General features: G+C 45.3%; 1 protein-coding gene across 1 annotated transcript; it reads right to left on the reverse strand.

The window, feature by feature from the left end:
* Window positions 1-4,564: 4,564 nt before the first annotated feature.
* Window positions 4,565-43,853, reverse strand: CACNG4 (calcium voltage-gated channel auxiliary subunit gamma 4). The gene is made up of 4 exons (XM_062506131.1): window positions 43,631-43,853; window positions 11,320-11,403; window positions 5,927-6,067; window positions 4,565-5,103 (listed from the first exon to the last, which is right to left on the reverse strand). Exons 1-4 carry the CDS (start codon window positions 43,851-43,853, stop codon window positions 4,565-4,567), a joined length of 987 nt encoding a protein of 328 aa, XP_062362115.1.
* Window positions 43,854-71,736: the final 27,883 nt, after the last annotated feature.

Genomic DNA, 71,736 nt, shown 5'->3' on the forward strand with positions numbered 1-71,736 from the left:
AAAACCTTTATTTATTTCGGTCAAAGCGAAGCAGCTTTAGACCTGAGCTTTAAATGGCTTCACTACCTCGTGTCGGAGGCGTTGGAAAAGATGAATCCTCCGCGGCAGCCTGTCCTCGTCTTTGCAGGCAGTCTGAGGAGCTGGGAGGTGAAGTTAGAAGTATTTGGAGGAGAAATGCTGGCTGTGATTCGGGCATGGCTGGGGCTGTCTGGGGCCGGGCAGAGGCTGCTGAGCCGCGTTTGGCACCGCTGGGGTTTGGTGGTGGTGAGCAGAGCAAGGCTGCTGCAGCCGGGGTCAGGATTCCTTTGGGAAAACGGGCGAGATCAGGGAGAGGAGGATGCTCGAGGTGAGTCCATGAGAAACCTCACAAAGCTGGAGGAAAGCTCGGGCTCAGGGAGGGCGCTTCAGAACACACCGGGTTGTTTCCTTCAAGGATGGTTTGCACTGGCCACTACACCAGGCTCAAACTGGGCACTGAGACCACAGTGTGTCTCATATGGGACAGGTGTAAGCTGGGAATGAGAAGGTTTTTCTTAATTTCCAACCGAACAACTGAAAATATTGTGAGGACAGCTTGTCTTGGAGATTTTGCGGTCTCTGGGACCACAAGAATTTTATCTCCTCTGAAATACTGGCTCCCGGTAACATGGCCAGCTGCAATCAAACAGGGAAAACGTGAAAAAATCAACAGAAATCTCAGCTCAGAGAATCTGGAAATTAAAAATCTATAGACCTTTCTTCACACGGAGCTAAATACATTTAAAATGGTTTATTTAAAAAGTAAGGATTAAGTACATTATACATGGTTGTGGTTATACCAGTAGAACTGAAGCACAGTGGAAATAACACTTTAGAACTGCAGACAGAAATGTAGCCTCAAGGGACATGATATATTAGCCCTTGTGGATATGTGATCCATACAAAGAGAAAAGGAAATAGAAAAATAGTTTGTTGTTAGATGTCTGGGCAGCTGAAGTGATTTCTCCTTTTACTCCTATGGTGCATGAGAAACGAGGAAGAGAGAGCTCCTGGTACACCTGAAACTTTGTTTCTTGGAAAATCAAATCTGATCCAATAGCATTTTTTTTTTTTTTAGTTCTGCTGCTACAGTACGTTATATACCAAAAGACAGATTATTGTTAATGATATGGTTTTATGATATCTGCAGGCCTTGCTGGGAAATGGGGCTCATTTGTTCGATGCTGTCCAGGGAAACCAGAAAGATGTGGAAGAATAGATTATTTTTTTAAAACTATCACTGAGTGGTTTCAAAGTCTGAGTACAGTCTAACTCTGTTCAGACAGATCAACCATGGAGCAAGACTGCTCATGGGCAGGAATGCTGCAAATTTTTCAGTTTTGTCAGAATCAAAGTTTTTCATGGGACAGGACTGGGGTTTTTGAGTTTTTTGGTTTGTTTTATTTTTGTTTTTTTTTTTTTTTTTTACTGGAATTGTCAATTTTTTTTTTTTGTTTGTTTGCTTATTTTGGCTTTGGTTGAACAATTTACTGCACTGCAACTTAACTGCTGAGTTTTCAGTTGCAGCCCTCGTTGTCCCACAGGACAAAAGCTCTGGTCCCTGTTATCTACCCATGACTTTGTTCCCTGTCCAGACCCCATGGGCATCTCATGATCACTACTCCAGCTCCATTTCTTGAAGGTGCCTGCTGGAGAAGGAGCAGATGCTCCAGCTTGGACCAAAACACTCCTTGAGAGCTGCTGGACCCAGCCTTGCCCCGGAGGAGGAGGAGGCTCTGGCACAGAGCAACATCCCAAAACACTCAGCAAGACTTCCTTTTCCGCCAAAAATACTGCACGTGCCTCTGCAGGTCTGAGCTGGGCTGAAGAAAAACCTTGGACTTTGTCTGGAATCAGATGGGTGGTTTGAAGCACATTCACTGGAGAACAACGACTAAAAGAACAAAACCCACGCGTGGAGCAAACCTCACACTGTCCACTTCCAGTTCAAGGTACATGATTTAGAGAAACAGCCTATATCTAACTCCTGGTTTGAAAGGGAATGGTTTTATTCTTAATTACAGTAAACACGGATGAGGACTTAGTTCTAACTATTAGTTTTTTTTTAACACAGTGGGAAACAAATAGTTCTGGGAAATTGCACTTGAAAAATACATTGACTATAATTAGATGTAAATTAATTAGCACTTAGTATGACACACTAATGAGACAGAAGGTTGGGGTTTTTTTTCATTGCAAACTTCTACTTCTATCATAGCTAATCAAAGTATTTTAATATTACGAAGTCTCAAAAAGTAGGAAATAATTTATTGTTTGAAAGCATAAAGATTCTTGTAAAAAAAACCTTTCATCAAGAACTTTAATAATTTTAGAACCCTTTTATGTTGTCCTAGCCGAAAAGTAGGTAAAAAAGTTTTCTTTTCTGCCTCTGTTTGAATTTTTTTTAAAAAGCTTGTGTAACATCTTTCTCCATAGTGTGTTGATACAGAAAGTAGCACAACATTTTCTACTTTTAAATTGTTCCCATCGCTCCATTCACTTTACCTCTCAGAGTTCAGAGGTTTGAAAAAAGCATCCCAGCAGAGTTTTAACCTGAATGGAAACTCATAATGAGCAGGGATGAAGGCTCTTACCCAGCCCTGCCAAAATAACGACGTGGCTGTGCCAGGCTGAGAGCCAGGCAGAGCTTAACAGTGACTAGGGGGAAGACTCTCGCTTAAAATTGAGAATTGTGTCTTGGTTCTTGCAAGGAGAGAGGCTTGAGCAGGTTTCTCTGGGGGGCAGACGGGGTTCAGTTTCCTTTTTGGGATGTTAAGGCAGCTTCTCCGGGATTTCCCTGGAGGACTTGGTTCCACTAGCTGAAAGCCTCGTATCCAAACCAACACTGAGTCTCTGGCCCTGGGGCCACCAGAGAATAAATTAGGACTAAAGAGGTTTCAACAGTTTGGCTGAGATCTCCCACTACCAGTGACCCAAACTTTCCAAATTATGGATTTTTTTTTTTTTTTTTGCCACCACCGGGCTAGTGTTCTGCTAGCAAAGATTTTCTGGGCAGAGATGATGGGGATAGTCAAAGGAATCTACAGGAATTAGATGCTCCTCTCTCACTGCATCTAATTCATCTGAGGGGAATTGGGCACCTCATTCTCATATGGCTTGGTTGAGTGGTCACTAAAATCAGCATGAGTACTATTAAACTAAATTATCTTTGAGTCAGGCCCTCCAGCTTTGAGATCCAAGCCTAAGTGAAAAAACTGAAAACAGGAATTTATAAGAAAAAAAAATAAATTTCAGACTCTTTTTGAAACATACAGAAGCAAAGGGTACAAATCAGTTCCCTCCTTACGTGATGCATAGAGTTTGCTGTGGCCTCTCTGCACGTAAGTAGATGCATCATTGAAAAATAAATTAAATTAGGTCGAACCACCATTTCCATCTAAAAGCAACTATACCTTGCACCATGCGGCACTTAATTCATAATAAAAAGAGTTTAATAAATATCTCATAAACGGTGATTAATTTTTTTTATCTTTTTTTTTTCTTTTTTTTTTTGTTCTGTTTTAAAAAATACAAAGTCGTCATCTGCTCTGTTAGCACTCGGCTCCCGTTGCTGCGGGAAGTTTCGCTCACCCGGGCGCGTTCGCTTCTCGTTGCTCGGAGATCTCCGTTCGCGGTGGCGTTAGTGTTGCACTTGTGAAGCAGTAAGGAAATGAGGACCGCGGTCGCGGGGCTCAGCCCTGCTCCCCGCCGTGCTCCGGGAAGTCTCCAGGGGCTCCTGACAGCCAGCACTCAGCACCTTGCTGGATCAGGCACTAGGGCTCGTCGAAATGAGAATTCAAGTTTTCTAAACGTTAGGCAAGAAATGATATCTGCGAATACGCTCAAGTCCCACCTACTTTAATCTTTTTCCCTTTATAGGTGTTTCAAGACGCACCCACCCTCTGCTCCTCGGCCTGAGTCGCCCCAAGGGATGCCTCACCCCAGGAATGGGAGACCCCCTTCCCACCCCATCAGGGAGTCTGTAATGCTCAGTACGTGGGTGCTCTGTGGTTTCAGTGGCACAGGTCAGTTTTAGAAAGTGTTGCCTTCAAAAATATTTTCTTTTTTTTCTTTTTTTGAAAGAGGCAAAGCTTACGCTGTGTCAAAGGAAAGTGGCTCACTTGATGAGTAGTTCATATTCATCCTTGGGCTTGGTTATAAATTATATTTGCAAGTTTGTATTAAGGGATCTCAATATTAGAAAAAGAAAAAGTACAACGATTTTTCTGTAATCCTTTAAAACACACTGGTGGCCAGTCCTTTGCATTTTCTCCAAGACTGTGTACACACTACAAAAGTGCAGGAACATGAACTGCCTTCATCTTGTGACACCAAGAACGGAAATAAACAAACTCCAAATAGCTTCAAAAAAAGCTACGAGCGTGTAAATATCTTTATGTTGGTCCAGAGGATCTCCACTTGCTACCTCAACACATGCCACAATTAAAGAAGTGAGAGGGTATTTTAATATCGCTCCAGATCCAGATCGCTAACAGATCCATTCTGTTTGGGCATCTCTTCAAAAAGCTCGAGGAAGGAAGGTGCTTCAAACAGGAGTCGTTCTCCTGTTGACCATGTTGACGTGGAGTCCTTCTTTAAATTCCTTCTGGAGGAAGTTGTGGACCTGCAGGAAACTGGCTTCTTGGTCTGCGTTGTAGCTGGCAGCCGTGGTGACCTTCAAAGGCTCCCTGGAAAGGGTGTACATGGAAATTTCGTTCATGGGGATGGTGCCTGCTATCTTCATGCCAACTGGAGAAATGTCCCTGGATGGAGAAGGCTCCGTGGATCGGGAGCTGGATCTGGACCTCCGCCTCCTGTACCTATAGCTTGGCATCCTGGCATAGGGAGAACTGGAAGAAGTCTTAAGGAATTCCCTCTTGGTCTTAAACCTCAGCTCTTTGTTCTTCTCGATATAAATGTTCACAGCCAGAACACCTATGGTTTCGGCCACGATAAAAGACAAGGCTCCAAAATAAAAAGACCAGCCATAGTTGTAATGGTTCTTTTTGTCCTCATCTCGCTTGTCACTTGGGTCACCTGCATTGCTCGATATGTAGACAATGATCCCTATGATATTACTTAGACCTAGAGGAAGAAAAACATAAATCAGTGTTTATGTGGCTGGGGAGATAAAATTCAAGCCATGTTACTTTCTGGACCTGGGTGGTTCTAAGACTGAGACAATGAAGTTTTCTTACATTTATTTACACTTGCGTTTATCTCAAGGATTCATTTATTCCTGAAAAACAACCAACAGATCAACACATGGGTCATGTGCTCCCAAAATACTCAGCAGGACTTTTTCCCATCTCTTCATTGCAACCGTGGAAAAGCAGCAGCATGTGGCAGCTCGCTGATATTGTGAGTGGGATTCTAACATCCAGAAGAATGATTAAAATACATTTGGAGCTCAGGGCTATGGCTGTTCACCTTGATCAAGATAAGTTCTCTTCCACCTTGCTGAATTTTCATCTAAATGCAGCATGCTTAATACAGGCTGCAGGGAGAACTGTTAACAATGGGGCTGACTCTCTCAGATGTTTCTAGTGTGAAAAACAGGCTCACCTATCAGAGGTGAATGTTTTCTGCCTTCATATTTAAAAAAAAGGCCTTAGGTATAAGAGATGCTTGATTCGTCTAATGTTTAATACATTTTAAATAGTGTAAAACATGCTTGTTACTGAATTTCACTTCTTGCTGCAGGAAAACCAAAAGCTTTTCTAGAATATACTTATTGTGGGGCTTCAAGAGCATAATTTTGTCTGGAGAAATTTGCCTGGCGTGGTGTTATTAATGCCCTCAGTCCAGGAAAGGGGTGCAGGGAAAGCACTGCCAAGGAGCTTTTCCAGAGTCTTTTCCAGCTGAAAAAGGCAGCACTTCTCAAGAACTCAATTTAAACAGAACATACCCGCTGCAACAAAGAGAATCCCAGCGCTGAGAATAATGTTGTTTTTGCTGTTGTAAATCCTTCCTGCTCCGACACAGAGTCCTCCCAGCAACAGCAAAATTGTGCTTAGGATGGGGAACACGCTGGAGGCACGGACGATGCCTGCAGGGACACAGGTAGGAGGGGAAGACAGAGTAATCACTGGGTGCCTCCTCGGGTGCAAGTGTGGAGATTAGAGTCTCGAAACCCCTGTTTATTTCCCTAAAATCGTTAAGAGGAATGATTTAGTAGAACAAGAAAATTGTTAAGGTTGTAAAAGATCTTTAAGGTCATCAAATCCAACAGGGAAACCAGCACCTCCACCACACTTACCACTAAACTGTGTCCTTGAGTGCCAGCCACATCCACACATTTTTTGCACATATTCAGGGACATCTGTTCCAGTGCTTCATAACCCTTTCAGCAAATCATTTTTTCCTAACATCGAACTTATTAACATTTTTTATTCCTTTTTGTTAGAATTACCACTGACTCTGCATTTCTGGGCATGTTTTTGGGACGACAAAGCCATGAGGTGGCCAGTGTGACACAGATTCTCAACTGAATGGCTTCAGTGTTTTGAGCTTTCTCCCAGGAAGTCCAGCAGTACTGGCATTTTCTGATGCCACTGTGTGCAGAATACTTCTGGCAAAGCACGAGATAAGTCACAGTAAGACCCAGCATCACGCAGGGAGCAGCAGTGAAAAATTCATGAGCTGGCTATGAACCCTACAACGTTTGGGACAGCTGGAGCAGACGGATCTGTTCTGTGGTGCACACACAAGGTGAGCAAATTGCAGCTCTTGAAGTCTTGAAGCATCCGTGTTTGCCAGCAAGCACGACTAATAACCCCTTTTTCTTTTGCTGGATGTTAGGGACATTGAAACCTTTCAGATTTCTAAGGAAGGAATTTTAACAAGCGTGTCTTAGATGTTTGTGTTTAGTTTCCTGACAGCAAAGTAGTCATTTAAAATTCTGCATGCTTCAGTCCATTCATCAGCGTATAAAATCCCCCCAAAAAATATTAAAACACCACTTCAAGCCGGCTTTCAAAGTCAGGTCGCAACAAGACAGAGCAGCAATCGACAGGGAAGCGGCAGGGAGGGAACAAAAGGGCTGAGAAAAAATAAACAAGCATGAGAAGAGAGATGTCCATATTGTAAAAACCAAAGGGTAAAAAGCTGTCAGGGGTTCCTGAAAGGCAGAGTGAGGAACAGAGTTTTATTGCTGTAGAGAGAGGATTTATTTTTTGAAGAAGGGTAGATAAGGTGCTGAATACTGCTGTGGAAAATGGGATCACGCCGAAGCTGGGGAAAGGCGAGGGCACGGAGGGGAGCCCTGGCAGAGCGAGGGGTGCCAGGCTGGGGGGATCCCAAGGCGAGTGAGAGTCACAGGCTGCTGTCACAGTGGCACGGAAACCCCAGAGCAGACTGGGAGACCGCGGGCCCGCCAGGGCTGAGCGTGTGCAGAGGAGAAAACGCCATCTGGGCTGCTGCGGTGCCGAGAGCGCCGCGCTGTCCCCGGGTGCATCCTCCTGGCTGACACGCACAGCGAGCGGAGCCCGTTTCCCCGGGAGAAACGGGCAGATGTCCCAGCTGCTGCTTTCTCGTTTTGCTGTCGATGGCCGTGGCGTTCCCGACTCAGCGAATCGCTTCCTAACCATTCCCCTGGTAAATGGTGGCAGAGCTCCCAGTGGTCTGCTGGGGGCCGGGGGTTCCACACCAGCATCGCTCACCGCGCCCCGCAGGGAGGGCGCGGACACAAACCCAGAAAACAGTGCCTGCCTGGGAAGCTTCTGCCTGTATCGATCTGCAGCAGCCACGGAAGTCCATCCCTGCCCAAAGTGGCAGCGTCGCCGCACGTGTCCTTCACAGATGGGGCCTTTTCCAGCCGGATCTGAGCCGGTCCAGGCGGGCGCATTGCTATTCAGACAGCGTCTTGCAGGAACTGCCAAATCCAACTGATGTGGGTGGGTGTACGGCCTCGGGTCAAAGCCTGTTGAGACGTGAGAGCCTGTTCCCTTGTCCTGGGTGTACCTCCACGTGTATGGTAGACAGCACTTTGGCTTTTGAGTCAGTTTTTTCAGTCAATTATTAGAAATAGATTCAAAGTCAGTCTCTGCTGCTGGACTTTAAGGCAACCCAAATCTGTCTGTCTGTTTGTGCCCTGGCTAAAGGCTTAAAATCTCCTCTGGCCCACCCTGTCTGAATATTGTTTCCTGCACTTTATGGTCATGCTGTTTATAATGATTTCAGTTTAATCGAAGAGCTTTCCCAAAATGCTTCAGTGATATCATTGGAAGAAACTTGTCAGACATACCAAATACAGGGGGTGGGTTGTTCTATTTGTACTAATAATCTCGAGAGATAATTTTTCTGTAGTAGGTAATGAATGCGAAGAGAAGCAGAAGACACAGTGTTCTCTTCCTGAAAAATTCCACCGTATATTTTTTCTTACAATGTGTACTTTTAGCTCTGAAATTTCAAAAGAAGCTCGTAAGGTACCACGTAGAATTTACATATGTCTCCTGATACTGGTAATAAAATGACAGCACATCAAAAAACATTAAGGCAATCTGGTTTTTGCTTTCTCCCTGGCTTTTCTCTCCTCCCCTTGTTTACCGTCCTGTCGGTTTGCATCGCCTGCTGTGCACCGCTATGTGTGGTGACACCTCCTTCGGTGGAGCTGCTCCTCCCCATGGGGCTGCAAACCCTGCTCGGCTCGGGCTTTTAATCTCCGGAAAGGCAGGAGCCGAGGGAATGGCTGTGAAAAGAGGATGCTCTAACATGCAGGGAGGAAGGGCATGCAAGTGTAGAGATGCCCCCGAAGCAGGGTCCCCCTGCTCAGAGCAGCAGAGCCCCGACATCCCCAGCGCACAGCGAGGATGAGATCCCCCTCCTGCAAAGGGAGAGGGCATCTGTCCTCTGTGCTTTGTGCGATGCCGGATGGGAGCAGCTCGGGTTTTGTGTGCCCGAAGGAATGCGGGAGAGGAGGGAAGCAGGAGAGGAGCGAAGCCGGGGCGCGTTCGCCGCTGGGGATGCGGTGGCAGCCCGGGGACAGCGGGGCTCTCCGTGCTGGCACTGGGACATCTGCTGCTCGCTGGGGCCCCGCTCAGGCATGCGAGGGGGATTTTTTAGACACACAGATGGGCGTGTGTTGCCACGGGGAAGGTTCAATAGGAAGGGTCTTGTCTGAGCCCCTCTGCACGTGTCAGCTTGTCACCGCGCTGTCGCTCTCTTGACCACCGAAGGGCAAAATCCAAACTCCTGCCTCTGCCCACTCCCTAGACCTAAGTCTCCCAAAATCAGTAATTTTTGTCACTGATTTCCACGCGGTTTTGAATCAGGGCTCTATCCTGCCAGCACTACAGTGTTTCCATTTCTCTGAAGCCCAGATTAAACTGGGGACTCTGGAAGAGCCTGAGATCCCTCACGCTGCTCTTTCAGGAGCACGAAATACGTGAGTGTGGGTGCCTTTGTCTAAGCCAGGCAGGAAAAATAAATGTTAGTCCCAACATGTGTTAGTCCCTCTGAGAAACTGTGCCAAGAAATGACCAGAAATAGTGGAAAATGACATGGAGCCAGTAGACTGCAAAGGTGTTGCAGAAGGCAGAAACAGGACAGAAGCTCTCATGCCCCTTTGAAACAGGATGCAAATATCATCCTGTCTTAAACAATGATTTGGTCCCTACTCCATAAAGGTATGAGCTCATCTCTTTTGGATCGAGACACATTACCTTTCAGTAATCTCTAAATCAACTCTGTGCATGGGAAACAGCAGTTCTTAGGAAAGTTGAAGCCGAGAGCCTTGTCTCCTTGCAGACTCTGTGAGGTGAGCTCTGCTCTGCGGGGGAGACACCGGAGACTGATTTTGCAGAAGACATAAAGGTCCAACGACCAACTTGTTTTTAAGATCTGTACTTAGTCACTTCTGCAAACAGCTTTTAGGAACACCCATCACAAGCACACTTACAAACAATTTAGCAGTCTTGTATCTTAACATGGAGCTGGAGACTGTTTTTCCCAGTTCTCACTTTTCACTATATAAAGAAGGCATAATGTGCTCTTATCAAGATGCTACTTAATTCCTCTTTCCTTTTACTAATGATGTTTGTTTCCTAAAGCTGACTTTGCATCAATTTAACATTAGTTTCAAGACTTTGTATGAAAGATAAATGCAGCTGTGCTCATGCTCTGCCTTTGCCTGAGCTCTGAAATCGTGTCACCCGGGTGCTATGACTGATCTAAATTGACAAGAGCAAAGAGGAAAAAACATCTGGGTTTTCTGGTGAGGCAAATCTTTTGGAGAATTTTACTTCTTCATGTCTTACTAACTAGAAGTTGTTGTCCAGAAGTGAGCAGAAGGGCAGAGTGGTTCTCTAAGTGGTGTTTCAGGTAATTAATATTGTAATTGAGGAGTTCTCTGCCTTGCCAGCAGTGTTGTTCTCCACTCCCTGATTTCCCAACAGCTTGTGAGCTGCAGTTTCTCTCCCCGGCAAAGAGCCCTGCTTTCAGCTTGGCTGCTCAGCTCTTTTGTTCAGAAGGAACAAGGCAAGGAGTCCTCTGGAGAAGGGGAATCTAACTCCAACTTCGCAGGTTTCATGGTTGGGTTCCAAGACTTGTCATCAGCTGAGAATGGTCATGTGGAGGGAATGAAACAACTGTCCTTATTTCAAGCACCAGGCTGGTGGGTGAAATCTCTTCTGGGGGGAATTTCATGCCAGCATGGAGCAGCAGTGGCTGGGTGGCCAGGCAGGGAAGCCACAGCCCCTGTTCATGCTGGGATTTTGCTGTTGGCTGCAGAAATTTCAGCTTCTTTCCTATAGTGCTGTAATTTCACTGCAGGGGCAGGTGCCTCACCAGCTGCAAAGGCTGAGACTTGAGTAAGGGTTGAGTTTAAGCATTTGGTAAAGCTTCCTAATGGGCTGGAGCCCACTCCTCAAACCTGTTTTGTAATCCTATAAATACTCCCCCTGTAAAATATCCTTGCCAATCTGGGCGTGACAGCTGTGGTTTTCATTTGAAAATTTGTCATATGATATTTAGACAAACGGCACCAAAATTGTGAGCATTCTCCTGGCTGAAGGAAACCCTTGGAAAAAATTCTTGAAACTGCATGGCAAAAGGGTTGGAACTAGATGGTCTTTGAAGTCCCTTCCAAAACAAACCATTTCATGACTCAATGACTCTATGGAGTGGGGAAGGGTAATGGTTGTGTCAGCTGCAGCATGAACTGGATGTGTGGCACCACTGGGCTCTGCAGCCCAGTTTGGGCCAGTCTGGCAGTGAGTAAAACTGGGGCTGCTCTCTGCAGAAGAGAAGCCCAGGGAAGGCTCTCTGGGCTCATCCGTGTGTTAGGTGTCACTGTTCACTTACGGAGAAGGTACTCTGAGCTGTCGTGGTCGTAGTCATTGTCTTCAGGGAAGTGGTTGATCCGGAAACAATGTCCTTTGTAGATTCCTAAATGGAAACAAAGCAAACAGAACCCATAAGGAACAGAACCAGGTAAATGGACTTTTTTTAAACCTGTCAAGAAACCATCTCCAAAGTCATGAATTTTGGGCAGATTGAGCTGAAGGGACAACCAGGATTCTTGGGCTCTTTCCTTCAGCCACTTATATCGTTCTCTTGAGTTTTTTAATCTCTAAGTGTTTCACTTTATCAGCGCTGTGCTTATCTTACAAGCATACTGAGTTTGCAAAGCTTCTTTTTGTTCCCAAAGTGGCTGTCAGGCTGGGTCCCTGCTCCATGGCTGGGGCTCCCAGTGCCAGTCTCACTCCCATCACCCTTCCCATCTCATCCCAGTGAAGTGCAGCCTTCCCTTATCAGGTAAAAGCTGTATTGTCTGAGGCCTCTTCAATTACTCTCTACGCTGCAAAAACAAATCCATAAATCTCTTCCTGCTGCAGTTTAAACCTGTGTGTCCCACTCCAGGTTGGCTCAGCTTTTAATGACATACCTGCTTTGCTAACTGGGAGCCTGCGCAGTAAAGTCAGGGCACAGTGTGCACTCCTGATCCCTGGAGGGACAACACCAGACAAACCCCTCACTTGACCAGACACCTCAGCACTTTGCCCATGTAGGTAAAGCTGCCCATGAGCATTTTGTGCTCTTTCCTGTCACAGTTATCCATAGTCTGAGCTGCAGTTGGGTCACTGTGGTACAGGGAGCTACATGGGGGCCTCTCCCCAGAGAGCCTCCTGCAGGAGTGAGCCCTGAGCTGTGATTGTGCCATGGTGCTTTCATTATTCATTAACCAGCGCTCTCCTGCTCGGGAACACATCACCCAGGCTGAGTTATCCCTGCACAGGAGTCTCAGTGCTTACAGCTCGAGCTGGCAGAAGGATTTAAAACCCATCAGTTAATGCTACTTTAACAGAAGCACAGCTGCAGTCTGTAGGATATAAATGTGGATTTATTTCACTACCTATTACCAATGATTACAAAGATCTCAAAAGAATTACTAATCTGGAGGATTTAAATTGCACCCTGTGAGTGTCAACCACAGGTTTGCTACTACAGCGCATTTAATTCTTCCAGTAAATGATGTATCAGCTCTAATTGCAGCAACGGCTCAGGCTTTCTCTGTACAGCACTTCAAAGGCTGGGAACAAGATGTAAGTGGCTCCTGTCACATCTGGAAGTGACACACCTGTCCTGGCTGCCAGGTGGGGAGAGAACTTCAGCTGGGCCTGCGCCTGCTGAGCCAGTGAGAGCTCGTGCATCCCTGTGCTGGCCATCACAGAGGCTGCTGCTCCTCATGGCTCTCGGGCAAGGCAGTGTAAAACTCAGTTTTTAAAGATCCCAGTGCTTATTTCCATGGCAGTTCACACCGTGGAACTGAATCACCCCCAGCATCAGAGAGCCTCTGAGACTAGATGGTCACTTCATTGAGTCTCTCCATTAAGGTGTGCCATTCCCAGGAAATATTCAGAGTGCGATTTTATCCTCTCTATTTATTAAAGAGAAAAATATCAAAATAATGTTAGCATCCTAATTTCCAGTGGAAATAGGCTTTCCAATGGCTGTGCTTGTGGGTGTATGGGTGGGGCCATCTCTCAGTCTGTACACACTTCTCTGCTTGTAGGTATTGTATTCTGTGTCTTTATCACACTGGCAGAAGGCAGGGTTAGAGGGGATATTAGGATGAAATTCCTCCCAGTGAGGGTTGTGCTCAGAGAAGCTGTGGCTACCCCATCCCTGGAAGTGTCCAAGGCCAGGTTGGAGAGGGCAGCCTGGGAGAGTGGAAGGTGTGGGTGGAACTGGGTGAGCTTTAAGATATCTTTGAACCCAAACCGTTCCATGATTCTATGATTCTCCAATAAACATTAAGGTAACTGGTTGAATTTACCCAGAGCTGATGTAAAAGTAGAGGTGCTGCAGGTCACTGAGCTGTGGTGCAGATAGGGAGATGCCTGAACTCAGGAGAGAGCTCTGTGCCCCCACCACAGGCTCCTTTTGCACGTTCACAGAGTGTGGACACGGCAACAGCCCAAACAAACACCTCAGCTCCAGAAACTCACTTAACAGATGAGAAGTCTGCAAGACTCAAACGTTCTCAAAGCCTCTTGTGTTGCAGCACGGATGGACTGATGGAGGGGTTTGGGCTCTGTAAAATGGCTCAATGTAATTGAATTGCTGAGTGAAATGGGCCCCTCTGCAGAACTTTCACAAAGGCCATGAAGCCATTCCTTCCACTGCAGGGCTGGAATGCACCAGCAGGACAGCACTGATGAGACCTTCATTTCCTGGCTCTTATATTTAGAGCCTTTCACGTGAAAGAGTATTAGCAAGACTAGCAGAGGTAAAAAGCAGAATAATAACCCCTCTACCTCCAAAATATATATATATATATATCTGCATGAGCTTGAGAGTTCCTTTTTATTTTCAGTTTTTAGGAATAGTGGGATTGGTCATTATTAATTGGTCATTATTTATCTGGCAAAATTATGATAGAAATAGCAAATGATTGTGAAATTTGTACCTGTATCAAAGCCTAGAAATCCAAAATATTCTCCCCGGTATGTTTGATGTAGTTCAGACCAGAGATGTCTGTGATGTTTGAGAGCTATTAACAGCAGCAGACTGGATAACTTTCTTCTATAAACTTAACAAGTGCAATGTAATTCAGCAGCAGCTTATTAAACTCTCAGTGAGGCTTGAAGTTGCTATCAAGAACTCTGGTGATCTACAGGGTATTGAGGCCTCTTTCAATCCACAAAGTATTTGAAATAAAGGCTTCCTAGGAAAAGTAACAATGCCTCTTTTCTTCATAATGATGGAGTTTGGAACTCAGATTTGCCAAAAATTAAAACTCGCTGGAGAAGTGGCCAGCTCTAAAAGCAGAACAGCTGAGTCTGACTTGTATTTATACATGAAAAATAAGAACAAAGCAAAGCTGGAATTTGGTGGAATACCCATATCCATGCCCTGGCATGTAAAGCAATGTAAAAAGGATAAAAGTCATGGAATGGCAGAGGTGGCAGGAAAGGAAATGCCTCAATTAAACTCAGTAACAACCGTTCTGCAAACATCTGCACAAGGGCTGAGCTCCTTGAAGATTTTCTCAAAGGCTTCTCAGCAGCTGCCTTGAAGCAGGTCCACACTCACTGAGGCACACAAAGCCATTTCCCACTCCAGGAGGGGGTGTGGGAGAGAGATTTTTTTTCTCTTCCTTGCTTGAGTTTGGGGATACAGTACCTTAAATCCTTGGGAGAGGAAGATGGAATATTTAACTCCTACTGCTCTACCCACTAGAGAGAGATAAATAAACTGCAATCACTGCCTAGCAGATACTAAAATATTGAGAAGCACTTCTGGATACCTCTTGAGAGTGAGATATAATATCCCACGGAGATGCTGTAAGTATTACTCCTTTCTTTGAATGATTACTGATAGGTTTTTAATGGTGCTTTTAGAAATACAAATATTAGAATGCATTTCCCCCCTCATAATAACAATGACTTTGTTCAGAATTTTGAGCCAGGAATTCAGGATCTGTGTTAATGATAATGAAGAGGTAAATTTTCTGAAGTGTCGTTGATGGTGTAAGAACAAGCTTTTTCCACTTGTTGCAGTGTACTTAGATGGCATTTAGAACTAAAAAGCATTTCTGACTTGGTTCTACTGTGTTCAAGGGCTTCTCTGGCAAGGTTAGTACTTCCCAATCTCACTAAGTTGTTCAGACAACTATAATTAGAGTGTGATGTACTCAGATAACGTGATAAGGGAGGCAACTGTAGTGCCTAAGTGAAGATTAAGCTTTGTTTTGGGGTTTGAAATCTCAAAACACATAGAGGTTTCAACAGCAAATCAAAGTAGTGATCCCAAATTCTGATGACATAGTGTCTTCTCTTTGCTCTGTCTCAAATAATCCTTTCATAATCCTGCCTCTACCACTGCAGATTATTCCCTGGATTTTTACTTTTTGATGACTGAGAGTGAAGGTTAATGTTTGGGAGGCAAATGCTTATTAATTTGGTGGCCATGCATTACATGATCCTGTTATTGTCCATACCATCAGCCATGTCTTTGGGAACAGCAATTTCCTGTGGTTAATGTTTATCAATGACAACATTCCCTGATGCCCTGGAAGTGTTTGCAGAAATCAGCACTGGAAAACAGAGTCCTCAAATGTCTGACAATATTTGTCAATGCAAGGCTGTACTTTTGTTTTCTCCCTGCCCTAATCCTGAAAACTCTACACAACGTGATCTTCCCACAGCATTACTGCTCTGTTGTCATTTAAAATAGGTTTCCACCACTCCAGACTGGAGCAGCTCTGCAGCAGAGGGGCCTGGCTGCGGGGGACTTCTGTCAATAGCAATTTTTGTCTGCCAGTGCTGAGCAGGCGCTTACGGGAGGCGATATCTGATAGCAGTGGGAGACACTGGAGGAGAGAGGGGCTGAGCTGCTCCCTCCTTCTCCATCACCTTCTGCAGTGCCACTGCCCCATTAACTCTTTCAGCTGCCAGCCCTCCTTTATGCAGAAAACACTGGGTTTGGGACTGCTAGACTGCTTTCTTGTTTTCTCATGGGACACCAGACATTTGCTGAGTCTTGTCTCCAACCCTCCTCTGCCAACACGCCACATTCCTGCAGCTCTTGAGCAGCTGTGCGTACTTGGAGCACACACATGCACTCTATTATTAATAGTGTGGAGTAGGGGATTCTCCCAAAGGAGTTGCACTGGTGGGATGAGGGCTGTGAATGTCACCTGCAGGGCAGGTAAATGCACCCACAGTCATCCACCCCAAAACCTCACCAACCAGCGGATCGCTATCTGGCAAATCTGGGACCTCTGGGTTGGTTTGGAGACATGGAATGAAATTGTTTTCAGGATCATTTGACAGCAAGTGCTTGCGGAAACAGGGAATACAAGTTGAAGGAGCTGACTGTATATTAAAAATAAGGCAATTAGTAAAGTACCATGGGAAATTTGGACCGATGGTTCTGCTTGTTGCATCTCTTCTGTGACTAAATACTGTGCCTCAGTTCCAGAGCCGACTGTCAGCCTGATTTACAGCAACACATGAATATCTGAGTGTTCAAATGACAAGTTTTCTGAATGTATCAGCACAGAGAGGGCTGACTGACAGACAGCATCACAGCTAGCACCACGAGAAAAGCGTGACAAGCAGAGTGGGGCTGTTGTAACAGAAGTTCCTGAACACAGTGTCCATCCCAGCACGTCGTGCAGGACTGGGTTTCCTTAATGGCATGGCTTTACACTTCCCTGGGACATCAGTGGAGAGCCTCTATTTATAGTGAGTGAAAGTGCCTCAGTGCTGGACTCTGCCAGGGGAGAGGAGAAACAGTTATTTTGGGTATTTTTTTTTTCCTTAGGAGGATTTCTCTGCTGACAGGTTCTGAAGCCCTTTGCTCGTTGATTTGAGCAATAGTGAGGAAAGGAGATCAGACACGCCAAAAAATGTTCATCTCCACAACAATAACTATCTGTGCACTGTGTTCATTTGTTTGATTTTCCACCAGTACAGCTCCCCTGTCTCACCGGACTGACACCACAGCACACGCAGCTGCTGCCTTTGCTTTCTTCTCATTCCTCTTGTCACAAAATAACCCTAGAGAAGAGGAATCGAGGGTGCACCTCCTTTTACTTTCAAAACCTGCTTTGTGGTGCTGCTGGTCAAACAGGGTTTATTCTAGTTCTGAGCTCTCCCTTCAGACCACAAGGAACAGCATTAGGTATTTTCCTGTAGCTTGGAACTTTCTGTGTTAAACTGTCCCAAGTTTGATTATTTGTCTCCTGCTGGCTGCTGAGAGTTTCACAAGCCTGTCCTTAAGTTACTCGAATGAGCAGAGATCCCATGAGCCTCTGCCTGGAGATGTTTAATGCTGTTGTTATAAAAGAAATCATGAACTATTGATGCAGGTCATGTGCAAAACACACCTCGTGTGAATTTGCTACTCCACAAGGCTGCTGTGAGCTGCCTTCATCACGGCAGAGGATGGAGCCAGCAGAGAAAGAAGCCTTGGGAGGCTAAATACACATTAATTGGGTGTCTGCCTTTGAAAAAAGTTTGGCTGTTGTGAGAGCTGGAAACTTCAAAGCACAGGCTGTTTTTGAGACAGATTCCGTCTGACACCCTCGGAGTCCTGCCAGTCCTGGAAATTTGTCCATATGACAGTTAGTATTTTTGTTTCATCCTGAAGATGAATTTGATGAATAGCACTGCTCATACCTGGGGTTATTGTTATACTTTTGCCAGGGTAGGTCCTATGTTCAGAAAACACTCAGGACATAAAAAGAGTAGGAGTTTACTCCCGTAACTGTGGGCTACCCTGGTGCCATAAACCAGCTGGGCAGGATGAGCTGCCTGTGTGTGCCATGGTCAGGCCAAAGCAAATCCAGCTCAGCTGAGTCTTTAAAACCATGTTTCCCTACAATCTTGAGGCTGTGAAAAACAGAATCTTTTATTTCACTTTTAGAAGTAATTTCCTCCTTTCTCTATCTTACGTTCCCTAACTCAGAACTCACTTGTTTCTCATTGCAGGGAGAGGAACGGCCTACTTTTGGGCCAGATTCTGATTTCACTGTAGTGGACTCAAATCCGTCTCACCCACTGATATCAGAATCTGGTCTACTCCCTTTCGTTTTCTTCCCATCTACTTCCTGGGCAGAAAGAAAATTATTTTAAAATGTTCAAGTGTATGAAATTTGCCCCATTTTCTTCCTTAGGAGCTGTCATCTCAAACAAACCCTTTGGGTTCTTCTTTTGATCTATTTTCAATTGTCTGGTGGGCAAAGCAAAACTCCTCCTCAAGTCTCTTATTTTCTTATCTTCTGCTGTGACATGAATTTCCCCTTTCTCCAGTCCTCCCCCTCTGCTGCCTACAGACCTTCCGCTGCTCAGAGCTTCCCCTCGGTGTCAGGTGAGGAGCAACCACTCAGGATTTGCTGCCTGCTCCATTTTGCTCCTTTTTAAGGCTTTTGAAGGCAGAACACCTTTCCAGTGTGCTCAGCACCTCGGGAAGGCTCCAAGGAGCTGGAGGAGACGCCGGAGCAGCTGCTGCTGCCCACGCACTGCAGAGGAGCTGGGGCTGGCAGGGATCTCTTGGCTGGCCTTTATTTAGTGCTCCCCATTCCCCTCCAGTCTGGCAGAAGCACGTTTTCTCCAGGAACAGGTCTTGGTTTATCTTGTCATTTGATGTGCTCACTCCATTCTCTTACCTTCGTGTAGTAAATGCTCCCTCCTGTATTTATGGTAGACTTTCTGTGAGAAGAGACTGTCTTACGCCACCACTCTCCAGTGCTTAGAATATTCTGATCTGCTTTCCCCACCTTGCCTGCTCGGTGGCAGTGCTTGATCTGATTCCCTTTTGCAGCCTCTCCCTGGTGCTCCTGGACAAAGCCCTCTCTGTTGGAGGCAGAGGCTGCTCACAGCCCCTTCTTTCACCACAGCCCCACAGAAGGAAGGCTGTGCTGCTCTGTTTCTTGCGTTGCTTTATTTTTGCAGAGGTCTCAGACTGCAGTGGAGCTCATGCTTGGCGTGGCTGAGGAGCCACCTCCCGTGGTCTGAGTGCCAATTCCAGAGCTGCAAATAGCGACTGGAGAGGCTCCTGCTCGGGCAGCTCGACCTTCAGGTCACAACCACCCCTTTTCAAACACTCCTGAGCTTCCCGTGGCCTTAGCTGATCTCCTCCAGATGCCAGAGGATGGTCACTATTTCCCAAAGAAGTTGGCACCATAGCAGAAGGTGTACCCTGCTTAGGGGGTAAAAAAATCCTCTGTTCATGGAATGACAGAATGGTTCGGGTTGGAAGGGATCTTAAAGCTCATCTTGTCCCTGCCATGGGCAGGGACACCCTTCACTAAACCAGGCTGCTCCAAACCCCATCCAACCTGGCCTTGAACACTTCCAGGCATGAAGCACTTGTGCTTTCGGGGGCTGACTTCTAATTCTGGCAGCAAAAATTTTGCTTTCTGAGAAAAATACTCTTGGTTATTTTGCTGTTCTGCAAGCCAGGATGCACTGAGCACTATTTTATACAGCCTGGTAGAGCCTCTCCAGATTCTGGATCACCTACACCAGAAGATATCCCAGGAAACGCCTACAGAGGCTCAGTCACTTATAATTCATGTGGAAAACACACAGCCTCAGCAGCTGACCTCCTGTTTTCAGCTGGACAAATATCATCAGAGATGTTGTGCATTTGTATTTCTGTGTAAGAAATGAACAGATTCAGAAAAGATGCTTTGCCAAAGATGCCTTTCAAATTCTATGACAGCCTTTTGTTCCATTACAAGATTTTGAGATCTTGAGTGATGTTAGAAAACTCGTGGCAGCAAAACTCATTTGCCAAAGATTCTCCTCACCTGCACATCTGGGAGCTAATAAAACACATCACAGTGTCTGGCTGCTGTCCTTTGAATTCTCTTCAGTCATTACAAAACTGCTGCCAAAAGCACTAAGTGTCCTTGTGCTACCACAGTGAATACCAATGGTACCAGGGAAATGCAGGACAGCTGCAGAGTAGGGGACAGTTGTGTTTCCTGTTGGTTTGGGCTACTCAGTTTCTTCAAATGTTTGCTTCATAAACCAGCATTCTGGCCATGGAATTCACGACTGAGGTTATTCAGCAGTGCTCCTACCCCTTCCCAGCTGCCTTGCCTTGGCCAAGCAGCAGATAATGGAATGTGCTGTGTAATTCCACAAACCCTGCTGATGGGTCTTTCTACTACAATTTGCAATTTTCTCCTTATCAGCCACATCCTCTTGTGCTGCTGCTTGGATGGCTAAGTGGGGCAAATTTCAGGTGGTTCTGTTTTAGTGTCTTTTGTTGATCCTTTTTACGAAGCTTACTGAGGGAATGACTCTGTGTTTTCTAGGGAGAAAACTAATGAACTTCCAGCCCTGATGTTCAGTTTGCATTTTGGAAATCAACTGCACAGGGGAATAGGGGCAATCCCTCAGCCTGGGTATGCCATGGTTGTTTTGGGGCAACAGTGGTGATGCTGTTTGAGGAATATTTTCAAGACAGAGAGAAATCAGCCCTGCCACGGTGAGCGTTCTCATGCCTGGCTCAGTCTCAAGAAAATGACAACATTTCTAGTTTGTCGTGGGGTTGTTAACTCACTTCTCAGTCTGCTTTTCTCTCCACCACCACGGCCCACACTCGCTGTGTTCTGCCTTCACACCTCGTCTCGTCCTGCATCTCCTGCCACAGTCCTTTATCCCAGCAGCCCAGAAGTTTGTCTCACCACTCACTTCCATATTTTGCTCTGCTGCCACTTTGCTGAGGTTGTTTCTGGGTGGCTGATATAATCCTCCTTGTCCTTTTAAAGTGAATTTGGAGCTTGGGTAGAAACCTCCATTAGAGTTCTGTAGTTGGCTCTTCTACCTTAGCTAAAATTAGTCTAACACTTGAGGAGCTGGTGTTGGCTTCTTAGGTGAGAGCCTTCATCCATCAGAGCTCTGAACTGAGAGTCATCCTCTGATAAGTTTCCAGCTCTCACTTACATTCTGGCTCCAAATACCTTAATTTAAGGAGGTACTTTAGTAACTGGCAGTACTTTTGGCACAATATGTCAGAGACTGACTTGTTTTTCACAACTGTGAATGGCCCCACAGTGACCATCACAGCTCCAACACCTCAGTGCGGGAAACGAACAGTGCTGGCCTGAATCTAGCCAGGATTTGGACCAAAATCTGTTCTTTGCCCCCAGTATTCTTGACCCTGACATAGATTCAATGGTACAAAGACTGCATATTCAGGGAGGTTGCTGCCAGTCCGTCAGTCACTGTGAGAGGGCTCAAGTGCCAAACTGTACTGGGTGCAGTTCTGAGAACAGGCTCTCATTTTGCCTGGTGAAGTTTACATGCTATAAAATGACAAATCATGCTTATTTGCACAATGTCAAACTATGCCTTTTCCCTGCATCTGCGCAGTTGGAATCAAGTTTCCCTTAAGGGGTAGTTTGGTTTTTATCCATATGGTTTCCCTTCCTTGGGTAAGTCATCAGTTCTCCCTCATTAACGTGGTGATCAACCAGGGCTCAATGGCTTCACCTTTTAGGATCACAGCACATCTACAGATCCTGTCCCATGGCTTGGCATTTCCTGGGGGTGGAATTCAAGGAAATGAACATTGATGTCTCTTCAAAGTCTCTACTGAGTTTATAATTGGAGTCACTGTCATGGTCACCTCTAGGGTGCTTTCTGAACTACCTGAGGCACACCAGTGCAATGTATGCTTTATTTTCTGCTTTATTTTCTGCCACTTCAACTTTCACACATGCACAACGTCCAGCTGTTGCCTTCCTATTCTTAATTTCTACTTTTAGACCGTCTTAAACTGCCATTTCCCCCCATTTTCTGAAACATTTTCATTTCACACCAGGCAAGGTTTGCAGCTGGCATACAGCAGTCTAAAATTTAATATACTCTCCAGAATGAGGACCTGGGAAATCCTTGGCAATGTTTGGGGTAACACACATGTGGTGCACCTGGTGTCTTCTTCTCTGATGGAAAAACCTTCCAGGTCTAGTCAGTAGAAAAATTATTCATACTATTAATGGTTCATTCTATCGATATTTTGTCAATAAGGTGATGATTCATATTATTGATGCAATCAATACTAGAGAATTGCTAACTGATGGTTCTGATTATTGTGATGGTGAGATCTCTTGGTGCAACAGAAGCTTGCAAGGCACTAGATAATTACCTCACTGCATTAAATGAGTTATTGTCTGCTCCAGTAGCAGGGAGTGTCTCTAACCTGACATCTAAGGCTGAACTTTCTTTACAAACTTTCTTTTGGCTCATTCAAACCCCAAGTGGGTTTTTTTTTTTAATGAAAAAAAAGAGGTTTACACTGGAAAGTAGTGATATAGGACCTTGCTAGTGAATTAATTAGGAATATCTAGGACATTTGGATAATCTCGCACTGATTCTACATCTCTTCAGTCCATCGAAATTCACCATAAGATGATGACATTCAGAAAAATAGTTGGATGTTGAAGGAGCAATAGGGAAATAACAGTCCATAAATCATCTTAGTTGAAAGACATGCTTGCAATGTGTCTGTCTTTGGAATGCAGTGACCTTGAGTTGGTTCTCCATTCGTTTTGGAGCACACAAATGATCTTCCTGGTCTCTCTGCCAGCTTGTTGAGTTATACATAGAAGCAAAGCCTCTAGAGATTGATCATACACAATCAGTGATGCGGGACAGAAACAAGGCAGATGACAACAGGGAATTTAAAGGTTGGGAGAAAGGGGTGGAACTGCCAAGCCTTGCTGATGGCTGGATTTGGGAAACGCAAGGCAAAGGTCTCAGTAATCATCTGCATGATGTATCAGTGTGAAAGACACTCCACCAGAGAGATTAGTGCTGTGTGTTCTGTCGAGCTGGATACCCAGGGCTGATGTCTAACCTTGGGAACAAATAGCAGAGCTGCTGGAGAGACTGAGCGGCTTCCAGGGGGAAATAATGAAAGGAATAGAAATATTTTGCCATTGTTAAATCTTGGAAGGGAATATAAAGGCAGCATGTAGGATTTTAACTTGAATTAGAGTTACTACTTCCTTAGTTATTCCTGATTCCCAGCAGTACATGCAACCTGAAAGGTGCTGCAACTTCATGGAGGAAGGCTGAAAACAATGTGAAAAAAGAGCAAAGGAGCAGAAAAAGAGGAAAGGAGCAGAAAAAGAGCAAAGGAGCACTTTGGGGCAGAATGTCCTGTCTGAATCCCAGCCCTGCCCGAATCCCATCCCTGCCCGAATCCCATCCCTGCCCGAATCCCATGTCTGCCATCATCCCAGCCCTGCCTGAGGAGCTGGTGCTTCTTCCTGCCAGAAGGCAAAGGGATGCACAGCCACTGCCTGAAGAAAATTCAAAGCCTTAAACTTTCTAATTCCCAGGACTGATTTAAATTATCACAGCCGACAAATGACTTAATACATAAAAATGGAAATGGCTCCCAGATAGATCTGTTTAAATGAACACATGCAGAAGAGATTCCATTTGGCTCCTGCACCTGAAACTTTCTATTTCCTAATGCAAACTAAGCAGTGACAAATAAAAATGAGGCTGCAAAACCAGCATGACCTCTTTAAGCTTTAATTATTCATGAGAACTGTTTTCTTCTCTGCTGAGATTCAGAGCAACACATTTAAGTGGGTTCCTCTCAGGTTTATGGGAGACGTACGTTCCTTGTTACACCAGCTAATAAATGCAACTAAACACAATGACCCAACAATATTTGTAGAAACAGCATTTGGGAAAATGTGTTTAATGAATCAGAAGACCCTTAATCTAGTCAGTCTTGAAAAGCAAAACATATCATGCAAAATTACAATGCACCAAAGCACAGGCTCATAAATATTTTATTGTCGAGACTTCTGAGTTTACTTTCAGTATTTCAGGATTGCATTTTACTATGAAATGTCTCTACCTGCACTGGGGAAGGACAGTGGTGGTGGGAGCTTTGAGCAATCCAATTTAGAATCACAGAATGTGCTTTTAAATAATGTATCTGAGAGTCCCAACCCTTACCATCATCAGGCACATCTGCCATTGTAACCAGAAAAACTCATTGCCTTCTGCTGGCCTGGGATGGCATGGAAGCAGCTGGGAATGTTCACAGCTGGGAGGAGAAAACCAAAACATTTTCCTTTTGCTGGGAAGACTGGACAAAGGCAGGTCCCCCACGCCTGGCTGCGGTGGCTGTTGTGCCACCAACTCCTTCCCCCTCAGCCCTTCATGTTTCCCCCTGCCCTTGGATAACAACATCCTGGGGACCTGATCTCCCCCTGAATTTTGAAAGCAGGGGAGGACCAGTCTGTCACCCCTTTGGTGGCACCTCCTGCCAGGTCCACATCAGGAGTCAGGCAGCAGCTCCGACCGCCGGGAACGCTGCCATGCCCAGGGGGAGATTTACAGCTCCTCTCCCGTTCAGACACCTCATCTGGTGTGATGCAGAGCTGACAGCTCCTCATTTCCAGCTAGTGCAACCTCCTCTTCCTCCTCAGAAGCCTGGGTGGGCTGTTTGGGGCCCCTCAGGCTGAGTCCCCCCAGGGCAGTGTCCCTGCCACAGCCCTGGCAGACGGGCAGAGGCAGCCAAGGGGCAGGTTTCCAAAACGCGCTTAACGGGGCCATGCTCTGGTACTTACTCAATCTTTACAACTCAGTGATATGCTGCCAATATATTTTTGCCAAGGAGACAAAAATACGTCTCTTCTTCCTACTCCCCCAGCCTATGAAAAATCTCAGTTGTGTGCGTGAAGAGACGCTCTGTGTGTGTGTATGTGTGTACATTTAGAGGGGGGAAAAATAGAGTTTCTGTTAACTTATATTCCAGTTGAAAGTCTGTCTTGTAGCCAGGGAAGCACTGTTTTCATTGGTTATAACTTTGGGCAAAAAAGCCTTACTTTGTGCTGAGCAGAAATGGCAGTGAGGGCAATGGGAACTGGGAGCAATGGCTCATGTTCTCTGCTCGAGGATGGATGCCTGATGGCTTATAAATAATTTGGGGATTTATGGGTCAAGCAGCCCTGTATGAGCAAAGTTGCCTAATAATGGGCAAAGAAGAGAGGCACGATCCTTGAAGAGTGGTGGGGTTCAACTCCCCAAGGGCCAGAGAAACTACAACTATTTCACATGCTATTTAAGACTCTTCCACCCAGTCATGGTTTGGAATTTTAGCTTTGTTTTCTGAATGGTTGGGGTCCTTTAAAACCACCTGGCACAAACAGGAGGGACTGGAGGCTTTTTCTAAACTTCTCAGCAACTTAGCTCCGAAAAGGTGTATCCCTTTCCCCTCCTTCCCCTCCCTTTCCCCCCAGACCTTGCATGACTTCAAGGCATCAAATGTTAATGAAAATTTGCCAGGCTTCAAGGGCTGTGAAATGGAAGTTTAAAATCCTGCACTATAGGATGGCTCTAAAAATACTCAGTCATGTTGAAACATCACCCGGCTCCAGCAGCTCTCCTGCACCCAGCAGGATGCAGCAGGGCTTTCTCTCCCAAATAAGCTCTGGACAAAGTTTGCCCAGTGACTGTGGATTACTTCTGCTCCACAGACTGGAATCACCGGGTTATGGCCAGCAAATACCTGCTGGAGAGTGAGGATGTGCCGTGTCACTGAACTCTGGTGGTGCTGCCAGGGCAGCGCCCCGGGAGGGATGGGCTGTGCACTCCTGCACTGCTGACTCCAGCCAGAGGGCTCAGAGAGGTGATGTCCACCCCTGAGCACAGCCCCAGACATCAGCCCTGTGGGTTGTAAAGGGAAGGTCTGATGTCGTGAGGGTCACCATGGGGGTCCAGCTCCTGAGCTCTGCTCTTCAGTGTCATTTCTTGTCCAGGGCGCAGAGGTTTGTAGGCTGAGCTTTGACTTTTTAAGCACAGCATCATCTAAACTCCTCTGCAGACCTTCTCCTGCAGGCTCTGGAGTAGGAGCCATGCTGTCATGAGACATCAGTGCTTTACTGCAGTGGCTCCCCACAATCCTGCTGAAATGTCCTGCTAACCTGCAAATGCTGGATACACCATGGGTTCCTTCATGGACTTCTGGGGGGTCCAGCAGGGATAATGCCATCCTCTTGTGCTTTAATGTTTTTTTTTTTCTTGGAGTTTTTTTTATTCTAACAGCGTTCTCATGGGTGAGAACCTGGGAGCTGCTTTTCCCACACCACAGCCTCCTTTGTCTTCCCAGAGGAGTACAAAACCCTTTTTCCCCATGAAGCAAATGAGCACCATGACTTGGATGGTGACTTGAAGCCCGATCCCAACACGGTGCCTGAGCTGTTCCCATCACAGGAGGAGCCACGGGGGCTGTGACAGCTGCACCTCTGAGTCACACAACCTGATGAGCCCCTGCTCCCAGGGGACAGCACTTTGCCTTTGGCCTCCAGTGACTCCAAATTACGGCTCAGACCTCAGCAAGATGTCTGGATCCCAAACTCTGGCCATTCCCTGGTGACCCATACCCAGGAAGGGACAAGGGACACTCAGAGCGTGTCCCCAGCCCACAGTGCCAGACCCAAGGCGGGGCACGTGGTCCAGGTGTGTGCAGAAAGTTTTGTGTCCCCAGGCCTGGCCAGGCTGCCTGGCCACGCTCCAGCCCCGTGTGAACACATTGCACAGGCTCAAATTGCTATTTTTGAGCCAGTCACTAGAAATAATTCATGTATGTGCAAGTTAAAATTCTGCTTAAAAATTACCCTCTGCCTCAGAAACTTAAAACCTGAGACACCTACAGAAGCAGATGCTGAATTCAATTTTACAGGTTTTGTTCCAGCTATTATGGTAAGCTTAGAACCTCATCCTGCATTTCTTCACTTTAAGGATCTTTTTTCATTCAAATATCTCCAATTCTAGTGCTGGCAGGAGCAGGGGCAGGTGCAAGCGTTGTGAAGAATCTGCCCCTTTTACTGGACTAGATAAAGTCTTGCACCAACCACTGAGATCCATGATATTTCTTAAAGCAAAAGTTCAAGTAATAAACGTTCAAATTTAAGGACTTAAAAATAAATTTCTGCATATGCTGCATATATCATTAATTTATTTGATGGTATGAACCAAGGTATTGAAAATCTCAAGGTGTAGGTTTGTGTGTGTTAACTGTGAGCAACAGTGCAAAAGGAAAATGCTTTTTCATCCATATGAGCTTCTGTAAAGTGCGTTCTATTCTTAGGAGAGTAAACACAACACACACACACAAAAAAAAAAAAAAGTAATCATTTAGACCTTGCAGGAAAAGAGGCAGAAGTGATGGGAACCTCTGAAATGATAAATGTATGAATTTATTCCACTGCCACTGTGGGGTTTTAAATTAGTTTTATTTTTCTTTTATTTCTTGTTGACAAGCAGGGCTGCACCGCTCTGCAGATCTAATGTTTACAGATAAGGAAATATTGAAGGTCAAAAAATTCTATTCTTAGTTATTCTTGTATAAGGTAATCTCCTTGTGCTGGTGACAATGCAGAGTGATCTCATGTCGCCATGGGTACCTGAATCATTCCTGTCTAACAGCAACATTCTCCATTCCCTTCTCCTCCCATGAAGTTCTTACGTAGAAAACCCAAAGATATCTCCAAGAAAAGCTTCATGTGTGATGCAAGTGATGGACTGGAGCAAACACCTTCCTTTGAGACAGTGCACTGTGCCAGTACCTCCCTCATGCACAGTTGGGGTGATGAATTAGTTTGCATTTGTCTGTGACCAGAAAGAGTTTTGCCAGGAATGCAGCCTGAATCCAACGCGTTACGAGTGTTCATTTAATGACTGCAAATGAACATCAAAACGGATAAATTCAGAAGGGTAACTTTGTCCCTCAGATGGGTCACTCTGTCCCCACGGCAGCCTCGACCAGGGGGATGCACAGCAAACTGAGCTGAAATCCAGATTATAGGGGGGAGAAGTGAGACCAGCATCTGCTCACAGGCAGATCATGGCAGGGACGAGGCAGGGAAGCACAGAAGTGTGGTGAAAAGAAGGTGGAAAAAAAAGTCAGAGAAACATTAATTATGTCTTCCCATGTCTCTGTAGGTTTAGCTCAGCGCTCTAATACCCACAGGATGTAGCTTTCCTTGACAGTTTTGTAACATCTAAAGGGAAGAAAAGAAACCAAAGAGGAAGCAAAAGGGGCTTTGGTGGTGAAAGGGCTACAACTCTTTGAATGCCAGCTCTTCTCTCTGCTGCAACATGGAAGTTTTGGTCTCTGCTTTGAGCCAACGTGGATGGATCAGGCACATGAAAGACCAGCAGCAACAGTTCCAATCCTGACAGCAGGGTTGTGGATCAGGACTTCTGTCTTTTCCTATAGCAATGGAAGGGACTGAAGTCTAAATTTGGGTCTTTGTGCTCACAGTCTTGATATAAACTTATTTTAAAGGGAAAAAAGAAGCCCACAACAAGAAGAAAAAGAATACTCTCTGGGAAAGGGGATTGAGCAGTGTGAGCTGCACATTCTTCTTAACATCAGGATTCCTTTTTAACTAAACCATTTCTGACCTCAGCAGTGTGCAGCAGGCAGGAAAAGCAGGTTGGACTTGCAGTTTCTGGTGACAGGATAGAGGAAATCAGATAAACCAGCTTGTGTCTACCACCTTGCTGTGAATTAGGGCTGTCCTTGTGTTTCACTTTTGTCCAATCAATTTTCAGAGTAAAAGCCTTTCTTCTACACAGCCAAGGGGTTTAATTCAACCCTGTAATAAATGGCCAGCTAACAATGGGCCAAACTCAGCTTGGATGTTGCTCTAGTTAATTAAGAAGAGTAGCATCGGGGCTAAATTTGGCAAGGAGTGTGAAATGACTGTCTTCAGAGGCAGGGAAGAAAAATCCTTGCTTAGCTCACTGCATCCAGCTCTTCAAATGCAAATTAACCTGTCAACATCTGCATGCAGGCACCCAGGACAGCTGCAAAAAGGAGCTCCCTGCATCCAAAAGAAGGGCTGGAAGTGTTTAGTTCCAAACAGCTATTTTCTAAAATAATTTCTAGTAAATAAGAATACATTTAAAGTGGTAAACTGAGCATCTGCTGCATGAAATGAATGGAGGACAGCATGTGAAAAGAAACATATGTCAAGTATGCACTTCAGATGCATGGACTACTTGCCTCCAAAACAGAGAGAATTTAAACAAATTTGCAGCAAACATTAAAAAAAAAATAAATTGCTGGCCATACCTTGCCTTTCCCGTGGTGGAAGGGAGCAGTTTGTTGGATTATTTCAGCTGCTGCCTGCCTTCTTCTCCTCAGGCACCTGTCAGGAATGCCAAGCCCAGGCGGCTTTTGTTTGGAGCAAACCATGTCCCTTGTACATGTAAAAACCCAGAAACTAAGTCACTGCTGCAGCCAACCCCTACCAGATTTGCTTCACTGGAGGGAAGACAGAAAATACCCCTGTGCCTTTTACAAAGTGCCTTGTCTGCAGTGCAGGAGATGGTGCCATCCTGCCTGGGACCCATTCGTGTTCCGTGGAGCAGCTCCGGCGTGGGAAGGGCACTGCTGGTGTCTCAATCTCTGCCTTCAATACCCTGCAACTCAGGGAAATTGCATTTCAGTATTTCCTCGAGCCCATTATCCTCAGACAAAATCTCTGCTGACTTAACTGAAGCTCTTACTTGCAAAACAAGTACAGGGTAAGGTCCTTTCAGAGGAGGAGAGGTTGGATTCCAGCTCTGAAGGGTGAAACTCTTCTTTGCAAAGTGGCGGGTGGGAATATTACAGGGCACAGGATAAACTCTGATGTCCTGTTTTTTGGGGTTTTTTTTGGTCAGGGGAATAGTCTTTGTTCCAAAGCTGGGAGAGGTGTGCTGCCTTTCTGTCTGTCTGTCTGCTGAGGTTTTGCTAAGGGTTTGGTTCTGCAGCCGTGATCTCACGGTGCAGCCATCTCCTGTGGTCCCCTCGGGAGGGAGGGGAAACAAGCCATGAGCAACTTCTGCAGAAACTGCTTTGCTATGATAATGTGGTGTAATTAAACAGGACTCAAAAATCCCAGAGTTATAAAAACCCATGGCTTGTACCAACAATTTTACTCATCTGTGGGTTTTCAGGCTGAATCAGGGCTGAGCAAAGAGATCATGAGAAAACATCTTTGACTCAGTTGATGGCTTTGGTCTTGTTCACCTTGGCATGTTGTAGCATCTTAATAACACAATTAAGAAGAAAAAAAAAAAGAGAAAAACCTCTGGAAAAATCCAGAAACCTACTAGTTCTCAAGGAGAACCTCGAAATGGAGATATCTCTTCTTGTCCCTTCTTTGCTTGGGTTTGCTTCAATATATTTCCCCCCTGGGATCCTGGGAATTACATTTCCAGGAGCGAGGAGCTGCCACTGTACTGGCACTGAACTGCAGGGCCCAGCAGTGGGGCTGGGGCTGCATCCCCTTGGCTTTCAGGGCAGCACAGAGTTGCTATTGAGTGTGTGTCCACATGGCAACAGCAGTGGTGCTCCAAGAATTCGATTTCCACTGTGCCCCTGGGGCTTGCCTTGACATCTTCATTGTTCCACGGAGAAATAAAAAAGTAAAAATCTACGGGCAGCGTAAATGCAGTGCAAAACACAGAACAGCATAGGACAGGGTTACCTAATGGTTAATTTAGAAAGGAACATATCATTAAAAACGTATGAAGGTGGCTACATATTGATGCTGTATAAATATTTAAAGGGATGCCTCTTGTAAGGGCAGAGTTCCAAGCTACACCTAAAATAACGTGTGTGAAAGAAAATTAAAAGAATATTTCACCATTTGGACTTGTTTAATCTGCTTTGGAAAGGCTTTTTATGCCCAGCTACTGAACATTAGTATGGGAAAGGATATCAGACAGAACTCATTTTTGGTGTAATTCTACCAAAGTCAGCAGAGTTAAACTGAAGATGATTTTTCTGGCCTTTTAAATGGAGTGTAATTTTCTCCATGTGTAGTTATTAAATGCTATTGAGAGAGACTGTGGCTGCTGTTGGAAGGGCTTTCTGGAGAGGTCACTCTGTCCCATGTGAACAGCACCAGTGAAAAACCAGGAGCTTTGTAGTTTTTACAACTTGAAGAGTTCCTGGAGGCTCTAAGTCCACCACACGTCACTGCCTGACCCAAAGCTAAGAGCACATATCTATTCTGAGTTGAGATATCCTGGCTTGACATCCACTCCAACATCACAAGAATTCTGCCTGTAGAAATTGCTTAAAATATTGGAGGGGGCATTGCAAAAGATATCCGTGTGGACATTTGGTCCATCTCTGTCAGAGAGGACATATTCCTTAAATACACTTTCTGAGGCTCAGCTTCTCAATCTTGACATTTTGGGGCTGTGGGGGTTTGTGTGCTTTTCACCAGCTCTCCTAAGCACTGGCTGAGGTAGCCATTCCCTATCCTTATTATTTGGGACCCAGATTCCTGCAGCCTTCTCTGCACCTGGACCAATTTGAAGGATGTAAAAATACCCAAAAAGTACTTCATGCCTGGGCACAAGGCTGAATAAGTCCTACACTAAAAGGTTCCTATTTTAGGGGGATTGGGAAGATGTCAGGATCTCTCAAAAGGCACCTCAAGGATCTGGATCTCCCGTGGATGGCTCTGCCCCTCATATGGAATGCTGAGCCAGGCACCCAAAGTGTGGGGTTGGGCAGGAGCCAAATGGGTTTTCTTCTTGCCTGCACAGCCTAGGACTCTGTCATCTCTTGCAGAAATTAGGCTCAATCCTTGGGCAAAGCAGCAGCAAAATTCGGATCATAAATCAAGAGAAAACTTGGTTTTAATGGGGGCAGAACCCAGAGAATTATTTAGCCATTTTACAAAAAGCCTAACATCCTCTTGGGATGAAATGGGAACACATGAGACCTCATAATTTATATATGTATTAACTTCCCACTGGTGAAATTAAAATGCAAAATAGTGTCTCTAAACAACACTGTGAAGCTCTGTCCCTTGAGAAAGTTAAAAATGAAATGGGCAAAGCATCTCCCACAGGATCTATTCTTACCCTTGCAGGACTTTGGGCTGGATCGTAGGTATTTTCTTGTATTTTCTTTCTCACAGTCACAATGCTGAGCTCCAAGAAAGGATTTGTCTGTGCAATACACTGAAGCTCAGCAATAATTACCCATTGTGCTCTGTGATGAGCCATCCCTTTGGTTCTTCAGTAACCCGTGCACCTGGACTTTAACTAAAACCAAATAATATGCACAGAAAACATTTTTATGTAAGAGGAGGTGAACATCACTAAAAATCAGAGAGCCTTTGTATGGCATGCCAAACTGCTGAAGCGAAAAAATGTCTTCAGTGAAAGGGCTCAGATGTGAGCATGTTTCAGTGCACAGCTCCAGGAAAAACTCTGATAATAAATGTGAGCTTGTTATCGTTGCTTTTCAGTGGGAAGTAAAGCCGGAAGCAGGGTCGTGCTGGCTAATTGAAGCTTACATTTTCATTCAAGCACTGCATTTTAATTATAAACTGGTGACACAAGTGTCACTTAGTTCCTACCCTGTTTTGAGTATGCACACGTATAAAAAATATTTTCGGTTATTAATTTATTCTTGTGATCATATTCATTATCCTGCATTATGTCTACCAGGCACGTGTCTAATGACATGTTTGATACATGCTAATTCTTATGCCTCTTTTAATGCAGAGCTTACACAGATATTTTAGGCTGAGCACGGTGCCAGTTGGCCACCAAAACAGGTGCACATTAATGCTATAAAATCAGCATTAGGAGCTGTGTACCCATATTCTGGCCAGCTGCAAGCACTTGCCCAGCCCTCCTGGGGCACAGCAGTCATGCCAGAAAATGGGATAACCTGTGGGAGTAGCTGCATCCAGTGCTGGAGATGCTGATGGTGAGGTCCTGCTACCCAGGTCTGGCCCTGGACCTGGCCCAGGATCCAGCTCTGGCATATGAGCTGAGCGTGCTGGCTCTTTGTGTGGCCAAAGCCCTGGGTTAATGCTTAAAATTCAGGTGGAAAATTTCTGGCCTGTTTTTCCTTCCCTATGGGGTTTTTGTGCTGTGCCCAAAGAACGTCTCCAGCTAGAATGCTGCCATTTATACACAGAAATTAAAATAAAATGAGCAAAAAGGTCACTGGGAAATGGCTACCAAGAGACACCAAGTAAGTCATAAAAAAATCAGACCGGGAGCACAATAGAAAACAATGGAAATATCCCTAGAAAGCAAATTATGAAGGTAAAACTCTTTCAAAGGCATGGGATAGAACAGGATAGATGTGTTTCTCCCCTCTTAATTTGCTACCAAACTATAAAGAGCATTCTGTTTCAATAAGCGCAACCGTAGCGGGACACTGCAAATGAATTGTTCAAACTGCTATAATTAGAAGTGGTGCTGTGAACATCATTCCTAAATGCTACATGGTTTATTTCAGGTCTTGCATCTTTAAGGATCCCAAAGCACCTCGGAACCGTCTGCGTTTGTCAGCACTAAAGGCAAGGACAGGAGCAGAGCAAAACGTGCAAAGCAAAGGAGAAATGCCTCCCATCCTCTGGAGCAAACCACAGGATGTTTAATCTCACAGTGAGCAGATATTGGCATAGTCTTGGATAAACATCTTTTGAAACACCCAAGTAACTTTAAAAAAATGAAATCTGGTTGGTTCTCAGTGCAATGTAAGCTTGGATAGAGGTTGGAAGCCTGACTCTTTGGAAAGTCTGCTCACTGTCTTGGGGCATCTTTTGTGACAGAGAAAAATGTGTTTTCACAGTGGGCAGAGCTGGGGGGATGTGGATCAGCTCTGATCCAAACACAAGGTGGGAACATCCAAGCAACTCCAAGCATGAGCCAAGAAACTCAGCCTCTTGCTAGGTTCATTGGCTTGGGTTCAGTGTGTGCAGTGGGGCTTTTGGACTGGAGCAGTCTGTGTCCTACTGCTCCATCTGGAAGGGGTCACCCTGTCTGCAAAGAGAACTCTTTTATTTTTTTTTTTGGTGACCCCCAAATCACTGTCATGGCAAATAGCTAAGCCCCTGCTGGCTGTCAGAAGGATGAGGGTGAAGACCCAACTGGTTTGGGTTAGCAACTCAGCTTTAAGAAACCATTTCCAAACTGTTACTGAGCTCCCAGATCTATTAATTGATATTTTATCATGTTTAGGAGAGCTCTGCTTGATACTGACGTTTTCCAACAGTTCCCCTAATAAAACCCAGTTGAAATGGTCCTGAGCTCCACCTGTACAGAACAAACTGCCTTCAGTCAGCTGTGCATCAGGTGGCAGAGCGGGAATGGGAGATGTTAAATCTGGCAGGAAGCAGAGTCTGGGGCTCTCCCTTTGCAATGGAAATCAAACTCCTGAAGTTTTTTGGTAGTTCACAGTTGCCTGCAAATCACCTTCCCATACTCAGCAGAGCCATATCTGGAGTTTAACAATCCATTTTGGGCTATTGGCTTCACTGGCTCCAGTAACAGGGCTCTGTTCCGTGAATTTGAGGGATTCAACCCTGTTCACAATGCCTGTGGATGAAAATGTGATGTGACACAATGCAACTTGCTGTTTCATCATCCGGCTGAAACCAATCTAACACACAAAGAAACCAAGTCCAGTGAATTTTGCATTAAAATATATGCATTATGTAAAGGAGCACTGCTATGGTTTACTTGAATTTAGAATATCCACTGGACAAAGATGATTAAAGCCCACTACTGCCATTAGTGAGTCATGCACGGAGGAGTATCACAAACTTTCATATCTGGATACCTTTGGAAGCTCAGCCTAAGTAGTCACAAGGCCTTCCAGCATTGAGAGCTCCTTATTTCATCTGCTTGCAGGCAATTGAATGCTGGGGGCCGAACTCTAAAAAAACCCAACAGCACAATTCTTCCAACAAAATCATGCAGTGCCCTGCTATCAGCTACCACTGATAGCCAGCGAGCTGTGAGATAGGTGTGCACAGCTCTGATAGGTATTTGCAATAAGTTATAGTTTAGATTTGATTACATTTAGGCAATGTTCCTCTGGCAAGATCCTATTTCAAGTCATAATTGTGACATGCCATGGCTCCTTTTTAATGCCTTACAGCGCCAAGAGATAAACTGTGCCTCTGGGATGCAAGGAAGACAATAACAACCCCAGTGATATTGAATGCTATATATTTGGACAGGAGAAAATATCCAGTCATCCATATTCCACACAAAACGGCATAATTTAAAAAGTATAAATGGGAGAAAACCGATCTGAAACCCTGGTAGAGAATTGGCAGTGACTTAAAAATGGTTATTAACTTAATCTGAAAAAAAAGAAGCCCTGGCAGCTAAACAAGGGTGCTAATTCCTGCCTGAGCTGGGTCCCTCTCCCACTCGAGCAGGGGATGTTCAGCGTTCTGAATATCTCAGAAACATTTGGCATTATCAAGCTAACAGGACTGGCTAAGTGAGGAACATTCAAAGGGCACAACTAAGTGGCACAATTCCAAAACAGCAATTAAAAGGCGGAATGCTTGAAAAAGAACAATAAAAGAGGTTAATTCGTATCAGGGCTTGGCAATTGGTACAGGAAATACTGTAATTCCATAATGTGCTCTCTTTCACCCATCTCTTCATACCATGACTGTGTGTTTATAATCTATCATTCCTTCATGGATTACATTTGACAAGAAATGACTCAATTCTATTGAAGAAGAATTTGCAGGGTTATTCGCTAAGTAGGCAGAAGCCTTGATAAATGCTGGGAAATGAGTAAAACAGGTAGAGAAAAAGAAAACCCAGGCTATACCTTTGGACAAGTAAGTGATTACAGGTTTTTCATTGGCAGGATGGCACAAAGATGGCCAAGAGTTAAGAAGAGAAATTAAAAATCTTAGATTCCTGCCTAGGGCACTACCTACTCATTTTCTAGAGAAGGACTCAGGTGCTGTCATCCAAGAGCTAATTTCAAAGGTATCTCTTTAGCAGAAGGAAGGTTACAATTTTTCGGCAAGGGGAGGGAAAAAGAGGAAGAGAACAAAGATGTTGAGATGACAGGATGGCACGGAAAGGAGGAGAAAGAGGGCCTGGACTGTCTGCCAGGCTAAATCAAGAACCGCTTCAACGCTTCCACTGCATTTGACTCCCAGCATGCAACAACTGGCAAAAATGCCCCCACATCTGAAGGGAAATCTAGCTAAGTCTGTCCAGGCTGGGCTATCCATCCTGCAGGCAGCTTGCCTGGAGGCTTGCTATTTTCAGATAGTAGAGAGGCCACTTGTCATTAATATTATGATAAATCGCAATATAGAGAAAGTCTCAAATGTTGCTGTGGTCCCCAGCACCTCTGTGCTCCTCAAAAAAGTCACAACCACACTGAAAGAAAAAATATGAGCTGAATCCCAGGAAAGAGCCACCTTCCATGTTAAAATGTTGAAGATAAAATGAACTGATGTACCTTGGGAGTGGAGACAAATAACTAAGGGAAATAACTATCTGGGAGTAGAAGAGGGAGGAAAAAAGTGTAACTAATCAAAACACACTGAAAAAGTGAGAGGCTTCAGAACAAGGCAGAAAAAACCATGAAGTCCTGCCCAGCACTGGTGCTGTCTGCTGCAAACACCCTTTTGTTCTGAAGTCATAAATGTGTATCAGCCTCTCAGACATATGGCCAGTTGTGCATTTATCCTGTTTATTTTATGACTCCTGTGCATCCTGCCTTGCCATCTGTTGGAAAGAATTTCGATGCTGAACCATAAGTCTGAGACATAATAAATACCAGTAAACAGAAATCTAAAATGAAGATAAGCAGCAAGTAATGCTTGGAAGCAGGACCAGTTTTTCAGTTTGATAGTTTGATTTATTTCTTGAGATGAGTCTTGGCTCAGAAAAGAAGGACCAGCAGGAAAAGGTCCAATTGAAGGGACAAATCTAAGATCCCTTCTCTTATATTGGCTTCATATTGGCACAATTCCACCACCTTCCTAGAAAGCAGTTAACTTTACGTAGGTGGAGAATCAGACTTAATCCTGTCCCTCAAGGAAGACATGCTTAAACACCAAATACTGCATGTATAAAATATAAATTGCAAGCAAAATGCTTCAAACCCAGTTAAAGCCGTGTTCATGCATCTTCCCTGAGCTGGGCAGCCCTCTCGCCGTGTCCCAGTTTCTCCACATCTTCGTTTCCATTTTATTATTAGAAGGAGAGGGAAGTGGGTGGAAAGGAAGAAGCTATCCCTCCTAGTCAGGGGCAGGAAGATAAAGCAACCCCAGAGAGTCACAAGCCCATCATCGTCCTCCTCCCCTTCTTCCCCTCCATTTTCAGTTTGGGGATACAGAAATTCTATAGAAATTGCTGCTCTTTAACACGTGAACCACAGAGACACCAACTAAATATCTGGGAGCTGATAGGTGTTAATAACAGACTTTAGATTACACTCAGTATCTAAGTACTCCTACCTCCTCAAAGGAATTAGAGATGAGATGAAAGCACTTGCTTCCCTTCCTAATATTTGTTCTTTTTTTTTGCTCTGCTTCTGGAAAAATACACAGGACTACAGGATGGAGACATCAGGTACACTCCCCTTCTCCCTGAGTTTTTTATGAGGTGTTTTGCACCTGGCAAGACTGACTGAAGCTACAGGTGGGACAGCACGACCTGAGCATAGGTGACACTGTGTGACCCAGCAAATGGGGCAGGGTGTACTGGAGGAATAATCAACGTGTTGAAATTTCATAGGAGCAAGAAAATACATTGTTGTATTGACTTGTTTTACCAGTTTACACTGGTGAGGGTCAGTATAGCTGCCAGAAGGCAGGGCAAGCCCTGGCAGTATCTAAAGAGAGCAATAAAAGCCCATGGCAGAAGGTCAGTTAAAGGTAGCAGCTGCTGGACAAAGCCCAAAGACTGCATTACATCATTGCAAAGGTCCCCACAAACCCCAAAATGAGTTACTATGGCTCTGACAGTTCCTACCACAAATGCCATCTGTCAAGTCCTCAGAACATGCAGAGTAACTATATACAGAATAAAACAGTAATTGCAGCACAACACAGCCACGAGGATCCTGTTTGTACAACCCAACGCCTCCTTGACTCTTCTCAAAACATTTCTGAAACCCCCTCAGAACAATCCTGAAACCAAGGTGAGATTAATATTCTCCACATTGCATCCTGCACAGTAGAAAGAGCTTTACAGCTGGTTTACAAACGTGCTTTCATTGGTTTGCAGCCTTCGGGGAGCATCACTAATGCACACAGAGTCTTTGGGATCTTTTTGCACTGGGATATCTGACATGCTGAGAGCCACGGAGGAAAAACCAAAACCTTCGTGTAGCCTGATAGCTCCCTACTGGCTATAGAGTAGATGGAGTTCAAGAAAGCAAATTAATTCATTAAAGTGACATATATTCAGTCAATTAGCTTCAGATCCCTGTTTCATAGAGCAGGGAAGAATGGATGTTTTGTGACATCAATAAGATCATTTGAGAGCCTCTGTACGAAAGTTCAAAGAGCTGCATTGAGGAGACACATGCTTTTGCCTTTTTTTTTTTTTTTTTTGAGAATAGATAATAGGTAATGCCTTAACCCATCTTCTCCTGACAGGTCCTCCAAATTTCTCAGTATTTTAAAGTCTTTTATACTATGGACAATATTTCAAAGGGACTGAACTCTATCCAAAAAGGCAGCTTCAAATTCAGAAACTTTAACAAATGGAATGCTCCTGGAAAAAAACAAAAACAAAAAAACAAAACAAAACAAAAAAGGCTGTTTAAAAAAGCACTCCATTAGTTGCCAGCAAAACAGCTCTGCTTCAGCCAGGGTTGCAAAGCTAACAGTGGAGTGCTAAGAGTTGCTCTTAAAAACCGTGAGTAAAGCACATGGACCTTCTCAAGAGCGTGTGTTTTACCAAGGAAACGGAGATGGTATGAGCAGCATGTATGCAATAAAAGAGTGAAAACAGCATCTGCATCTCAGCAAAGTCCTTCACTGATGGGTTCATGTTTGTGTTGAAAGACTCACAGGTGAAAGTTCACTCTTCAGGATTGCAATATATATTGCAATATATATTGTTCTAGAAATAAGCTACAGCATCACTAAACAAGTTTTTCAGAGCGGAGACATCCATTTGTATATTCTCCATTTGCAACCACTTTTCTTTCACAGTGTGAGCACAGGCTCATGTGCCTGCCATGGACTGAGAAGAGCAACCACCTCTTAATGTGCCTGTGGGCACAACCTCCTTGGCAGGTCATGCCTGATCTAAGAGCGATTTAACATTTGCTCTACACCAAATAACACTTTGGCCACAGCACTGGAATAAAAAGTCTGCATTGTATTTAGTTCGTTCGTGCTGGAGCTTCATAGCTGTGCTTGGAGAATATTAAGGAATACTCATTCTTTTCAGATGTGCCATGAATTTGCAGTATTGATGGATAGCAGCCTGCCTTTATTTGCTTGCATCAAACATTGGTATAAGCATTTTTATTTTGTTTTCAGAAGTATCCATGGATGCAGCGCATGCGGTGCCGCAGTTCCCCTGCTTGTGTGCATTCATCCAAGCTGGAAGACTTGCAAATAATTGTGCAAATGTGTATTTGTGCAAGTTTTCAAAATCATAATTTATTTACTCGATCCTTCCTCCCCATTATAAATGTTATAAATGTTAATTATAATAAATGTTATTATAAATGTTTCAGCCACGCAGCCAGGAAGGACATATGGGCCCACGTGAATTAAATAGCCAATTGCACCAGTTGAAAAGTAAATGGCAAACAGGGAATACTAAAAGCAGTAGACGCAATGGGTTCAAAGGGATTCATGTGCTGAAGTGTTTAATAAAATACTCTTTGAATAAATTTAAATTACAAGTACATTACTTGATTTCCTATCTTGATGTCACAGAGCCTGCAGAGAGCTCTATTGTGAGCTGTCCTATTAACTTCAGCACGATTGTTCACCAAGATAAGCAGTTTCAGTGGATAAAGTGGTGTTTTTAACATTGTTTTTTTCCCAGGCAAATATTTTAATCAGATCCTCCTTGTGAGTAAGGCTGCATGAAGCTTACAAAGCTGTGCTGCACATTTCCCATAGGAACAGGAGCTGCTGGGAAATCAGAGTGGTTTAATCTCCCTTTCTCGGGTTAGGTTGATCACTGAATGGTTATTCACAGGCCACAGCATCTGCTGTGCTTGCAAGACCCTGCTCTGCACCCAGGGACCCAGAGCTTGTGACAGCCACCACAGCTCGAGTGTGGACACGGGACAGAACAGCAGCCACCTGAAATGGGGCTGGTTTGCTCTTCTTGTGAATTTGTGGGCTGGGGTGCAGGTTTCAGACTGATTGGCTGCATGGGGGCTCCATCAGGAACTCCCTACTCTGGTGGCATTTTAACTTCAGCTGCCAAGGCTGCAGCTATTGTGGTTGTCTTGGGCCCAGAAAACCAAACTCCAGCTTTGCCAGGGAGCCCTGGGCCATCTTCAGAGGCTCAGCCACTTCTGTTCTGCACATCCGCACCAGGAATTATTTCAGTTTCTGACTGAAGACAATTACCTTCGATAAAACTCTTAAAAATCCACACAGAAACTGCACAAATATTTAAAATCCACTCAATGAACCTCCTACCTCCACCTTTGACAAACATGCTAAAAGAACAAAATTGGGATTAGACAGGCACGAGTTTGACTGATGTATCATTAAAGCTTCTTCTTGAGTGACTAAGCTCCATAGTAGTATCAGCTACTAGTACTGAAACATGATTTCATCCCTGCAGCTCTAAACAAAGATAATATGCTTGATCCCTAAGCTGTATCACTCCAATTATGATGCCAATTTGTTGTAAAATATTGTTTCAAAGAAAAACAGGAAAACATTGAGGAGCATCTGATAATTGATTTATAAGGTTATCCTTTTACATCCTGTTTCAGCAATTTTTTTTTTTTTTTTAATCTTGGGATTGAGGCTACAGAACAGGTGATTGCTCAAAATCCAGCATACAGGTTGTTTTACTGACAGAGTTGAGAAACATTTTACTGGGAAATTTGAATTGACCTGAAATTCGCTCAGCAAAATGCTTTATGTATGTCAAAAGCAATTTCAGAGACTGTTTAAGGCATTTTTAGCTTCTGCACATTTGTGTCTCAGATTTGTCTTCTTGACATGAGTGAAATGGCAATAAAGACCATTAAAATAAATTAAGGAGGTTTTAACAATTATTTCTCCAAAAGACCAGAAGATTTCTAAAAATAGGTTTGAAACCAGACCATTTAATCACATATAAAAATCCATAACTGAAGTTATTTTCCTGCTATGTAACTCCTCAGAATTGCAATATTACCTTTAGATTACTAAAAGACTCAGCCACTTCAAATGAGCAAGGCTCTGAAATGGTCAAGGGAGTGTTGCTTTAAATCAGCTTCTAGAAATGGTTTTTATTATTTTATAAAACAAAGGAATGTTCCCATGTTGAAATCCAAGTCCCATGGCATGGTTTAAAACATGAATAATTTACTGTATCTATAGATTTTATCTTACAAAACAGAACATACTGAAAAAGGAGGAGAGAATGTAGTCTCTGCTCCTCAGCTCTGTGAACAGATGACAGCTTTCTCAAATTGGGCATTCTTAGCACATATTTGACAACTTTAAAAATTGTAACTTCATAATTTGATTATGAGCATTTGAATTTTGAACAGAACAGCTCCCTTGCTGTTGGATTGATGCTTCCCGTGAAATGCCTTTTTATCCCCCAAACTGATGAGGGTTTGAGCCTCACCTGCACACAGCTCCTGGGTGCAGCTGTCCAGCAAATCCCCTGGTGAGTGCCAGCAGGGCACCAGTGATGCAGCCAGACCAGAGCTTGGCCACGTCACTGGGAGCTGCTTCAACACTGCCTGCTCCCCACAGCTCCCCCGACTGCTGTTCTCCTAAATCAAGTTCTGACCTAAGCCCAGGTGAAGTCAAGGCAGAAATCCCACCCGTTTCAGTCAAAGCTGCAGTTCACTTCTATGAATGGTGTTACTGGGAGACCACGCAGACATCCTGACATTGGGAGGCTCAGGGATTTTTGCAAGAGGTGACAGGTCCAGCCTAGCTGAACAAGCTCAGCAACTCCTGCAAGATGCAAACAAACTTATTTTCCATGAAAAAGGGAGGCTGAAGACACTTAGAACAAGCTCAGTGAAGATCACAAGATTCAGTTCAAGTGGAGGATGCTCAGCACCTCTCAAGCAAACTCAGGAGCTCTCAGATGCAAGCCCTCATTTTCCAGGTGCTATAAAAGCCCATGCTGAGTATTAGATTTCCTTTAAGAGTCATAAAGCCAAGCACTGCTATTACCCATAAACCTTCACATTTCAATAATTCTTTCTCTCTTTAGCATCTAAAATATTTATTTCCTTTTCCTACAGCTCTTCTACGTATGCCTACTATTACTAGGTAGCAAATCCGGTATTTTAAGAGAAAAATCATCTTACACTGTAGCCTTAAATCATTAGCTAAAGGAGAAGATGAGAACAGATGTGAGAATTAGGTGTTTTCTACCACACCACAGCCTCTTCTGGGGTGAAAAAAGCCCATCTGAACACAGCTGCGACTCTGAACCGAAGCTGGGCTCACCTGTCAGTTGGAATAAAGCACAAAGCCGGCTTTGCAAAGTTCCCGTGTGCTGAGCCGTGCTGGCGGCATGAGGTGCACAGCAGCCCGCCCGCCAAGCGCATCCCCGTGGGGAGCAGGGCTCCGGTGCCCCCAGCTCCCCGAGCCGCAAAGCAGCTCAAGTCACCAGCGTTCCTCTGCTGTCCCTTTCCCCCACACTCTCCCTTTCCTCCAGCACCGCGGAGGCTCTGCTGGCCGTTCACAGAGAGAATGGACCAGCAGGTGAGGGGCTTCAGAGCCGCCGTGGCCACGGCTCCCGCTGCCAGCGCAGGTCCCTTTCCCGGGGATGTGCCGCTTTCCCACGGCCGGAGCCCAGCGCTCTCGGCTGACAGATGTGGTTTCCCATCTGGGTTTTGCGACCTGCCCTGCCAAACCTCAAAACACCCATGTGTTTCTTTGTCCCCGCAGTTATCGCCGCGCCTTCTCCACAACTCCATTTTCAGAGCGGGAGCCACATGTTCGGCCTCTGCGGGGAGCGGGGTCCTGCCGCCCAGCTCAGCCGATAGAACACCCATCTTTTTATTGTTCCTATCCTCCAGCCTGACCCTCGGGCTGTATCGAGGAACCCCGAGCTCACACTGAAGCACCTGAGCGATGGCAACATCCCCTCCACCAGAGCTCCCGGTGTCTCTGTCTGAGGGCAGACTGGGAGGAACTGGAGTTCCCTCTGTCCTGCCCGAGAGCTGTGGTTGAGCTCCAAAGCTCCTAAAGCCAAAGTCCCCCCCTGGGAGTGGAAGGGGAGGTGGGGGGGGGGGGGGGATGGGGGGGCAAACCCGAAGCCTGCAGGGCTCAGGTGCGCCCCAAAGCACCCGAAGCCCCGACCCCGCCAGGAATGCCCCGAAGCCCCGAAGCCCCGGCGATGGTCGCGGAGCGAGGTCGCCCCCCTGGGCAGCGCTCCCCTGGGCAGAGCTCCGCATCCCGCCGCCGGTTCCCATGGCAATGTCGGAGATGCCGGTTGCCACGGTAACGCCATCCTCCTCCTCGGCCGTGTCCGAGGCAGCGGCGCGGCTCCGGCCCCGGCACCGGCGGGGCTCAGCCCGGCGGCTCCGGCTCCAGCTCCTGCTGGGCTCTTCGGCTCTGCCCGGGCGCTGCCCGGCGGCTCCGGGAGCGCAGCCGGGTCCCCCCGGGAAGTTTCTTCCCCCCTCCCCAGCGTGGCCCCGGTACCTTCGAGGCAGCAGATCCTCCAGAGCCCCGAGTGCGTGAGATCGCCCCGCGCCCGCCGCGGCGGCCCCTGCGCCTCGTCCGTCGTGATGTTGGTGCCGTTGCAGATGTGGGCGCTGGAGTAGAGCCAGTAGTCGGTGCCGATGGCGATGGCCATGAGGCTGAAGGCGGCGAAGGCGCCCACCGTGGTCAGCAGCATCTGGACGCCACGGTCACACCACACCATGGTGCTTCATAGTCCCCGCACGGGCGCGGGGGGCCGCACGACACCGCCCGGCAGCCGCCGCGCCCGCGGGAGGCTCCGAGTCACGGGGCGGGGGGCGGGGGCCGGGCGGGGGGAGCCGCTGCCGCCGCCGCGGGGCCGGGCTCCGCCGCCGGCCGCGCCCCCGCGCACCGCCCCGGCCGCGCCGGCACCGGGAGCGGGCGGAGGGAGCCAGGCGAGGGAGGGAGGGACGGGCGGGCGGCCCGGCCGCGGGTACCGGAGCACGGAGCCTCCCGACCCCCGACGTGACGCCGCCCCGCCGGGAGAGCCCTGCCCCGGCCCCCGGTGCGCGCCCGCAGAGCATCGCTCCGGTCCTCCGGGCCGAGCGGGCTCTGCCACGTCTGACGTGTTCCGTCCCGGGAAGGGCTCGAGGCCGGCTGGACGGGGCTTGGAGTTGTCTGGTCTAATGGAACGGGATGGGCTTTAAGGTCCTTTCCAACCCAAACCATTCTGCCGTGCTGTGAAATTCACAGGGCGTGAAGGTGTGAATGTGAACCAGGTTGGCTCTCAACCCTGCAGCACGGCAGGGTCTGTCTGGAGGGCAGGGAGGTCTTGCCCACTCTAGAGGTGCAAAGCTCTGCACCTTCACTTTCTTAGGTGGGTTCTGCACACCTGCTGCATGGGGTGCCCTGGAAATCACCGTGGAAACGGTGCCGAGCACGCTGGGGATGAGGCCTCGCAATTCCAAGAAGATGCCCACAATTCCAGAGAGCTACAGGCGAGCCATCAAGGGGCTTTAGCCATGATCTCCTCCTGCATCCTCACTCCACGATTAATTATGCAGGGAGGTTGTAGGCAGGTATTTGGGTTGCTGGTTTGCTCCCGTTTGGAAGGGTGTGGAGACAATCCATCACCTGAAAATATTTTCTCTTGGAAAACCAAGGGGAGAAACATCTACACCATTTTTGTTGCGCTATCCTGTCTTCCACCCCTCACTCTCATCACCATGAGCTGACAAGTCAGTCCTGCCTCCACCTCATGCAAGTGACAAGCCAGATGAATGGGAAGGCTTCCTGATCAGCTAATGCATTTGTGTGGAGGGAACGTGGCAGCACACCAGTTTTATGTATATGAATTAGGGAGTGGGAGGACAAGAGCTACAAACCTCAAGAAATACAGCGCTCTTGCCGAGCAGTGCGTGGATGGCTGCAGGTGCTTGTGTGACTCCAGTGCTCAGCATACCAACGCAGAGAGGCTTTTCAGCTGCTCGTCCATTTCAGAAAAAAAAACCTGCGAGAACAAAAAGCAAATACAAATTAAAAGCTGGCCTTTACTTCGCAGAGACCTCGGTGAATTGTTCAGATGTGAAGCCTATGAACATAGAACAGCTCCAAAGTCAGATGCTCGGTTTAAAAATGTAAATTATTCTTTTCTTTTCAGTTGTGGTTTGTAGGTGTATGGGTGCCTTTGCAAAACCCACCTTCTAAATGAATGTCTCCATTAGGGATGGAAGAATGAAATCAGATAAACTCAAAAGCAGAGTGAAACCTTGTTCCGAAAAACTGGATGGAGCATTTAAGTTTAATGAGGTTCAACAAACTTCTCATTTGAAATATATGTTTATACCTCTGAGCTTTGGGGGTTTGGACAGAGTGGGGAAATGAGATACTGAAACAGCAGGAGAGAAGCTATTTCCATAGCTTTTTAAACCTATCAAGCCTTAATTAATATTATTTATTTGTATTACGGTATTGCTGGGAGAGATGATTATGGCTGGAGCAGAGGGAGGGGGAGGGCTGGGTAGGCTGCCCCCAGAGCAGGGATTTCACCTGGCACTGAATCCTCCTCCTCCAGCACTCCCAGTCCAGCCATTCCACGGGACACAGGGAGGGTGGTGGCTGCTCTGGTGGGTTCTCAGCAGCCTCCACCAGCAGAAAGGGGACACACAGCACCAGGGCTTCCACGGGCTCAGAGCCACCAGCCCTGCAGCAATGCTCCTATTGACTGTGTAAGGTAACAGCACATTAACAGCATTTATTAATAAAATATCTTGCTCCTCTTCCTCCCCCTCCCATTTTTGCAAAGAAGACATCTGTTTCTGTTTCTCCTGCCCTGAGAGAAATATCTCAGGCTCCTGAAGGGTTACAGAGCAGCATCCAAGGCAGGCAATCATCTTCTGCCCAAGCTATCTTCTTTAGTTTAAAAATGTTCTCTATTCTTTTGAAATGCATGAAGTAGATTGTGGGAGAGCTAATATTATATTCCACTACAGAAAGCTGGTGGAGTATTTTACATTGATGTCTGGCTCTAGTGATTTTCTAAGGATTTTGAATTCATTAAATCCAACCATTGAATAATCTCCATTCGTGGAGGAAGGAAGGCAAAAGTGCTTACGCTCTTCAACAGCAGAAAAGCATGTAGTCTTTTCTTAAACACGAAATCTCTCTGACCTACTGCATGCAGCACAGGTTGCCCACCGTGCCACCTTTGATTTGCAGGCTTTGCTTATGATACAGCCTTATAAAACTGCCATTGAATGTAGCAGCAGAGAGCCTTGGCAGGGTGTTTTGCGCTGCAGTAGCCTCCTCTGTCCTCAATCAGAATTAAGATCCAATTGTTCCAAGCTCAGACCAGAGGCAGAAGCTCAGGACAATGAGAAGAGAAAGCCCCACAGCGTCTCCCTGTAATTCAGCACGACAATGTGCAAGGACAAGAGTCCAAACCCAGAAATAATTTTTACCCTGGAGAAACAGAATCTTGAAACAGAATTGTTTTGATTCCTTGACGTTGATGTTCAAAGCTTTAAATGAAATCTTGTGCCTGATCATTTTATTTCTGAACTGAATAACAGTTACTTTGGAGACAAAACTTGGGCTTTAACTGAATTCAGTGAGAGCTGTCACTAATAAAATCCTGCCCCAGAGACACCACTGGTATCAGAAGAAAACTGCAAGATGTTACCATTTAGCATTACTGCTGCTAAGTGTCAAACATATTGAGTTTAACAGATTAGGCTTTCTTAGTTTTTTTTTTTTAATCTCTCATCTAGAAAAATAACACTAGCATTTCACTGAAAGAAACTTTTGGAAATTGCTCAAGAAGAGCTCGAGAGAGTTCTTTCTCAGAATGAAAATAATCACTTCAATTAAACAGGGCTTTTGATGTAGATACAGTCTAACCATCATCAAAGCCTGGAACAAATATTTCATCCTCCCTTGTTCTTTCTCAGCTTTTAGCTCTGTGCATGTGAGAATGAATTTTAGCATCTAGGAATGTCCTAAAACTATAAGGACATCTATATCATTGGTGACTGTCATCTTCTGTGGATCTTGGTGTCTTTCCTATATAATTTGATGCAGGTATAGGAGAAAAAAAATCCTTAATGACTTCCTTCAGATTATGCTGTGTATGGAGAACTGGATGTTTCATCCATTTTGTACAGTGTTGGATAATCTCCTTTTATCCCCAGGGCAGTAGAGGGATTTGATTAAACCACCAGATCAGCATCAGAGCTTCACATCCCAGCCTTGGAAGAGCCTGGGATGTGGCAGAAGGTGTCAGTGGGTCACAGGTATGTTTGAGAAAGGGCACTACTAAATTTTTTTCCTGGAACTATATTTTCATGCAGTTTGGCTCAGATGTGGCAGATTATTGTGATATCTACTGAACTACCTTAGGGGATCTTTGCAGACCTGATTCCAAATGATCAATCTCATAAATTCTGTGATGAAACAAAGGCTGAATTCATTCATTTTTAGGGATGGCAATGAACCTGATCCAGAGACCCACCCCTTCCTTTTACCATAATTCACCATAAATTGCAAGGACATTGTGTCTTGCACCTCTGAGGACCCCACTCTGTGCAGAGGGTCTTCTTTCTCCAGCAAGGCTGGAAGACAAGGCACCATCACATTTCAGAGTGTTCAGTCTAGGAAAGGGTGAACTTGAGTTTAGTTTGAGGCGTTGTAAGGCTGAATTTAATTTTTAGTCCTTTCAAAGAGCGTCTGGAGTGACGGCAAAGAGTTTCAGATTGTCCTTCAGAGCTGAACAAATGGTCATCTTAAAGGAAAAATATTGTCATTCCTTGCCACTTGAGGGACAACAGCTTGGCCTAGATTCTATTATTCCTTTTAATATATTAAATATTCTTTGGCTTAGTCATGGGAAGCAAAGCAACACAACTGCTTTCTAATAAATAAAATGTGCTCAGAAGCAACTCTGAAGCTTTCCAGATAACTGCATTTTGAGTTTGCCAGGAAGCCAGATGCTGCTATTGGAAAAGTAGCTGCTATGGTTTGTCATCTGAGCCTAGAAATTGATACCCAAGAATGATATGATGAGACAGACTCGATGACAGCACTGCTCTTTCTATAAATAATCTGAAGAAAACTTTTTTCATTAAAAAAAGGAACTATTTTTTGTTAGAGACTTGCACAGCAAACCAGAAAATTAGAAAGGATAGGCATGCTGTGTTTGAATAGGGCCAACAAAAGAACATGATATACGCAATTTATAGAAGAATATATAGCAGCTCTCTTACATTTTACACTACATGAGATCTATTTTTCCCATAATACCAATAGTTATGAAACTCATTATGTTTTTGACAATGGAGAAATGGAATATTATTCCCTTACTTGCTTGATTATGTCAAATGTCAAAGCAAATTATGAATGCTTGTCCTTCAAACACTCAGCCCTCCTGGTAAGATATTTAATATCAATAGCATTCACATCCAGCTACAGATTGAACTAATATTGCACACATCTCACAGACCTAAAGTTCACTGTGCCTGTTGTCTGCCATGAAATTCCATGTCTGAAGTCCTACCTCTTGTCCCTGTTCTAAGCATGGGGAAATTCACTTCAGTGGCACATGGCACATTAAAATTACCTGGAGAAGTTAAAACCATGAGCAGGGGTTATTTAAGAGTTTAAAGTGTTAAAAAGCAAATGGGAGAAAGAGCAAATGGTTATTAGAGTCCTGATTTTCATCATACTTCAAAAGATTTGGAGAGAAGTGTCCTGATGAGATGTTATGGGAGTTTCTACACAAGAGACCTGCTAAGAGGCCAGTGGAAAAAAAAATCATAATCTTTTCAGTGTTGGAGAAAAAAATGTGCTGAGTGAGGGTTCACTCAGATAAGGCACTGCTGGAACGAGCTGTGTTCATTCGCAAGGCAACATCCAGAGGGAAGTACAAATTCTCCTTGGAAATACAGTACAATGATGGGGAGGGTGCAGAAAGGGAAAAGGGAAATGCCTGTGAGACCCTTTCATTCCACCAGTTATGAGCCACCTCTAAGAAACAGCTCTGCACCTGTTTGTTCTGTACAAACACACACCCAGAGCTACTCCACACAACCCTACATGAACTGCAGCCAGACTGGGAGGTGGAATAGGGAGTGGGGTGTCCTATTCCCAATGGAATAGGGGGTGGGATGTCCTGGTGATGGATGGCGTTTCCAAGGGCTCTCCCTGAGCCCACAGTGCCTGTGGTCATCCTGCCAGCACTCCTGGGCACCAGCTCCTTATCTCTCCACAAACAAAGCAACATTAGTCTCTTTAATGGCTTTTAGAAAATAAATATATAAATCCTCTTTGGAGCAAATGCTCCCTCTCAAACCCAAGGGGGAAGGCACCATATAGCAGCGTGGCTAGAGTCACAGGAGTGTAAAAAATGAGGCAATCTGGTGGAGAGCTCGTTGCTTCTGAAGCACTGCATCACCCACGGCCCCAGAGGGTGCAGGAGAGTCACCCCTGGCCAGCGAAAGGGAAATTGCAGCACTCAGGTTGTTTTTAACCTGAAAAAAAGAGGCTTCAGTGCAAGCGTGTTAGGAGGCGGATTGAGAGAAACAGGTTTTTAGGAAAAGTCTTAAGTACTTAAATCAATCACGATAACTTGCTGCACTGAATTTATCTCCTAAGCTGCCTAAAGTAAATTCCTCAGATCTGTCTGAATAATTTGGAGCTGATAATGCAGCATTTGAGTAGGAAGGCTGGTGGCCACTGAAAGGATTTTCTCATTAGAATTTCAGCCGATTATTCACCAGAGAAATGGTCTTTCAGGAGCACACTCCAGCAGCTCCCTTGAAGAAGTTTTATAAACACCCAGCCTGCTAAAATTATGAAATCAGAAGGTGAAATTACAACTAGTCATTACTTCTGAGAGGTCAGGGATAGAACAAGCAGCCACAAGTGGGTTTATCTACTCTACTCTGTGCTCTGGCTCTTTTATTCTACACGAGACCAGGAAGTCCTTTTGGATCATCTGGAACTGCAGCCTCTGGTGCTGAGCACGAGTTACCAGAAACCCGGTCTTGATCAGATATTTGTAACAGGGGTCTGAAGAGATGTTTTTCCATAAAATCCCACTTGGGAGATGGATGCTGAACCATGTATCAGAGCTTTGCTGGGAGGCTCCTAGCTGGGCTGAGCTTACCTAAACAACGAGTCTTTAAACCTGTCCCTGACAAGCATTTGTTATGCCATTGCTCTTCTCCACTTTCAGTGCAATTATTTTTCCAAATAGAGAAATCAGTGAGTGAGGGGAGGTGGGAGGTGAGAAACAGGGGGACTCAAGGGGAAGTTTTGCCAAGAGGAAGAACAGAACTTTAAACCTAATCCCAATTCATGAGTTAATTGAGGTGGAATAAATGCTGGAGGAATTCATTCACCTCTTTCTCATTTAGCAACTGTACATGGAGTGGCAGAAACCCTTTTCCACAGACCATTATGTGACAGAAAAGCAGTGAGAAGAAGAGAAAGAAAAGCTGTAGCAATAATTACAAAACACAGTGTTTTAAGTGAGTTGTAAATAAAGCCAGCAGAATTCCATGAAGCCTTGCTGTCCACAGTGCACTGTGATTTGTGCTCTCACTTCTTAAAGCCACACTAATGTCTCCATGAAGTATTTTGTTTGGGCTGAGTAAATGGTAAGTGGTGTATTTATTGATTTTTATCTCTCTTCACACCTCAAATGCTGCCTGTCTGCTCAGAGCCAGGTGACAGCACACTTACTCAGCAAACACCTCCTCCATGGCTGAGCCATAAACTCTCTGGGACAGCATTTAATCACCGTAAGGTCCCAGGGGTTTTCTCTCCTCCCATTTTTTCCCAAGAAAATCCAGTGTTGACCCTGATGTTTTTTGGAGGAAAAGCTGGTAGGACCAGTAACACTTTACGTCCTGTTAATGCCATGTGTAAAAATGGTTTAAACTTGGCACAGTTTAAACTGAAGTTTCTGTACTCAACACAGTGATTAAATACATCCAGCTGGTAGCTCCAGTATGTTGTCTTTAAATCCTTCTTCCATGGTCTGTGGATTTTTTTTTTGGGAGTGGGGGAAGAGCTCTACAACACGCATTTATCAATAAACTGTAAATGCAGAAAATTCTCTTAAGAGGCCTTTTGTTACAGCAGCCATCAACCCAAAAGCAACGTCAAAGGAAAATGTCAGAAAAGAATAAAATTCAGAAGCACCTTGAACCAACATGACCTTCTCTGTTCCCCATCAATAAACTCTTTGAAAAATAATTAGAAGAATATGGAAGAGATTAAGAGATTCTGATGGGGCTTCACAGCCCTTCAGGGATGCTGGTGCTGAGCTGGCCAAGCTCCAGTGCCACCAGCATTCCTGCTGGGATGGACGGGGTGTGCCAGGGCTGGGACAGCCCAGCCCAGCAATTCCCTCACCCCAAGGGAAGCCCTGGTTTCTCATCAGCTGGAAGTGCAAGGCCAGCTCGGGTTCCTGAGCAGCAGCAGAGCCCCATCCCCTGGTGCCATGGGCAAAGCCAGGGGGTGCCAGCCCTGAGCTCCTGCTTTGGCTTCCCCAGCCTGGGTGTGGAAAGGGAATTCCAGGGCGCGCCCTGCAGAGCTGATGGCACCAGGGGATGCTGCCCTGGCACACCAGGGCTCTGGGGGCTGCCAGAGAGCATCCAGGAAACACGAGGTTGTGCCCGAGAGAAAAGACTCATCAGCTCAAAAGGAAAATGACTTTTGGAGAAAGACAAGGAATTGCAGCAGCCAGAGTTGTGAAAAGCCTTGACAAAGTATTTAACACGGAGGAACAGAAAACGCTTGCCAAGTGTTAGAGCCTTCCTAATGCAGGTTATTGGATGGTTACTGCCACTGCTATTGAAAAGACACTATTTTCTGAGTGATCCATGCAAAGAAGGGCTGGAACACACCTGGAACACCTGGAACACAGAGCTTTTCCATGTGCTTTTAGCTCTGCTAATGGAAAAAAAAAATCCTCGTATATAAGAGTCAATTGAATAATTATTCAATTCAATTAACAAATAAGTAATGTCCTGTTTTGTGGTGTATCCATTAAACTCGTGCGTAGGAAATTCAATAGATAAATCTCTAGAAAGTCTTTTAGGTTCTTCACATGTTGGTGCAGCCAGATTTTTTCTTTTTGGTAATCTATGAGGAAACTGTTAAAGAATGAGGATGAGGTTTCAAAAAGCTGAAAGGAATTAGTTCTCCACTGAGCTCCACATAACAATAGTATCATGTGAATAATTCTACTACAATTTACTTAGTAGAATGAAAAATTGCAGCAGTGATTCTGGTTGTAAATAACCCGTTTTCTCATAGCAGAGAACCATTACCAGGTCAACATCTTCTGGCAGACTTCATGATTAAACTCATTAAAACTGTCCTGTTTAATTTGATTTTTCAAAGGAAAATTATGCCTCCAATGGGTAATTTTTTATTTATTTTTTTTTTTTTTTGCCAAATGTGCCTGCTTTTCTTGAAATATGTACATGTTCTTCCATGGAACTTAGAAATCCAAAATATGAACATCTGATCCTTCCCCATCCTCCTCCTGTCCCCTTCCCCTCCACCCCCCCAACCTCTTCCCACTCAGTTCCCCCCACACACACACACCTTTTTTGTAATTATTTAGATGAACATTTCTAACATAAATGTTTTTATCCTTTTACAGGATTTTTTTTTACTTTTTTTTCAGAGGAAAACATTCTAGCACTATCTCTGTTAACACAATGGTTTCTAGGTAGCAAGGAAAAAAACAAAAAAACCAACAAAACCAAACCCACAGCATCTCTACTGGAAGAGCTGGCAGATGTTGACTTTTCCCCCATAACAGTAATGCCTCTATTAAAAAAAAAGTCCATTCCAGTCTTACAAGCGTTAAAATGGAAAATAAATAGAAGTGGCAAATACGGCACGGCAAAAATTACATGTGAGGGACCAGAAATTCCAACCCTCTCTCAGAGGGGACGTTGCAGGGGTAATGAGAAGATGCAGAAGATTTTCAATCTCCCAAATCAGTCCCCGATGGAACAGACAAACCAAAGGGGGCAGCAGGGGTGGGCAGGATTATTTAATGAGCATCGGCTGCTGAGAGACACCCACGGCCACCCCAGACTGCAGCCTTGCCCAGGAAAGTGCCAGAAGCCAGCCCCATTTGCTATAAAGTGATGATGTGCTGGGGGTTTCCCCCTTGTTCAGACGGAGTGTGAGGTTTTATTTACAGCTCCCTGCAGCCTCGTGGATGTGGGGAGGGTGTGAGGGATCCCCCAGCTGCAAACCCCACACAGACCTCGTGGCTTTGGTGGTGGCTCCGACACCATCCTCACAAAAAGGTTTTTGAGATGTGGGGGAAGGGGATGCACAGGGTTTTGTTGTTCTCCATCCTGGGGCCAGGTAGGGTTGGCACAGGGCGTGGGGACAGGCTGGGGGAGCACAGGGCTCCCTCCCTCTGTGGATGGGCAGCAGGATTTGATTGCCAAACTTCTAAGCAAGCCCAGCTCAATTATTGTGTGGCGACCTGCCTGGCTGAGAATAAGAGCACAGCCAGGTCCAGGCTGCTCACACACACTCTCTCCTGCCTTGGAGCCTGCCAGGCACCTTTTTGTTCCTCTCCCCACCCCCCCCCAACTTTTGTAGCACAGCCAGCACCTGTCCCCACAATCCCAACCCAGGGCTGAAGACAAAACAAGGTTGGAGAGGAAAGAAAGGTCAAATGGTTTCTACTCTATTGCTAAGAGCTTGGAGTAATTTGCACTGTTACAATTCCAGCAGTTGAGATAGCCAGAAAAATACATTTAATATTTCAATTTTTTCCTGCTTTTTTCCCACAAGACATTTTTTCCTCAGCTGGGGAGAGCACTAACAATGACTTCAATAGCAGAACCAAGTTTAAAGCCCAGATCTTTCCAATTCTGCTTATTCCTTTAAGCTATTCCAATCCCCTTTATGTTCTTTCTGCATACACACATGTCTTCTTCAAAGCCTTAACCATCTCTGACACACCTGACCTTTCCATCCAAGCGCAGTGGTTGGATGCAAAGAAAAACCCTTTACCTACAGCAAGCAACTCTTTGTTTTGCCTGTCCCACGCCTGGAAATTTTGCTGCTGCAGGAAGTAAAACTGTGAGCAGCCTCCTCTTGGCTTTTGAAAAATGGAACTGTCATCTCTTTGAGAGAAATAACAGCTTGTCTTTATTTTGTCAGACATGACTGTTAGTTATTAGAGTTGTCTTAAGAACATGCTACAAGTAGAATTAGGACAGTATTGTCACAGAAATGTCAAGAGTTCAGAAATAAATTTGACAAGATCTGGGAGATCTCAGATATCTAATTAAGCTTCCTGTGACAGTTATGTTGTGTAAATACTGGAAACCTCTTAAAAGAAATGATCAGGTAAAACTAGTTCCATATTCAATTAATAGATGTTAGACCCATTCAACAGCCATTACTCTGATTAAACCCATTCTGTTCATGCCAGTAAATATAATTTCATCTATTCAGGCACACAAAGTTCATCCATTTTTAACAAAAATATCCAATAAATTTATTGCATTAGGTAACAATGTATTATATTTTATACTACATATATATATATATATATATATACTATATTTTTTGCTGGAATTTTTATAAACACTCTTCTCCTCCACTTAGTGAATGACAGCATACATTGCCTTATGATAAGAGCACATGCAGTTCTGGTTTTGAAGGATTTAGAATAATTTCTGTAAGAAAAACATATTCCATAGATGAAGGGAATTTAGGCTGAGAGGAATTATGGCTAATAGATTCTGACCTCAACAGGCTATAATGCAGGCTGGATTTGCACTCAGTAATACTTGCATCAAGCCCATATCTCATAGCTGTGTTAAATCATATCAATTCATCATTTAAAGAAGCCGCTACATCCATTAGTAAATTGTTTTAATAGTTAATTATTAGCAGAATGAAAGGGATGTGATTATCCCCAGCCTGAGTCTCCAGAGGAGCTCTCAGCACGTGGATCACACTACTGCTGCAACTCCTATCCAAAGCCAGCAGTTTAATGAAACATGAGAAACACTTCTGAAACTGAAGGCGTTGGACCAAAGCTGGGTATTGGAGCCACCAGGCTGGGCTTAGAGCATTAACGGGGCTCAGGCTTAAACACAGAGCTGGCCCAAGCCCATCCTCACTTGCCTGTCCCAGCCCAGCACTGCTGCACACGGGGTCAGTGTTGCTGTCCGAGCACAGGGAGGCTGTGCATCCCCAGGGATCGCTGCCAGCTGGGATGAGGTGGCCAAGCAAGCTCATCAATACCCATTAATCCTGCGGGTGACACTTCCTGCACATGAGCATGGCTGGGAGGTGCAGGATCCTCAGCTGGGGAGGTGATTAATAACCCCGGCCGCCGCTGCTTCCATCAGCACTGTGAACGGAGTGGAAAGTCACCAAGGCAGCTCCTTGCTGCCAGCCAGACCTGCAGAGTCATCCTCAGGGCAGGCACATGGGCTCAGGCTGAGGAAAACGCTCACTGAACGCTGTTCAGCACACAGTGCTTTTGTTTGACACAGAACAATATCATAAACCAGTTGCTTCCATTATTTGCTGCAATTTCTCTCGCTGATCACTCGTCTCCTTAGCACTGGGGCTGGCTAGGAAGGAAGCTTGTAAAGCTTTTGAAAGAAATTCCAGTCATTTAAATCAATTCCCTTCCCAAAGTGCTTTCTGATGCAAAGACATGAAAATTATGCGTTGAATTTCAAGTTCATTTTGTTGATAGCTGAACAATGCTTATTTTTCAACTGGCATTTTCTCTCTGCACCCTCAGCTGTTCCCATCTCTTTTCCAGTTAAGCTTCACGTTCCATTGCTTGGCCAAAAACACATCAGAGGGCAGTTACCTCTGCTGGTCCTTTGGGGCCAGCAGTCACCTCTGCTTAGGTGGCCAGAGGGGAAATGTGCATCTCTCCAGCAGCATTCCCAGCAGAGCAGCACAATGCCACAACCTTCATCACCAAACAAACCCAGTGAACCTCACTCTGCACTTCCACTGAGGGGGCAGGATCAACCTGAGGAGCTGAGAAAGAAGAAGGTACAGCCAGTACAAGGATTGAAGACTAAGGAAGAAAACTCAGAAAGAAGGAAGACAATATTTATTTTAAGTTTAGAGTGACAGGCTCCTCTTTAAAGGTTTTTCAAATGATTAAGAAAGGAAAACCCAAACCTCCTACCAGCATGATTTATTATGGAGGCAGGACAGGACAGCATCAAATCCCATCAGCAATTTGCAGGGCTCTCTTACCAAGCACAGCCTGGCAATCTTAACTCTCTGCTTCACTTAAAACAGCATCTCTGTTCCTGGATAACCCCCAAACCCATGGCGAGTAATGAATAAGAAAACAACGGGTTGTTGTTTTCCTTCCCATTCCCAACACTCACTCTGCATTAGGCTCCATCATTTCACAACTCGCTTGATGTAACACGATGTGGCAGAACGTGCCCTGATCCAGAAGTGAACCCTGATGCAATGCAGAACAGATGCCTTGGACTCAAACTGCTCCTTCCTTGCCTTTCCTACCTTTGATCCACATTTTCTGCTTGTGACAGGCTGTTAAATAAATATCAGTGACAAGGCTTGGTATGCATTTGTTTTTCTGCAGCTTGTTTTCTTTTTGTTCAGCTCTCCAAGCTGAGCATCTTGTTGACAAATATACACACTCCATTACCAATTAATGACTTTAGCCTGGTGTCCTCTACTCTCCTTACTCCCCAGTGCCAGTTCCACACATTAGCCTGGGTAACATTCAAAGATAATTGTGTTTTGTTTATTTGTTTTGGGAAGTAACAGCAATCAGACAGGCAAATCCCAGTCCTTGCCAAAGCTGCAATTCTGTTTTCAGTGTAGCCTGCTCCGAGGAGAGCTAGGGAAGCACACATGGCATTTGCTCAAGGTGAAAATTCACTTTTCTTTCACTCTTCATTTTTGTCTTCTTCCAAGGAAAGGACATTTTTATCAGCACTCAAGGCTTTCTCCAGGCTTTGCACATCTAAGGCTGGGTTTTCTGCAGCCTCTGTATTTGTTTAGTCATCTTCTTAAAGCCCACTCTTGTTGCATAGTGCAGTTAATTGAAAATGAGAGGTCATTCTCAGTAATACACAGAATCACAGAATAGGCTGAGGTGGAAGGGACCCACAAGGATCATTGAGTCCAAGTCCTTGCCCTGCACACGACCACTTCCAAGATCCACACGGTGACCTGAGAGCACTGTCCAAGCTCTCCTTGAGCTCTGTCAGATCTGGTGCTGTGACCACTTTGTCAACCCCTGCTCACACATGTGGTCAGGGTTCCATATTTGTGCACAGAGATCTATTTCAATGCTTGAAGAAACATCTCATGGATATTTTCAAGTGGCCATTGACTTCGGGTACCTCCATTTCCAACACAGTTGAAGTAATGAAATTTTTGAGAATTGGGTACTTGGGACTGTTGCAATCAGAAAACTCAGAAATCCAACCCCCCTCAGGAATCTGTGTAAATGAGGTCCCTGCAAGCCCTCTGTGGAAGAAAACCCATTTGATTAACACTAAGTGCAGGCAGAGGTGGTACAGCCTGAGCTAAATTCAGCCTCCTTTTTGTGCTTGCAGAGATGTGAAGTCTTGCTGAGCAGCCATGGCCATGCTGCACATTAACGGAGGAGACACGGTCACAGTTGGCGGAACACATTAGCATCTTCCGCTCTGATAATTAGTTTAGTGAAAAATTATTGCATTATCTATTTGGTTTCATTAGGGACCAATTGCATTCTTAAAAAGAACGGCTCACATTAGGTGCTTTTAATAAGACAATAAGCCCTATAGTGCTTCCAAACAAGATGTAAAGCCCATTCAGCACGTGAGTAATTAGCACAAGGCAGGTTGGAGGCCAAATGCATTATTTAGTAATGGAATTAAATTTCCTTAGAAAGAAAGAAGCCCATTAAAATCCACAGAAATGCAGAAGTGTCAAGGCAATGTGTTTAAAATATAGTGGAACAGAACCCTAAACTTCACAGTAGGATGTGGTTTGGATTTTAGCAAACAGGCACCCGATCTTGCAGGTCAACAATGGGGATTTTACTCCAGCTCTGTAGGGAGAACAAATCCTACAGAGCCATATTGCACAGCAGGTGTTCATCTTGCAGATGGGTTGAAATCAATTATCAGCACTGACTGCTGTGCCATTGGGTAAGAAGGCTGAGATCCTCTGAATTACCCTCAGATTGTCCCCATTTTCATCCCCAAGAGCCACCAGAGATGGTTTTCCTAGCACAGAAAGTTCTGCCCTTACAAGAGCAACCTTTTTTCCCAGGAATGCGACACAAAGCTGCATTTTCATACATGCTGTATTTTAATTTTTGTGTGGCACGAGCAAATATAATTATCAGTACAAAGGATTCAGGAAAAAAAAAAACAGAAAAAACCCCTATGCTTAGCAACCTCCAGCAAAACTAACAGAATGCACTTGACAAAACTTGTGCTCTGTAATGAAATTCCTACAACGGCATTTGGTGCTTAAAAAACTAGGACAAATTATGCTGTAAGGAGTAGAATATGTAAACGTGGCAAGGAGCTGCATTTTATATTCTGGCTTCAGAGGGGTTACACCCATCTGACAGCAGTGTGAACGGGACCCGGGCAAGACCCACGTCCACCAGCAGAGAGACAAGGCTGATTTCTGTAGGGGAATATAGAACATCCCTTAACCAAGTCCATGTGTAAGGAGTTCTGAGAAAGATGGAGTGTTTGCATCTCTGCCATGAGTACATGCAGACCCTCTCATTTATGGCAGCCTAAGAAATAACAACAATTTTAGAGCCAAGCTACCAACTCAAACACGAGTGACTTGCCAGCTCATCCCTGTGGTAATTCCGCAAACCCAGTGATGCACATACCATGTACCAGGACCATGATAATTTCCATAATAGTCAGCCAGCAGTGACAAGTGGAGAGCAAAAAAGAGAGGAGAAGCAGGAAATATGGCAGCTCACTTGGCCCCGGGGCTGGGGGCTCTGGAAAAGGAAAGGATGGCTGCTGATGTCTGCTGCAAGAATATGAGGGGACGCACAGGTTTTTCTCCTTCAGACCCCTCAGATCTGAGGCTTTTCCTATAAAGGTGCCTCTCCAGGTACCTTCAAGGCTCAAGTTCTCATTGCAAATCTGCAGCAGAGCTGGGAGCTGGAAGAGGTGCCTGGCTCTCCCCATCAGGGCTTACAGATAAGCACTCACTGCAGAGTGATTTCTGTTCCCAGGATTTGGACGTAATCCTGTCTCCCTGGGGTAGCTGTTTATTTTCAGAGCCAATTTCCCTGATGGAGCAGGAATATCCATGTCTTGCTTCTCCTCCTTTTTTCTTTCCATCTCCACTCAGAGAGTGGGGAAAGGATGGGGTGCTCAGCACAGAGGGACTGTGCACGCCCAGCCACACACCCTGATCCTGGAGGGGTTCTTGCTACCTTCATAAAACAGGCACAAAATGCAGAACATCTCTGGCTTGATATATAATTCAATATATTAAATTATGTCAATCACACTCAACCCATTTTCCCCAAGCAGCTCGTGCTGTTGACATTGTGTTCTGCAGCTTGAAGTCAACCATATTTACTTCTCATTCAGTCAAGTGGAGAGCCCAGTGCTGGCTGGGCCACCCCTCAGCAGAGCCCCTGCCAGACCTAACCACGGGCAGGGCTGCAGGAAAGGACTCATGTGCACATTTCCAGCCCACTCCAAATTTTGCTCTGTGCTCACAGCAGCACACTGAGACACAGAAACCTCTCTGCAAGATCTGAATAAAGCTTAAGCACAAAACAGCCTGACAGTCCTGAAAGAAGACAGGGATCTAAGGAAAATGGGTTTGTAGGTGATGCAAAGCTCTCACAGATTCACTCTGAAGCTGCTGAGCCTCTTAACATCTTCAAAACCTCTTTTCTCCTCTGGGGTCACAAAGGAAGCTGAGTTTCCTGGAAGGCAGCTTTGAGAGGCTCAAAACTCCAAGAAAGTCATGACATTAGCAAAAGTTCTGACACAGCTGCTTGTAAAAGCTGGAGATTGAGCTCTCTGTAGTCATTCATCCTCCTCTGAGGCTCTTGCCCTCATTTCTGAGCTGGCCATTGCAGCAAGGAGCCATCCTGCCTGTGATGTTGGAGTCCACAGGCAGATTTTGTGCTCCTTTTTTCCCACATTGACCCTTCAGGCACGTTCTCCAAAGGCAACATCATCTCAGGGGCCTTCTGCTAACTCTGCCAGCCCGGCAGCAGCTGGACTGGGCAATGCACAGAGAACTTGGCGTGGGAAGACAAAGCTTCATCTTCCACCCAATCCCCACTCCCTGCTGGCCCCAGGGAAAGCTCAGAGACCTGCCCAAGCTGTGGTGGCAAAATCTCAAACTTTGGACTACAGGTCATTAAGGCCATGAAAGCATTTCACCACCTTAAGAGTCAATTTGGGTTTTTGCAGCACCTAACCTATTTATTGAGGGACTTGGAAGTTTGGCCAAAAGTGAGCTTGTGGCCTGAAAAGCAGCTTTACATCAATAGCTCACCCAGTAAGAGCCCTTTTCCCAGCACTTATAGTGAGTTCAGCCAGTGTAGCTAACAATTGTCACACCCCAAAACCCAACCAGAATCCTTGGCTGGGAAGAAAATGTGACATTTTAATCATCATTGTTACTGAAACAGAGACCTGTGAAGGATTACTTGCATATTAAGGCAAACTTCAATTGAAATGGGCCATTACTTGCCTCATTAATATTTCAAGTGTGTTTGAATACTCTATGGCAAAAATATATGACTTGGAAACAAATCCAGGTGGAAGGAAAAAAAACCCCACAAAACAAATTTCATTAAATAATGAACATGCATTACTCAAAGCCATCCTGAGACTCAACCCAAGAGTGTCACAAAAAAAAAAAAAATCCTGCTGCTCTACTTATAAGTAAGGCAAAATTATCTATTCATTTAGAAAAAAGTAATCATCTCAGTTAGACACACCAGCCAAACATATGAAAAGAAAAATGGCTTTGAAGAGACTCCTGATAGAAGCCTTGACAGCTTGGGAAGAAAACTCCGCAATATTTTTTTTTTCTTTTCTTTTTTTTTTTTTTTAAGTATACATTAAGAAGTCCGTTAAAGAAGTGGCATGAATTGATAATTTTTTGTTGCATAACAGTTTTGAATCTTTAGGAGAACATTAATGCAATACAGCTCTTTTTGCCAGCACCTCTGCAACTCATTTGAAAACAGTTCCCAGCTAAAGGTGCCCCGTATAAATTGGATATTAGCAGGGAATGGAATAGAAGATACACCCCTGCTGCTGTTTTGTTTGTCTCTAGGTAGAGCATGGCCTACTCATTTTCTAAAGTTACAATATAGCAAAGCTTTCTTTCATTTTAGTTTGGAGCTACCAATAATTGTTCTAACCTAGGAAGGGGACTTATTTTTTCATAGTGTCAATGAGTGCTACTAAGATCCAGCACTGAAAAAATAAGGCTTTAGGTCAAAAACCTTCTCACAGGTCTCAAAGAATCCAGCCCTACCCTAAGCTCAAGGCTTTCCTCTGAATTTTATAATGACATAGTTAAACAAATGAAGTACCATGGTATGGAGAAAAAGCACAACCATCTTCACCTGGAAGCTTGAAATTCCATGTTTTGGGAGATGGCAGCTGAGTCAAACCCTCCTCAAAATTAGATTTTGTCTGAGATAAGATTTTTGACCAACAGTTTAGACCTGTCCCAGAGCAGAGGGAATGGGTGATGAGCAACATTAAACTGCAGCCTGAAAATTAGGTGAAAACTGAAAATCCCAACGGCAACATGAGCTCTGCTGCAGTGAAAGATGGATCAGGGAATTAACAGTGGGCTTTATCCACTCAGGAGCTGGCCACTGGATCACAGGATTCTCTGACTGAGAGCTGGAGGAACCCATTTGTATTTTTAATTCAAGTATTTCTCACTAGCACTATAATTATTTTCTCTGGCCTGACTCCCCCATCCTTCTGCTCAGGGTGCAACATCTCTTTCTATATCCACACATGATCCTAATATATAGATACATAAATATATACAAATGTAGAGATAGAGAGAGAGAGAAAGAGAGAGAGATAGATAGATAGATAGATAGATAGATAGAGAGAGAGAGAGAGAGATAGATAGATAGATAGATAGATAGATAGATAGATAGATAGATAGATAAGGAGAACTTTCTTTCTCTTTTTAAAGACAGAAGCATTAAAATATGACTTTTAAAGCCAAGAGGCTTCACATCAACAAACTCTCTTCCTTCCCATCAGGCCCATGACACACTCCAGCACAGCCTGGACCTTGCAGTAGCTGAGACCACAAGATCCAGGGTTAGCAACCCCAGTGCACTTTTTTTTCCTAAGCAAGAAGCCTCTCTGAGACTAAAACTGCAGCCCCAGCAGATTCTTCAGCACTGCTGGGCATGAACAGGGAACCTCTCCTGATAGCTGCAGAGCCTCCTGAGGAAATCAGGTTTAAAAATAAGATTAATTTCAGTTGGGAAGTAGCAATGCCAGAGCAGAGAGGAGGATTCCTACCTGAGCCCCACACTTCCCATTTTTTGGCACAAATTACAGGGGCCAAAACCTACAGGAGCCTTGGAGCAAACCTGCAGCAGAGGGGAACAGGATGTACCTGAGGCTGGCTGAGCTCAGGGCTTTGAGCAGTGCTGGAGGAGGCAGCACAGGAGGTGCCTCTCTCTGCCTGCTGCCTCCACTGTGCCCTTTCTTGCTCATGAGACCTTCTGCTGCAGGTGATGCTGCAGGTGATGCTGTGGGTTGGAGCAGCCATCCATGGGGAAGTGATGTCTTCTCTTTTACTGCACTGGGAAAAAAATCACTGTCCTGCAGAGATGCAGAGAAAAAAACCCAAATAAAACAACAAAAAAACCCAGATTTGTCCTGCCTGTGTTGCTTCTTGCATGGGCCATGCCAGGATTAGTTCCACTGCTCTGTTCTCAGATGTCTCTTGGGTGCTGGCTATATGAGCACGTCACAAAAAACAACAACAACAATAGCAACAAAACAAAAAAACAACAAAACAAAAAACAACCCACAAAAACAAACAAACAAGCAAACAAAAAACCAACAACAACAGCAACAACAAAATACCCCAGACACAGAAAAATGTCATAAATTGGAAGATTTTATTAAATCCTGATTTACCCTGTTCTTTGCTATGCCTGCAGCTTAACCTAAAAGCTTCCCAACAGAAGTTCTCAGGCTTCAGGAAACCCAGCCCTGTTTCCCAGCCTAGCTGAGCTGTGGGTGAGGTGCTGCTTTTCCAGCAGAGCCTGTGCCTGGCACCTGTAAAGCTGAGAGCAGCAGTGGGGCTGCTGCCCTGGGCTGGGGGTGGGAGCCCCCCAGAAATTCAATGTTCTTAAGCTTCTGAGTAATGGCACAGCGGCTTCTCCAGGCACTCAGAGCAAACTCGTCTGCCACCTTCTGTCCCTGAAAGGATATAACTTCAATGGAAGAGTATTTTCCCATTTTTTCTGTGGGTAGGCTTGGTATGCAGGGGGCAGTGAGAGGAGTTTTGGGGCTGTTTGGGGTAGTTTGGAGTTGATGCCCACTGCCACGTGCCCTGTGCCAGAGCTTGGGGCGCAGCAGGAGCACGGGAAGCAGAGAAGCACTGGCATTTGAAGGCTAATGTCCAAAGAAAAGGAGACAGATAAATGATGGGTGCCAGGGCTGTGGCTCACAGGGTGTGTGGAGGCATTTCCCCGGGTACATCTGATGGAGACAGGAATTCCATCCCAGAGAGAGCCCGGGCTGGCTTTGTGTTATGGCAATGAAAAATGACAGCTGCACAAGGCCACAGGGCTCCAGACCCTCTGCCTTTAGCCAGATTGATGAATCACAGAGTTTGCTTCTTCATGGACCTGCCTAACGAGGCAGGAACAACCCTGGGGTGCCAGGGAAACTGCTCTACCTTTGGAGAAGGGATGAGCACCCAGCCTGCCTCCCCAGGAACAAGGCAAAAACCAAAGTGGCTCTTTGTCTGTCCCCAGAATTGTGACTGAAAGGAAAACGGAGAAAAAAAACAAAACCACAAACAAAATCAAGAACAATGAAGGCTCAACAATGGTGGCAAATTGGGTTGGTTCTCTCAATGCTCCTCAATTATTCGGCACAAATGCTAATTGCAATAGTTCCTTTCTGCGGCTCAGTCAGCACAAATCTCAAAGCCCGGGATAGTTTTTCTTTTTCTGCAAGCCATCTGTCAGGCTAATTCTCTTATTGCTGAGAGTTGAGGCTGTTTTGTTTTTCCTTTAGCACCATTACAAAGAGAGAGTGCTGTTTCTCCCCAGCCCAGCCCAGCCCAGCCCCAAGCTCCTCCATGGGTGCACAGAAATCAGCAGCTTTCCCCATGGCCTGAGATCTGTGTGCTGCAGGGGGGTTTTGGTGTCAGGGGAAGCAGGTGCCCTCCTGCAGCACTGACCTGCACACCTTGAAATTGCTCTGAAGAGCACTTGAAAATAAGACCCTCGGCTGATGCTTTTTTTCTGGGGGATTGATTTATCCTGGTACCTGCATCTCAAAGTTTAATGATTCATTCCCTTTAATAATACAAACAGATATTGAGGAGGCCTTTGGCTTTCTCAGACAGGCTCTTTCAATAATAAAAACCACTTTCATTTGTTTTCTTTTCAAAATAATAACAGATAAACTCGAGGGGATTCTTGCTCTCTGCACATCCTTAGTTTATAAGGAATATTCTGATTTCTCTACTCCTGCCATGCTCTGGTGCTCAGCAAGCCACTGTTGGATGGACGATGCAGTCACCTGCCCTTGTACAGGATGGACATTTTCTGTCCCATCTCCCCTCCTTTTCCTTGCCTTTCTTCATTCTTTCCTTGCTTTTGCCAGGTAATTTTGTGGGATTGTTTCCCCTGATCTTCCTGGCTGGGCTGTCTGTAGTTAATCAGGAGCAACCAAGATTAAGCTGCCCAGTGCTGCAGCCTGGCTGGAGCAAGGTATCTCTTATTAGGACAGCATTTATTAAAGGGTCAATTCTGTCCACACTGAGGCTTTCAACTCTTAGCAACAAAATCCATGTGTTTTGTGTAGCTGAATGCCCAGAGGTAGCTGCAGTGGCCACACAAATCAAAGCTCAGCTGGCACAAGTCACACCAAAGAGGTGTTTATTGACACATCTCTGCCAGAATAAAAGAAGTGCTCCATTATTGCATGATAAAGCTCCTGCCCTGGAGCTATGGACCTAGAGAAGGGCAGGATATTCCCTGTGGCAGGTTCTTTTCCTTTTGGGGCATCTGCTTCCATTCTGCATTCCCGTGTCCAGCAGTGTAAATGTGGAATATCCTCAATGTCTAAGCAAAGGCAGGAAGGAGATACCTTTCATTGAATGTCATAGACTCAGCATTGCTACACAGAAAATGTGGGCCCACTGAAATCTTCAGTAACCACACGTGACAGTGACAGCATCTGGCAGCAGGGTGCTGACACCCACAGGGTGCTGACACCCACTCAGAGCCACCAGTGAGCTGAAAATACACAACAAAATCAATTATCCAGCTCCAAGATGCTCCTCGTGGGGGCAGGAGGGCTGGGAATCTCTGATGCATGGGGTGAGATGACCACCAGTGGGTTCTCCAGCTTTCAGGGAAATTTTACCTGGATACTTGCTGCTATGGCTTTGATGCTGTTTTTCAGAAAATCCCTGATTCCACTTTTCTGCTGCCACCAGCACAGGACTGGGTACATTTCCCTCCTCTTCTCAGTGCTGTTTTAAGTGGCTCCTTTGTTTCTGTGCCTTCTGATTCCTTTTCCCAAGCCCACATTCTTGTTTGGCTTCGACTGCTCGAAGGTACAACATCTCCCCCATCACAGCACCACTGAAGTGGTACTCCAGGGGTCTCTTATTCTGCCCTTTCATATTTTATTGCCTTTTCTCTGTCTGCTAAGAATTTATAACACTTTCAGCTTTTTTTTAACCATTCCTTCTGAAGAAAACCTGTTTTGTAATGGTCAGTGTGTGATGGTCCGCAGACCCGTCAATCTCTGTCTGCACCTTTTGAACTTCTGAGCTGTTTCAGTTTGGTGCAGGATTCCAGATGGAGCAATGTAAGAGTGCTACAGAGTCACTGCAAACAGCTGGATGAAGGAGGAGGTGGCTGCTAAAGCCTCTCCTGGAGGAAAGATTGCTGCAGGAATCAATCTCCAGCAGACATCAGAGAATCCACACACAGGCCCATCAGAAACCAGGTTCTGCTGGTTGTTTCATTGCTTGTATCTCCCTTAAAACATTTTTTCACACCTCTCCAGCAGCCCCAGGATTTCTGCTGGAGCAGGGATGTGTCTGGTTTAAATCACAGGGAGCAGCTGGGACTGTGACCACTGCAGGACCAAAGCAGGAGCACTGCCCAGAGGTGGGGAAGGTTTACTTTCTCTTTGGTTACTGTTTGGTCCCAACAGTTTTGTCACCAGCTGAGTGTCTTCACACTTTTTATCTCCTATTAGTTGTTCTTTTCTGCTCTTAGGCAGTATTTATCTATACTTTTTAAAATGTAAACCAACCTTAGTATTTTTCTTCAGTTTTTGTTTTGTTGTTGTCTTTAAATATCATTGCTTTTTAAAAAAAAATTCTGACAGTCTGTGTGAATTACACCTGAGAGAGGACTCTGAGCTCTGCTTTTACTTTTTGAAGAACAAACAAACAAACAAACAAAACCCCAACCAAACAAACATACAAACATCTTCCTGCAGGAGCAGCATCATTTCCAGAAAGCAGCCTCCTCCATCTCCCCCCTCCATTGTCTCTCCAGAAAGAGTTTCACCTGCATTTTCAACAGCTTGTGCTCCCAAAAACGGTAAGTGGGGGTTCAAGGTCGCTGAGGAGCATTTACAGGATCAGTGGAGATGAAAGAAGCAATTTCTGGGAGTCTCGCAGCCTTCCCGGCTGCTGTTCCACAGTAGGAGCAGGAGAGGGTGCTGCGAAACCGGCGGCTGCAGGGACAGGGACCACCCCCGGTGTCCCCCCAGCTCCAGACCCTGAAAGGATATTTTCTCCTAAGTGGAAAAAAAATTATTAATAAGTCCCTCTGGAGCTCAGCGTTTCAGCTTCCCAGCTATGAACAGTTCAGGGTGGAAACTGGTCCGCACGAACATCTGGCAATATTTTTAAATAAAAAAAAAAAAAAAGAAAAAAAATAAAAAGGAACATGAGAGTGTTCAGAACTCCACATTTTAAACATTTTTCAGCTTTTCTTTCTCTGGGATTAAATATGAAGTTTACAACCTTTTATGTCTTCCATGAAGGAAGAATGGGTGGGGATTCTCCAGCTGTTATTTATCCATCCCTGCCTGGACCAGGTGCCAGCACTGGAGCTGGCAGGGGTCACTCCCCCCTGTGCCAGGCTGATGGCTCCTCAGGCTGCTCCCTGGTGACAAGCCCTTGTCCCAGGGGTGACAGCACCTCTTATCTGGTCACTTGGCACCCTGGGGCATTTTGCAAGTGAAAAAACAAATGTAATGAATTTCCAGCGCTGAAACCCAGCACAGGGCAGGGAGCACAAGGCTGAGCCTGTCCTGCCTCTGGAACCTGGCTGCTGGAGGGATGTGCTGGGCAGGGCAGGCCCTGTGTCCTGGAACTGCAGGAGAAGCAGTTTTTATCCCAGCTTTCACTGCAGCTCTTTGTGCAGAACCTTGTTGGAGTAAGGAATCCCTCAGAGCGTTTGGGGAGGAAGGCAGGGCAGGGGCTCAGTGATGCTGGGTGCTGTCACACAGCCCTGGCTGATCCCCACACTGCCAATCATCCAGTGAGTCTGCCAGCATCATTCCTAGCTCCTGTGACTGCTGCTCTCCTTCAGCCACAGCTGGAGCACAAACAGAGCAGGACAGGCCCTCCCTGAGGTCATTATTAGGGAACTATCCTGGCTGCTCTTCAGTATTTCAATCCCTGGGCCTTCCCTCAGCCTTGCTGATGGTCTCTTGAGTCCCTCCCATCACTTTTGGTGTCACAGATCCGATGCTGGAGTGTGACCTGCTGGCACACGGGCAGGGGGCTGGGGGATCCCTGCATCCCTTTGGATCACCAATATTTGTTGCAATGAGTGCTGCAGCTGGGATGCCACAGCAGCCACTGCTGTTCCCAAGCCTGCTGCTGAGCCCCACTGCGTGCCCAGGATGTTGGGGCCAGCCCGAGAGCCTGAACACCAGCACAGCTGCTGGGCTAAAGCAGAGACCAGGAGCTCCTCTTTAACAGTTTTGGTTGGATTTAGTCCAATTCCAGGCTCCTCCACCCTTTGTCCTCTAGGCTGAAAAGTTCTGTTGCATCCAACATCTTTCTGTGTCCAATATTTTCTGTGTTGTGCCCATGGTGCCCCCAGGCTCTCTCTGTTTTAAACAGCAATTATTTTCAGAATTCTCTCCCAATTTCTTTGTATGTAGTGGAAGTTTTTAAATCCCTTGCTGAGAGAGTGTGAAATAGGCACTGGACTTCCCAAGGGCTTCTGACCTTTTTGCCCTTCCCAAGGGTTATTCCCCACTGATGGAAAGCCACAGCCCCTGGGGTGGGATAAGCAGATTGCTTCAATGCTGTGAGCAGACATTGGGATGTGCCTGATCCTTCAAACTCCTGGGGATGCAGAGTGAGATTGCTTCAAATGAAAGAAGCTGGAGGAGCTGATGGTGGAGAAAGCCTCCGGAGGGAGAAGCCCACAATATCTCAAAGTTAGAGACCAGCCAGAAGGTCAGGAAGGGCAGCTGTGGGGTTGGCTGATGGAAACACATGTTGGATTATTTGCCTCACCTTCAAAAGTCCCAGTCTGAAGTTCTCCCAGCATGACAGGAACAGTAGAAGATGAAGGTACATATAATTTATGTGCCAATCTTTTAATTGATTTGCCTAAACAGGCCCTGATCATTCCAAGTTTTAATTGTAACTCTGAGCTAAATGAAACCTAATTTATTTTCCAGCATCTTTCCTGACACCTTAAGAAACTCAACCAAGCACAGCCCAAGGACCCTCAAGCAAATAGGCCAGGTTGACAGGTCTATTTTCACACTACTTGAAATTGCATTTTAATCTTCCTAACCTCTTTTTCCTTGTGCAGTTCCAGCATGGGGCAGGAAAACAGCTGCTCCTTGCCAGCTGGGAAAAGGTGATGTGCATGGAAAGGGCAATTCTACCCCCAACACCATGAGAAATAACCAACCAACCAAAAAATCCCAGCTGATGACATCAGTTGAAACAAGGACAGACCTGAGAAAAGAGAGAAAATAGTTTTTTCTGACCATTAATGGCCCAGTGATGAGTGCAGAGGAGGCACTGACCTGAGCCCACACCCCCATCTTTGGGAACTTCAGGGCATCAACTTTTCACCCTCCTTCTCAAACCATTGCCAGCTGCACCCAAATCTCCACACCCCCGACCTTTTTTCCCTCTTTTTTACAAATGAAGTGCCAGAAAAAGTCTGAAAATGTGGCAGAAACCCCCTTTTTTTCTCTGTTTCAGGCTCTGATTTTTTGGTGATGCAGGTCCCTAAGACAGCCCTGACATCCCTGTTAGAGCAGTTTCTACAAGCAGCTCCAATTTCTGTTGCAGGTCCCTCACTTGAGAGGGAGCATCCTGTGAAGAGGAGCTCAGTTCTGACCACCATGCAGCACAAACAAGACATTAAGACCTCCAGAAAAGAAATCACTAATTATCTGTGTGCTTGCTAAGGACAACATGCTTCACCCAGAGATCCCCAAGTGCCAAGCTGCCAACCAAGAGTACAATTTCTGGTTTATAAATAGGAAAGCTGAGACAGAGTGTTTCCCCACAGGCTGCAGCCCCACACATGCAGAGTGGTACCTGTGGGGTCAACTCCTAGCCCCAGAAGCAGCTCTGATTTGCCTCAAAATATCATCCTGGACTGGATGACAATGCAGATGTTGCTGCTGAACGAACTCCAGGTACACACCAGGAGATGGGTTTATGCCTTGTCTTCTCCCCTTGTACAAGGCGATTCCCAGCTTGCTCCAGAGCCTTTGGAGCATGATAATTGCCTTGGAAAATGCAAATATGCCAGAACTGGCTGTGGGGTGGGAGTAGGGAAGAAAAAGCCCCCAGGAGTGTGGAGGTGGCAGTGTTATAATCTCAGCTTGTCATCTGTTGAACGTTATTAAACAGCTCCTCAAAATAGCAGTCATAATTATTCCTATATGGAGCTCAATCTGGAGAGCTTTAAGCTCCTCCACTCTTCTCCTGCTTCACTTTCCTGCTCCAGAATGTGTGGTTTGGGGTCCCACACCCAGAGCAGAGGCATGAGGGAGCTGCTCATCCATCAGCAAGGCTTTGCCCAAGGAAGCCCTGGCATCAGCCCTAACCCAGTTTCACCAGGCTCAGCTCTGTTGACATGAACATAGTTTTTGTTGCATTTTTAATTGTAAAAATGTATTTACATGAATAAAATACAGCTCACTTGGGGATATGACCTACTTTTTATGGGAAGATAAAAGAGACTGTAGGTTTGTGTTTTTATTTCATATTTTTCAGCTGTTCTCAGTCAGACAGCACTGCTGAAGCAGATCAATAGGAAATCCACAGCCACTAAGATGCCTTTTTTTCTGTAAATAACCACATTCTTATCAAGATGACAGGGAGCTGCTGCATTTCCATGATGAAGCCTTTAACCTTCAGATCAGTAGAACAGTTTTGACAGTACATAATTTATATGGAAATAAATAATTTGATGGGGATTTTATATGTACAGGTTCTGCACTGCTGGAGAGACCTTCTCTGTTTATCTGAATAATGAATAAATACGCTAAATAATATATAATCCTATTGTCCTGGACAAACGAGGGTCATCCCAAAATTTAAGTGCAGCAGGAGCTGGGGAGGCTCTCTCCAGAAACAGACCCTGTAATTTCTGCTAAAATAAAGCACAATTTGCTTTTCCAGGATAATCAAGAGCTCTCACTCAGATATTTGAGCTTGCTTAGCATTGAAGCAAGGCAGCTTTAAAAGCCATATTATCTCAATTTAAGATGTTGGATGGGTACTGCACAGCCTTGGCCAGTGCCACTGATTCTTCCCTTACCCATTCACTTCAGTAGCCTTTGATGAGCTGAGCTGGAGACAGATTAAACCAGCATTAAGACCCCCACAGCACTCAGCTGTGCTAAACCTAAATGCCAGATTTACTTACTAAACATGAAGAACTGAGCAGGATCTGGCCTGCACTGACAGGACAAACTGCTGCTCCTTCTCCTGAGCGTGACACCGATCGTGTTCCCTTTCCTACGGAGCTGAACTCCCCACACTCCCCTTGGGAGCAGCTGAGTGACATTTCAGCATTTATTCAAATTAGCTGTTATTAATTAAATAACACCTTTCAGCCTCCTTGGCAGGTTTTCCCCTGCAGTTGCAGTGGGAAGCTGGCATGTGTCAGGATGTCAAGCAGATGTGAGAACCTCAGGGTTATATTTCTGTAAACATGCACCTCATTAAAAAAGTTATCACTATAGAAAATAAGAAATTTATGGTTATGTCTCTGTACTGTGTCCTCTTTTGTGCCTTGCAGCTCTTCTGTATGAAACCCAACTACCAAGTGCTATTAAATAAAGGCAGCTCTTGTTCAGCAG

Source organism: Cinclus cinclus, chromosome 20 (genome assembly GCF_963662255.1).
Source record: "Cinclus cinclus chromosome 20, bCinCin1.1, whole genome shotgun sequence".
Taxonomy (NCBI): Eukaryota; Metazoa; Chordata; class Aves; order Passeriformes; family Cinclidae; genus Cinclus; species Cinclus cinclus.

Bases quoted from the DNA above. Each gene is read 5' to 3' on its own strand.
- CACNG4 (XM_062506131.1), bottom strand. From the start codon at position 43,853: ATGGTGTGGTGTGACCGTGGCGTCCAGATGCTGCTGACCACGGTGGGC. The intron at 11,404-43,630 runs GTACCGGGGCCA...GTTTCCATTTAG, and splicing joins GAGGATCTGCTGCCTCGAAG to GAATCTACAAAGGACATTGT. The intron at 6,068-11,319 runs GTAAGTGAACAG...GTGTCCCTGCAG, and splicing joins CAGCTCAGAGTACCTTCTCC to GCATCGTCCGTGCCTCCAGC.